Source organism: Ranitomeya imitator, chromosome 2 (assembly GCF_032444005.1).
Source record: "Ranitomeya imitator isolate aRanImi1 chromosome 2, aRanImi1.pri, whole genome shotgun sequence".
Classification (NCBI taxonomy): domain Eukaryota; kingdom Metazoa; phylum Chordata; class Amphibia; order Anura; family Dendrobatidae; genus Ranitomeya; species Ranitomeya imitator.
Genome location: NC_091283.1, coordinates 730320663 through 730392751, shown reverse-complemented (window position 1 = coordinate 730392751; position 72089 = coordinate 730320663).

The window sequence follows — 72089 nt, the reverse complement described above, 5'->3', positions numbered from 1 at the left end:
TGATCCCAAACATGCGATATTTGTGGCTTCCTCAGGGGGAAGCCACTAATCCAAATGACGATCTTAAAGCAGCATGAACAGATGGTAGTGGTACAGCAGGACATACAAGCAAATGCATAGATGTTTTGAAACAAAACTCAATGTAGTAGTGCTGGATTGGCAAACACTGGAAAATCAGAGCTGATATAATGAATGCTGCTGTATCAGAGGTGGTACTGATGATGGATGCAGCAGAGTAGTAATGGTGGAGGTATTTGTAACGACACTGGAGCAATCATGCTTAGAGTAGCCGCAAAGTCAAAGCAGCTAATGCAGCAGTATTGAAGCAGTGATGACTAGAACAGCAGACTTATGTTTGCAGTAAGGGAACTGGTGAAGCAAAGCTAGAACAAAGTCAACCAGAAGAGAACAGTTGTCATGCTGTAGTAGTCTTCAGTAAGGAAGAGGGGTTCAAACTGTCCCTGGAGTTGGGACCTACTATCCCTGTCCCAGGGGTACTCTTAAAATGTAGAGCCCAGAGTCTTCAACTTTACTAATCCCTAATCTGTCCCCTTCCCCACCTCATCAGGCATGGGAGATAAATTAAAGGCAATTAAAGTCAAACCTCTTCAGCAACCAGGGAAACCAAATCTATATGTATAATTGTCTAAGGTCCACTTCCGTCTGTTTGTCTGTCTGTCTGTCTGTTTCTCTGTCACGGAAATCGCTCATCGCTGATTGGTCACGCCCAGCCAGCCACGACCAGTCATCGACAGACACAGTCCGGCCGCGAATTGGCCCCTCCCTACTACTCTCCAGTCAGTGCCCCCTCCATACTCTCCTCCAGTCAGCACCCACATAGCGTTTTAGCAGTCCATTAAACGGACTGCGTTACACCACGGCATAACGCAGTGTAACTCAGTTCGTTAATGCTGCCATTACCCCTGTAAGTGGGACCAACTTTTTACTATTGATGCTGCCTATGCAGCATCAATAGTAAAAACATATAATGTTAAAAATAATGATAAAAAAATCATTATATTCTCACATTCCGACATCCGTGGCAGCCTTTCCCGCTCCTTGCGATGCTGCGGTCCCAAGAATGCATTGCGGCAATGACTCCAGATGACGTAGCGGTCTTGCGTGGGTGGTACTATATACTATGTGGGCTGTGCTATATACTACGTGGGCTGTGTTATATACTGCGTGGACTGTGTTATATACTGCATGGGCTGTGCTATATACTACGTGCGCTGTGCTCTATAGTAGGTGGCTGTGCAATATACTACGTGGCTCTGCAATATACTATGTAGCTGTGCAATATACTATGTGGGCTGTGTTATATACTGCATGGGCTGTGTTATATACTGCGTCGCTGTGCTATATACTACATGGCTGTGCTATATACTATGTGGGCTGTGCTATATACTATGTGGCTGTGTTATATACTGCATGGGCTGTGCTATATACTACGTGGCTGTGCAATATACTGCGTGGGCTGTGCTATATACCATGTGGCTGTTCAATATACTACATGGCTGGGTTATATACTACGTGGCTGTGTTATATACTACGTGGGCTGTGTTAGATACTGCGTGGGTGGTGCTATATACTATGTGGGCTGTGCTATATACTACATGGGCTGTGTTATATACTGCGTGGACTGTGTTATATACTGCATGGGCTGTGCTATATACTACATGCACTGTGCTATATACTACATGGGCTGTGTTATATACTGCATGGGCTGGGCTCTATACTACGTGGCTGTGCAATATACTACGTGGCTGTGCAATATACTACGTGGCTGTGCAAAATACTATGTGGCTGTGCAATATACTACGTGGCTGTGCAATATACTACGTGGGTGTGCAATATATTACATGGGCTGTTGTTATGGCTGGCAATCAGGCAACACAGCGTGCAGTAATCAGCGCACATACAGAGATCTGGCAATAACCAAAAACAATAGGACGAGCTCTGAGACGTGGAATCTCTGTAGACTGCAGTACCTGATCTATCCTCACACAACTATAAGCAGCAGTGGATTGCGCCTATCACTACCTATGCAACTCGGCACTGCCTGAGGAGCTGACTAGCCTGAAGATAGAAATACAAGCCTGACTTACCTCAGAGAAATACCCCAAAGGAATAGGCAGCCCCCCACATATAATGACTGTTAGCAAGATGAAAAGACAAACGTAGGAATGAAATAGATTCAGCAAAGTGAGGCCCGATATTCTAGACAGAGCGAGGATAGCAAAGAGAACTATGCAGTCCACAAAAAACCCTAAAACGAAAACCACGCAAAGGGGCAAAAAGACCCACCGTGCCGAACTAACAGCACGGCGGTGCACCCCTTTGCTTCTCAGAGCTTCCAGCAAAAGTTAATAGCAAGCTGGACAGAAAAAACAGAAAACAAACTAGAAGCACTTATCTAGCAGAGCAGCAGGCCCAAGGAAAGATGCAGTAGCTCAGATCCAACACTGGAACATTGACAAGGAGCAAGGAAGACAGACTCAGGTGGAGCTAAATAGCAAGGCAGCCAACGAGCTCACCAAAACACCTGAAGGAGGAAGCCCAGAGACTGCAATACCACTTGTGACCACAGAAGTGAACTCAGCCACAGAATTCACAACAGTACCCCCCCCTTGAGGAGGGGTCACCGAACCCTCACCAGAACCCCCAGGCCGACCAGGATGAGCCACATGAAAGGCACGAACAAGATCTGGGGCATGGACATCAGAGGCAAAAACCCAGGAATTATCTTCCTGAGCATAACCCTTCCATTTGACCAGATACTGGAGTTTCCATCTAGAGACACGAGAATCCAAAGTCTTCTCCACAATATACTCCAATTCCCCCTCCACCAAAACAGGGGCAGGAGGCTCCACAAATGGAACCATAGGTGCCACGTATCTCCTCAACAACGACCTATGGAATACATTATGTATGGAAAAGGAGTCTGGGAGGGTCAGACGAAAAGACACCGGATTGAGAATCTCAGAAATCCTATACGGACCAATAAAACGAGGTTTAAATTTAGGAGAGGAAACCTTCATAGGAATATGACGAGAAGATAACCAAACCAGATCCCCAACACGAAGTCGGGGTCCCACACGGCGTCTGCGATTAGCGAAAAGCTGAGCCTTCTCCTGGGACAAGGTCAAATTGTCCACTACCTGAGTCCAGATCTGCTGCAACCTGTCCACCACAGAATCCACACCAGGACAGTCCGAAGACTCAACCTGTCCTGAAGAGAAACGAGGATGGAACCCAGAATTGCAGAAAAATGGAGAGACCAAGGTAGCCGAGCTGGCCCGATTATTAAGGGCGAACTCAGCCAACGGCAAAAATGACACCCAATCATCCTGGTCAGCGGAAACAAAACATCTCAGATATGTTTCCAAGGTCTGATTGGTTCGTTCGGTCTGGCCATTAGTCTGAGGATGGAAGGCCGAGGAGAAAGATAGGTCAATGCCCATCCTACCACAAAAGGCTCGCCAGAACCTCGAGACAAACTGGGAACCTCTGTCAGAAACAATATTCTCAGGAATGCCATGTAAACGAACCACATGCTGGAAGAACAAAGGCACCAAATCAGAGGAGGAAGGCAATTTAACCAAGGGCACCAGATGGACCATTTTAGAAAAGCGATCACAGACCACCCAAATGACCGACATTTTTTGAGAAACGGGAAGGTCAGAAATGAAATCCATCGAAATATGTGTCCAAGGCCTCTTCGGGACCGGCAAGGGCAAAAGCAATCCACTGGCACGTGAACAGCAGGGCTTAGCCCTAGCACAAATTCCACAGGACTGCACAAAAGCACGCACATCCCGTGACAGAGATGGCCACCAGAAGGATCTAGCAACCAACTCCCTGGTACCAAAGATTCCTGGATGACCGGCCAGCACCGAACAATGAAGTTCAGAGATAACTTTACTAGTCCACCTATCAGGGACGAACAGTTTCTCGGCCGGACAACGATCAGGTTTATTAGCCTGAAATTTCTGCAACACTCTCCGCAAATCAGGGGAGATGGCAGACACAATGACTCCTTCCTTGAGGATACTCGCCGGCTCAGATAACCCCGGAGAGTCGGGCACAAAACTCCTAGACAGAGCATCCGCCTTCACATTTTTAGAGCCCGGAAGGTATGAAATCACAAAATCAAAACGAGCAAAAAATAACGACCAACGGGCCTGTCTAGGATTCAAGCGCTTGGCAGACTCAAGATAAGTAAAGTTCTTATGATCAGTCAAAACCACCACGCGATGCTTAGCACCCTCAAGCCAATGACGCCACTCCTCGAATGCCCACTTCATGGCCAGCAACTCTCGGTTGCCCACATCATAATTACGCTCAGCAGCAGAAAATTTCCTGGAAAAGAAAGCACATGGTTTGAACACTGAGCAACCAGAACCTCTCTGTGACAAAACCGCCCCTGCACCAATCTCAGAAGCATCAACCTCGACCTGGAACGGAAAAGAAACATCAGGTTGACACAACACAGGGGCACAGCAAAAACAACGCTTCAACTCCTGAAAAGCTTCCACGGCAGCAGAAGACCAATCAACCAAATCAGCACCCTTCTTGGTCAAATCGGTCAATGGTCTGGCAATGCTAGAAAAATTACAGATGAAGCGACGATAAAAATTAGCAAAGCCCAGGAATTTCTGCAGACTTTTTAGAGATGTCGGCTGAGTCCAATCCTGGATGGCCTGAACCTTAACCGGATCCATCTCGATAGTAGAAGGGGAAAAGATGAACCCCAAAAATGAAACTTTCTGCACACCGAAGAGACACTTTGATCCCTTCACGAACAAGGAATTAGCACGCAGTACCTGGAAAACCATTCTGACTTGCTTCACATGAGACTCCCAATCATCTGAGAAGATCAAAATGTCATCCAAGTAAACAATCAAGAATTTATCCAGATACTCACGGAAAATGTCATGCATAAAAGACTGAAAAACAGATGGAGCATTGGCAAGTCCGAACGGCATCACCAGATACTCAAAATGACCCTCGGGCGTATTAAATGCCGTTTTCCATTCATCTCCCTGCCTGATTCTCACCAGATTATACGCACCACGAAGATCAATCTTAGTAAACCAACTAGCCCCCTTAATCCGAGCAAACAAGTCAGAAATCAATGGCAAGGGATACTGAAACTTAACAGTGATCTTATTAAGAAGGCAGTAATCAATACACGGTCTTAGCGAACCATCCTTCTTGGCTACAAAAAAGAACCCTGCTCCCAATGGTGACGACGATGGGCGAATATGTCCCTTCTCCAGGGACTCCTTCACATAACTGCGCATAGCGGTGTGTTCAGGTACGGACAAATTAAATAAACGACCCTTAGGGAATTTACTACCAGAAATCAAATCGATAGCACAATCACAATTCCTATGCGGAGGTAGGGCATCAGACTTGGACTCTTCAAATACATCCTGAAAGTTCGACAAGAACTCTGGGATGTCAGAAGGAATGGATGACGAAATAGACAAAAATGGAACATCACCATGTACTCCCTGACAACCCCAGCTGGTTACCGACATAGAGTTCCAATCCAATACTGGATTATGGGTTTGTAGCCATGGCAACCCCAACACGACCACATCATGCAAATTATGCAGTACCAGAAAGCGAATAACTTCCTGATGTGCAGGAGCCATGCACATGGTCAGCTGGGCCCAGTACTGAGGCTTATTCTTGGCCAAAGGTGTAGCATCAATTCCTCTCAACGGAATAGGACACCGCAAAGGCTCCAAGAAAAATCCACAACGTTTAGCATAATCCAAATCCATCAGATTCAGGGCAGCGCCTGAATCCACAAACGCCATGACAGAATACGATGACAAAGAGCACATTAAAGTAATGGACAAAAGGAATTTGGACTGTACAGTACCAATAACGGCAGAGCTATCGAACCGCCTAGTGCGTTTAGGACAATTAGAAATAGCATTAGTAGAATCACCACAATAGAAACACAGTCTGTTCAGACGTCTGTGTTCTTGCCGTTCTACTTTAGTCATAGTCCTGTCGCACTGCATAGGCTCAGGTTTACTCTCAGACAATACCGCCAGATGGTGCACAGATTTACGCTCGCGCAAGCGACGACCGATCTGAATGGCCAAAGACATAGACTCATTCAAACCAGCAGGCATAGGAAATCCCACCATGACATCCTTAAGAGCTTCAGAGAGACCCTTTCTGAACAAAGCTGCTAGTGCAGATTCATTCCACAGAGTGAGTACTGACCACTTCCTAAATTTCTGACAATATACTTCTACATCATCCTGACCCTGGCATAAAGCCAGCAGATTTTTCTCAGCCTGATCCACTGAATTAGGCTCATCGTAAAGCAATCCCAGCGCCTGGAAAAATGCATCAACATTACTCAATGCAGAATCTCCTGGTGCAAGAGAAAACGCCCAGTCCTGTGGGTCGCCGCGCAAAAAAGAAATAATAATCAAAACCTGTTGAATAGGATTACCATAAGAATGAGGTTTCAAGGCCAAAAATAGCTTACAATTATTTCTGAAGCTCAGGAACTTAGTTCTGTCACCAAAAAACAAATCAGGAATCGGAATTCTTGGTTCTAGCATCGATTTCTGATCAATAGTATCTTGAATCTTTTGTACATTTACAACGAGATTATCCATTGAGGAGCACAGAGCCTGAATATCCATGTCCACAGCTGTGTCCTGAAGCACTCTAATGTCTAGGGGAAAAAAAAGACTGAAGACAGAGCTAAGAAAAAAAAATGATGTCAGGATTTCTTTTTTCCCTCTATTGGGAATCATTGGTGTGGCTCCTTGTACTGTTATGGCTGGCAATCAGGCAACACAGCGTGCAGTAATCAGCGCACATACAGAGATCTGGCAATAACCAAAAACAATAGGACGAGCTCTGAGACGTGGAATCTCTGTAGACTGCAGTACCTGATCTATCCTCACACAACTATAAGCAGCAGTGGATTGCGCCTATCACTACCTATGCAACTCGGCACTGCCTGAGGAGCTGACTAGCCTGAAGATAGAAATACAAGCCTGACTTACCTCAGAGAAATACCCCAAAGGAATAGGCAGCCCCCCACATATAATGACTGTTAGCAAGATGAAAAGACAAACGTAGGAATGAAATAGATTCAGCAAAGTGAGGCCCGATATTCTAGACAGAGCGAGGATAGCAAAGAGAACTATGCAGTCCACAAAAAACCCTAAAACGAAAACCACGCAAAGGGGCAAAAAGACCCACCGTGCCGAACTAACAGCACGGCGGTGCACCCCTTTGCTTCTCAGAGCTTCCAGCAAAAGTTAATAGCAAGCTGGACAGAAAAAACAGAAAACAAACTAGAAGCACTTATCTAGCAGAGCAGCAGGCCCAAGGAAAGATGCAGTAGCTCAGATCCAACACTGGAACATTGACAAGGAGCAAGGAAGACAGACTCAGGTGGAGCTAAATAGCAAGGCAGCCAACGAGCTCACCAAAACACCTGAGGGAGGAAGCCCAGAGACTGCAATACCACTTGTGACCACAGAAGTGAACTCAGCCACAGAATTCACAACAGGCTGTGCAATATACTACGTGGCTGTGTTATATACTATATGGCTGTGCAATATACTACATGGCTGTGCTATATACTATGTGGCTTTGCTATATACTATGTGGCTGTGTTATAAACTACGTAGCTGTGCTATATACTATGTGGCTGTGCAATATACTATGTGGCTGTGCAATATACTACGTGGCTGTGCAATATACTACGTGGGCTGTGCTATATACCACATGGCTGTGTTATATACTATGTGGCTGTGCAATATACTACATGGCTGTGCTATATACTATGTGGCTTTGCTATATACTATGTGGTTGTGTAATATACTAGGTAGCTGTGCTATATACTACGTGGCTGTGCAATATACTATGTGGCTGTGCTATATACTATGTGGGCTATATACTACGTGGCTGTGCTATATACTATGTGGGCTGTGTTATATGCTACGTGGGCTGTGAGACTCTTTCACCCAGGGGCCTCAAAAACCTGGATCCGGCCCTGGCTTCACTGATTGGTTGCGCCCGGCCACGAACAATCAGCTACAGACGCAGTCTGCCCGCGAATTGGCGCGGGATTTGAACTACGGTTCACTAATTGGTCGTGCCCGGCCGGTCGAATCCTGTGTATTCATTGTATTATTCTGAAATCTTCAAAAACAAACTACATACATAGTCTAGAATACCCGATGCGTTAGAATCGGGCCACAATCTAGTTAATTTAATATAGGATCCAAGTATACAGGCTAAATGGAAAATCTGTGATTCACAATATGCAGTGATCTTCTACCCCCAGATCTCCCAGGCTGACGTGACACACTTGTGACATCAGTTATGTTCACAGTTATAATATTGATGTAGCAGAGTTGGTACAGCAGGTTGATGTAGCAATGCTGGATCACTAATGTAGAAGAGTTGCGGTAGGTATATGTAGCTGCAGCTGGCTGATGTAATAATGTTGTGACAATGCCAACTGCCTAAATACTCAAGAGGCATCACGGCACATGAGTTGGCTTTAGATTACACAGGTCGATGATGTAGAATCAGGATAGATGAGTAATTGTGTGCAATAATGTCCTTTTTACATATCTACATAAAATTTAGATGCAATATGTTAATTTAGAAAAATCTGTGCACACTTCAAACATTAAAGGGCTTTTCTGGGATGTTCATTAAAGTGAGCAGTCCTATCAGTGACTGACAGTTACCCCTGAATGCACAACTGAAGAAAGAAATCTGTCAGTTACTAAAAGGACAACCCACTGGACCAATGATCACAATAAAAAAACTTCCTTCTCACCCCCCAATGGGGGTGGTCTTTTTTGTCCTTTCTCATTCTTGGGTCCTGGGTGAGTTTGAGGGTTCTGCGCATGATCTTAGTTGTTCCGAGCATTGAGAAACAATCATAAAATATAACCTTTAATAGTATATTTTTTTAATTACTTTTAGGGACTCTGATTTATGAGAGGTATTATATCCCTATGATATGTGGGTCCGGATGGACGTTCTAGTTGATTAAGTGTGACTTTATTTGCACTATATCACGTTTTCATCATTATTTCTTTTATGTTGGGGTAGTTTTTTAAAAATATACTATTAAAGGTTATATTTTATGATTGTTTCTCTTTGCTGGTCACTGTTAAGGAGAGAGAAATTGGGCTTTGACCCAACTTTGCTGGTATTTGTTCCCAGCATTGCACTTTTCTAGGCAGATGGTTCAGATGTTGCTCCTGGAATCTGTTGTAGCCATTTTCCCAACTTAGTGATCACTGCTCCAAATGCTCCTTTCAGCACTGGAAATACTGTTGCCTTCACCTTCCACATCTTCTCCAGTTCTCCTTTGAGGCAATCTTGCCTTGCGCAGGCGTGTACTATGGAGGACAGAGAATGAACTTCAATCCAATATTGCAGCCAGCATGCAGCCAGCGGGTAAGGAAAGGGTGAATCAAAAACCCCAAAACCCCGCCTCCATGGCTGAAGATTGTTCCCTCCAAATTCAGGTGACAGTGTCCCTTTAAACCAATTCTTCACCTGCTGGTAATTTTTTTTACTTTGCCTCACAAAGAAAGCAGTAAGGCACGCGTTTATCCTGCGCTCAGTGCTGAGTGCTTACATCAGGTTTTACGTGTAAATCTCTGGGATTCGTGATTCAGATGGAATCCCCGGCAGAAGATTCCCTATAATGAGGCAGATGAAGACACTGTGGATGCCGTCTTGTCTATGATCCATCTTTTTAGATGTGCATAAAGGTGCAGTCGGCCACAGTTTTGTGCACTGCTGAACAGAGGTCAGATGGTGTCAAGAGTAACTCTGCTACATCATTATAGTGAATAGGTTTCTCGAGGGATTCATCTGAATCACGTTGTTAGAAGATATAAATAGAAACCTCAATATAAGTGCTCAGCATAGAGCCCTGAAAAATTACGATCACAAACATTATTTAAAATGTTCCCAATAAAAGCTTCAACTCAATCCACAAAAAAGCAAGTCCCCACTCAGGTCCATCATCTGTCAATGGAAATATAAGAGTCTTCCACATTACAAGTAGAACAAAGGCTGTGGAAACACATTCACCCTTCAACAGAAATCCAGAGAATTGTACACTCCCAAAGCCAAATGCCCTCTTCCCTTTTGAACACCCCAGTGTATCTAAATAACATTTAGCTTCCACATATTTGGCATTTCTGTAGCGATGAGAGTCTGCTTAATTTATGGATGCATGTCTCCAGAAACATGCACTAGGCATAACAAACTGGTCACTACAATGTACTGAGCACTACAATGTATATGCACTGCAATGTCAGATTTGCAATTTTCACTCAACAGCATCCATTGCTTGTTTCTAGAAAACACCCATGGAGTCAAAATCCTATATACTTGTAAATAAATTCTCAAAAGGGTAAACTTTCCAAAAAGGGGTCAATTGAGGGGGTTATTCTGCTTTTCAAGCACTTATGGGCTTTGTATATGGAGTCTGCAAGCTTTTTTTTATGAAAATACGCATTCCAGGAGGCAAATAGCGCTCTGCCACTCCCAAGTCTAGCCATATGGCTAGCAGTACTGTACAGCCACAAATGGCAATGTCCATGTTCAGTAGAGACTGTAGGGCAAATTTTGCTGCCATTTTGCCCATTTCACCTTGTGAAAATGTCAAATCCGGGGCTAAAACTGAATTTGGGTGGTTAAAATGTAATTATTTTTTCATCACTGACCAATGGAATAAAATTCTGTTGTCAATATGATGACAGCACCCTTAGATGAATTAATTGAGAGGTGTAATCTGCTCTACATTATGGAGCACCTTCTTTCTGAGTTTTGCACTGTGCCTAAAAAGTAGTTCCCAATTACATGTAGGGTACTGGCGCACTGAAGAGAAATTGCAATACAAACTGAGAGATCCATTTCTTCCTACTAGCCTTTAAAAAATAAAAAAAATGGGATTAAAACAACATTTTAGAAGTAAAAATGTGATTATTCTTCCTTCACATCCCACTAGTATGAATTTCTGTGAGGCACATATGGTGTCAACATGGTCACTGCACCCCTTGATGAATTCATTGATAGGTGTATTTTGTAAAATGACATCACTTATGGGGAACCGGTTTCTGTTCTGCTGGCACCTCAGGTTCCCTTTTAAGCTTTGCACTGTGCCTCAAAAGTAGTTTTTGACCACATATGGGGTATCAGTGTACTCAGAAGTTGCACAGCAAATTGTATGGTACAATTTTGTCTCTTACCCCTGTGAAAATAAAAAAATTAGTTTAAAAGTACATTTTGTGGCAAAAAATGGATTTTTATTTTTGAAGTTCAACGTTATAAACTTCTGTGAAGTACCTGGGGGTTTAAGGTGCTCACCACACATATAGTTACTAGAGCAAAAGAAACAAAGTAACTGAACGGCACTGTCCAAAAGCTTATTTTTCATGAAGCTGGTATGTGAATCTTAGTCCAAAACAGCCATAATGAAGGAGATCAGGGGTGCAACTCCATTGTGAATATAGTATCCCATAAGGCAAAAAAAGAAAAAAATTAAACACATATAGTTACATTCTTTGAGGGCCTAGTTTCTAAAATGGGTTCAACTGTGGGGGTTTCCACTGTTTAGGCACATCAGGGGATCTCTAAACGCAATGAAGTCCGCTAATGACTCCAGCAAATTTTGCACTCAAAAAGTTATATGGCGCTCCTTCCCTTTCGAGTCTTGCCATGTTTCCAAACAATAGTTTTCACCCACATTTGTGGTATCGGAGCACTCAGGAGATATTCCACAACATTTTTTGTGATCCATTTTCTCCCGTTAAGTTTGGAAAATAAAAAAATGGAGCTAAAATAATATTTTTGTGAAAAATATGTGATTTTTTATCTTCAGTGCTCAACATTATATATTTCTGTGAAGCACCTGGGAGTTAAAAGTGCTCGCCACAAATCTAGATAGGTTGAGTTCCTTGAGAGTTCTAGTTTCCAAAATGGTGTCACATGTGGGGTGTTTTCCACTCTTTAGGCACATCAGTGGCTCTCGATTCCTGCCAATTTTGCATTTAAAAATTCAAGCGGTGTTTCTTTCTTTCCCAGCCCTTCCATGTGCCCAAACAGTAGTTTTTCCCCACATATGGGTTATCAGCGTGCTCAGGAAAGATTGCACAACAAATTTTGAGGTCCATTTTCTCTTGTTTTTAAAATTTAAAAAATTACGTCTAAAGAAAAATTTCTGTGAAGAAAAGTTAAATGTTCATTTGCTTCCTTTCATATTTCCTCAGTTTCAGTGAAGCACCTGAAGGGTTAATAAACTTCTTGAATGCGATTTTAAGCGTCTTGAAGGGTGTAGTTTTTAGCATGGTGTAAATTTTGAGTATTTTCTTTTAACTCTTCTAACTTCTTAGCAAAAAAATTTTGTTTCAAAAATTGTGCTGATGTAAAGCAGACATGTGGTCATGAAGGTGAAAACACGCTTGGGCGTGTGAAGGGATTAATAGCGTGAGACATGATTATGTTGAAAAAGTTTATTCATGATTATAGGAACCAAGAAAATTTATACTGAAAAAGTATATACCATGAAAATAGGAATCTCAGTAATTAATATAAATGGTAAATATTTCAATGTCAGGATTTTGATACATAATTTTCTCAAAATAATCAGTGATACTGCAGAAGAGCACTTTGCAGAAGAACACTTTCTTTGACAAAACAAGAGTAATATGTCGCTGTAAAGAAAAAAAAAAATATTATAGTCCACATTCTTATGCTGAGCCAGAAAGTCTGACAGTAGACCAGTAAATCAGATCTTCAATGGTCCCAGTAAATCAAAGAAACAAGGTATTCTTTGAACTCTGAGATGTCTATAAAATACTGCAGTGTCCAGCCTTCTACTGCATACATTACCCAAGTATAAGAATTATTCTTAGATGCAGCATAATTCACACATGCATATAGAAATTTCACATGAATCATAAATAAAGCATGTTATACCTAAATCAAATAGTCAAATTTGTATTTTGTGTTGTAGAATCTGGAATTGAAAAATGATTTAGATACAGACAATTTTTGATCCTAAATTGCATTTTTTTATCTGCTAAAATATATTTTGCCAAACAATAAAATCCTTTTATTTTTTGTTCTTACTGCGGCTACAAAGTGTCCTTTTTATTATTATTATTATTATTATTATTATTATTATTATTATTATTATTATTATTTATTTATATAGCACCATTAATTCCATGGTGCTGTACATGAGAAGGGGTTACATCAAAATACAAATATCACTTACAGTAAACAAAACTAACAATGACAGACTGGTACAGAGGGAAGAGGACCCTGCCCTAGCGGGCTTACATTCTACAGGATTATGGGGAAGGAGACAGTAGGTCAAGGGTTGCAGTAGCTCCAATGGTATTGAGGTGGCCGTGTGGTCTTTACAGGCTGTAAGCTTCCTTGAAGAGGTGGGTTTTCAGGTTTCTTTTGAAGGATCCAAAAGTAGTGGATAACCGGATGTGTTGGGGCACTGAATTCCAGAGGATGGGTGATATTCGGGAGAAGTCTTGGAGGTGATTGAGTGAGGAGCGAATAAGCGTGGAGGAAAGGAGGAGGTCTTTGGAGGACCGGAGATTACGTGAGGGAAGATATTGAGAGATTAGTGTGGAAATATACGGAGGAGAAAGGTTATGGATGGCTTTGTAGGTCAGTGTTAGTAATTTAAACTGGATACGCTGGGAAATTGGGAGCCAGGGTAGGGATTTGCAAAGAGGTGAAGCAGGAGTGTAGCGAGGAGAGAGATTAATTAGTCGGGCAGCAGAGTTAAGGATGGGCTGGAAGGGTGAGAGAGTGTTAGAAGGTAGGCCACAGAGGAGTATGTTGCAGTAGTCGAGGCAGGAGATGATTAGGGAATGCACAAGCATTTTGGTAGAGTGTGGGTTGAGGAAAGGACGGATTCTGGAAATATTTTTGAGCTGGAGGCGACAGGAGGTTGGATGTGCGGTTTGAAGGACAGGGCAGAGTCAAGGGTTACTCCGAGGCAGCAGATTTTGGGGACAGGGGAAAGTGTGATTTCATTTATTTTGATAGATAGATCGGGTAGGGAAGATATGTGTGATGGAGGAAAAATAATGAGTTCAGATTTGTCCACATTGAACTTGAGGAAGCGAGAGAAGAAAAAGGAGGATATGGCCGATAGACACTCTGGGATTCTGGAGAGCATAGAGGTGACATCTGGGCCAGAGAGGTAGATCTGAGTGTCATCGGCATATAGATGGTACTGGAAGCCATAGGACCTTATGAGTTGTCCCAGGCCGAGTGTATAGATTGAGAAGAGTAAGGGTCCTAGGACAGAGCCTTGGGGGACTCCAACAGAGAGTGGGCGAGATGAAGAGGTAGTATGGGAGTAGGAAACGCTGAATGTGTGGTTGGCAAGGTATGAGGAGATCCAAGATAGGGCAACATCTTGGACACCAAAAGAAGAGAGGATCTGTAGTAGGAGGCAGTGGTCAACTGTGTCGAAGGCAGAGGACAGGTCTAGGAGGAGGAGTATAGAGAATTGTCTGTTAGCTTTGGCTGTAAGTGAGTCATTAGTAATTTTGGTCAGGGCAGTCTCAGTGGAATGGTGGGGACGGAAGCCAGATTGTAGGTTGTCGAAGAGAGAGTTAGATGCAAAGTGAGAGGAAAGTTCAGCGTGGACATGCTGCTCAAGGAGTTTGGAAGCAAATGGGAGCAAAGATATGGGGCGATAGCTGTTCATAATGCTTGGGTCAAGAGATGGCTTTTTAAGGATAGGTGTGATTGTGGCATGTTTGAAGGCAGAAGGGAAGGTACCAGAAGTTAGTGAAAGGTTGAAGAGATGGGTTAGGGATGGGATTAGTGTGGTGGTGAGGTTGGGGAGGATGTGGGATGGGTTCAAGTGCACAAGTGGTGAGGAGTGATTTGGATAGAAGATGAGCAAGCTCCCCTTCAGAGATTTTGGAGAGTGAAGTTATGGGGTTTGGGCATTGGACTGGGGTTGTGGTGGTTGGACAACAAAGACATGCCTTGTTTGGTCTATCTTATTTTTGAAGTGCGTGGCAAAGTCCTCGGCAACGATTAGGGTTACCAATTGTGAAAGAAAAAAAATAGACTGGGATTTTGACATACTGTTAAATGACCATTTATAAGTAGTGTTGAGCATTCCGATACCGCAAGTATCGGGTATTGGCCGATACTTGCGGTATCGGAATTCCGATACCGAGATCCGATACTTTTGTGGTATCGGGTATCGGTATCGGATACATAGAGATGTGTAAAATAAAGAATTAAAATAAAAAATATTGATATATTTACCTCTCCGGCGGCCCCTGGACTCAGCGCGGGTAACCGGCAGGCTTCGTTGTTCAAAATCAGCGCTTTTAGGACCTGAGAATCACGTCCCGGCTTCTGATTGGTCGCGGGCCGCCCATGTGACCGCCACGCAACCAATCACAAGCCGCGACATCACCGCAAGCTATTAACGCGCTCATTTTTGAAAAATGAGCGCGTTAATGACTTTCAAAGACGTAGCGGCTTGTGATTGGTCGCGGCCACGCGACCAATCACAAGCCGCGACGTCACCGCAAGCTATTAACGCGCTCATTTTTAAAAATGAGCGCGTTAATGGCTTTCAAAGACGTAGCGGCTTGTGATTGGTCGCGTGGCCGCGACCAATCACAAGCCGCGACGTCACCGCAAGCTATTAACGCGCTCATTTTTAAAAATGAGCGCGTTAATGGCTTTCAAAGACGTAGCGGCTTGTGATTGGTCGCGTGGCCGCGACCAATCACAAGCCGCGACGTCACCGCAAGCTATTAACGCGCTCATTTTTAAAAATGAGCGCGTTAATGGCTTTCAAAGACGTAGCGGCTTGTGATTGGTCGCGTGGCCGCGACCAATCACAAGCCGCGACGTCACCGCAAGCTATTAACGCGCTCATTTTTAAAAATGAGCGCGTTAATGACTTTCAAAGACGTAGCGGCTTGTGATTGGTCGCGGCCACGCGTGGCGGTCACATGGGCGGCCCGCGACCAATCAGAAGCCGGGACATGATTCTCAGGTCCTAAAAGCGCTGATTTTGAACAAAGAAGCCTGCCGGTTACCCGCGCTGAGTTCAGGGGCCGCCGGAGAGGTAAATATATCAATATTTTTTATTTTAATTCTTTATTTTACACATCCCTATGGATCCCAGGGCCTGAAGGAGAGTTTCCTCTCCTTCAGACCCTGGGAACCATGAGAATACCTTCCGATACTTGATGTCCCATTGACTTGTATTGGTATCGGATATCGGTATCGGCGATATCCGATATTTTTCGGGTATCGGCCGATACTATCCGATACCGATACTTTCAAGTATCGGACGGTATCGCTCAACACTATTTATAAGCATTTCCAGAATATTATCTAAAAGTTAAGTTATTAGAATTACCCTAGACAAAGCTTTCCAAGTGAAATGTGATTGGGGTAACACTTGTTTATGTGCCTGGTTTAATGCAGTGTTTATTACTTTTGACTGTAGTCATCAAAATTTCTGTGATGTTTACCTTAGGATCCCACCATTTTATGAAGTTAATTAGTGCCTTGAATTACATTTACCAGCCTTTTACTATATTGTCTTTTCTCTATACTAATACAGTACCTGTCACTGGGCAGTGTGTGACAGCCTAGCTAGGGAAACCGACTGGTAGTGAGTAGTCAGGAAGCTGCATTCAAATCCAAGATATGCAGAACAGTATTAAAACAGTAAAGCAGGTACATGGTCAAAAAACAGGCTAAAGTCAACAACAGATTACTACAAACTGAAGCAGATAGATGAGCGCTGTGCTGAACCAGTCAGCTAACTAGCAATCTATATGTATAATTGTCTAAGGGGTACTTCCATATTTCTGTCCTCAACTTCCGTAATGGAAATCCTGCATCGCTGATTGGTCTCAGCAGCTGCCTGTCATGGCTGCTGCGATCAATCAGCGACGGGCACAGTCCAATTAGTCCCTCCCCTACAGTCACAGTGCCCACCGCCCGCTCCATACTCCCCGCAGTCAGTGTCCTTGGCACTCGCTTCATACTCCCCGCAGTCAGTGCCCACTCCATAATCCCCTCCAGTAACCGCCGACACAGGGTTAATGCCAGCGGTAACGGACCGCGTTATGCCGCGGGTAAATCACTCTGTTACCTCCGCTATTAACCCTGTGTGACCAAGTTTTTGCTATTGATGCTGCATAGGCAGCATCTATAGTAAAAAGATGTAATGTTAAAAATAATAAAAAAAACAAAAATCCTGCTATACTCACCCTCCGTTGTCCGCTGAGCCGCTCGCGCCGGCTGCCATCTTCCGTTCCCAGAGATGCATTGTGAACTTACCTAGAAGACTTAGCGGTCTCGCGAGACCGCTAAGTCATCTGGGTAATTTCGCAATGCATCTTGGGAATGGAAGATGGTGGCCGCATCACACAGCTTCGCTGGATCCCAGGGGTGAGTATATAACTATTTTTTATTTTAATTACTTTTTTTAACAGGGATATGTGCCCACACTGCTAAATACTGCGTGGGCAGTGTGATATACCTACGTAACTGGGCAATATACTATGTGCCTGGACAATATACTACGTGACTGGGCAATATACTACATGGCTCTGTGCTGAATACTACGTCGCTGAGCAATATACTACGTGACTGGGCAATATACTACATCGCTGGGCAATATACTACGTGACTCTGTGCTGAATACTACGTCGCTGGGCAATATACTACATGGCTGGGCAATATACTACGTCGCTGGGCAATATACTATGTGACTGGGCAATATACTACGTCGCTGGGCAATATACTATGTGACTGGGCAATATACTACGTCGCTGGGCAATATACTACGTGACTGAGCAATATACTACGTGACTGGGCAATATACTACGTGACTGGGCAATATACTACGTGGCTGGGCAATATAGTACATGGCAGGGCAATATACTACGTGGCTGGGCAATATACTATGTGGCTGGGCAATACACTACGTGGTTGGGCAATATACTACATAACTGGGCAATATACTACATGGCTGGGCAATATACTACGTAAATGGGCAATATACTACGTGACTGGGCAATATACTACATGACTGGGCAATATACTACGTAACTGGGCAATATACTACGTAACTGGGCAATATACTACGTGGCTGGGCAATATACTACGTGGCTGGGCAATATACTACGTGGCTGGGCAATATACTACGTGGTTGGGCAATATACTACGTAACTGGACAATATACTACGTGGCTCTGTGCTGAATACTATGTTGCTGGGCAATATACTACGTCGCTGGGCAATATACTATGTCGCTGGGCAATATACTACGTGGACATGCATATTCTAGAATACCCTGTTTTTTCAATATGAGGTAAAAATAGTGTTCAATAGGGCCTGAGCTATGCTGTACAATAGTGCCTTTATTATCCCTGATTCCCCACCTTTGCTGCCAAAATACCTTAGTAAAGTCACTGTTTTCGGCTGTCAATCACGCAGGTCTGGTCAAATGGGCGTGGTGATATCCCTGTTTCTCTCCACCTCTTGCTTTTCTTCCCAGCGTTGGCGTAGTGTTTCGCACCTGCGCATTACAGTCTCTTCACTGTAACCTCTGTGCAATACATACTGCACATGCGCAACAGCCAAATGCACTGCGCAACAGCTAAAAAAGAGCGCGATCTTTGCTATTCATGCGCAGATGGAGTGCTCTGCTTCCCGGGGCTTCAGGAAAATGGCCACGGGATGCCGCGCGTGCGCAGATGGAGATCGCGGTGGTCATTTTCCTGAAGCCCCGGGAAGCAGAGCACTCCATCTGTGCACGCGCGGCCTCAGGAAGATGGCCGCTGCCACCGATAAATAGGTGAATAGCACAGATCGCGCTCTTTTTTAGCCGTTGCGCAGTGCATTCGGTTGTTGCGCATGCGCAGTATGTATTGCACAGAGGTTACAGTGAAGAGACTGTAATGCGCAGGCATGAAACATTACGCCAACCCCGGGAAGAAAAGCAAGAGGTGGGGGAGAAACAGCTATTTCACCATGCCCATTTGACCAGACCTGCGTGATTGACAGCCAAAAACTTTACTAAGGTATTTTGGCAGCAAAGGTGGTGACGGGTTCCCTATAAGCGGTGTTCTATTTTGGGATTTTATAGGTTTAGGTGAAGCACGGTAGAAGTCCTTCAGACTGTTGTGTGAACAGCAGAAAAGATGACAACAAAATGGATGTATATTGAGGGCTGCAATTTATTTGTGGGAATATAGTGTGAGATAGTAGTAGAGTAGGGTCTCAGTGAAGGAAGACATTGTAAGTAGAAGTAGCTGATTTAATTTATATTTATATAAAAAATGCGTGCAACCTGCGCTGTCTACTATATATACAAAAATCAAACAGTCACAATGCGAAATTACCTGTCAGGTGAAGAACATTAATCGAATTTGGAGTGTATGTATATACTCAAACAGGTGCAATAAGCAACTGTAATATAGATAGCTGTCTGAAAGACCTCCGTAGTTGCTGCAAATGGATGCTGCTGAATGCTCAGCTTGTGGACACAAGAGTGGTGATCTTCCGAGCGGCTTATGCAGGCGCTGTCCCGGCCGGTGACAGACGCTTGCGCGGCCGCAGCTTGAAAGTCCTGGTGAGATGCTTCGCAGGACCTGCAGTGACGTTTGTTTGGGTCACGTGTTCTTGAGTCACGTGGTGCCCCTGGAGACACTACGGATCGCAGTGGGAGCCAAAAACCAACGCATTTCGGAATGACGCGGATTCCTTCATCAGGGTTGGCTCCCCCTGCGTTGGAATAGCTCTATATACCTGCGGTATATCTCTCATAGGCTTAATTAAATGCAAATAGTTCCACCTCGTTATTGAGTCCTTTTGGTCTCAGGGTATCCAGCTCAAAGATATATTTAGTTTCTTCACGGGACATCTGACTAATAAAATCTCCATTACGCCAGTCTCGATGTACCACCTTTATGCCCACCACCTTAGAACCTTGCGTATGTCCTTCATGATGGATTAAAAAATGTTTAGACAGTGGGTGGTCAGTATATTTCTTACGTATATTTCGAAGATGCTCATTTATCCTCTGACTTAGAGCTCGTTTGGTGCGTCCCACATATTGTTTCCCACATGGACATTCAATAACATATATCACCCCCTGCGTTGTACAGGTTATAAAGTCCATGATAGGGAATTCCGTACCATTCCGTGATTTCACCTCTTTTTGTTTACTTAATTTTAGTGATTTACACATTTTGCATTTTTGGCACGGAAAGAAGCCCTGGATAGTTTGTTTAAAGGGGCCTTTGGTTCTAATCGGGGGATTTGGATTCCGCACAGTGGGGGCAATTAATAAGCCTAAATTGCGTGCTTTCCTAAAGACAAAACGTGGGCGTTCAGATAGTTTGTCTCCTATTGTGTTGTCCTCTTTCAGAAGGTCCCAGTGTTTATTTACAATTTTTCTCAAGATTTGTATATTTGAGTTGTATTGAGTGATAATAGGTATCACTATCTGGGATTGCTGTTTAAAGGGATCTTGTTCCTCCTTATTACTATCTGCAAGGAGCTCTGTTCGAGAGATTTTTTTAACCATATTTTTAGTTAGGGTTACAGTTTCTTTATCGTACCCTTTATTTACAAACTTGTTGATGAGCGTGTCTGCCTCCCTATCGAAATCATCTGTGTTGGTACAATTACGATTTAATCTAATGAACTGGCTACGGGGAACATTTAGCAACCATCGTGGTAAGTGACAGCTATTCATAGAAATAAAGCTGTTTGAGTCAGTAGGTTTGATGTAAGTCCGGGTTTGCAATTTTCCCTCTCTGGCTGAGATGATGAGGTCCAGAAAATGTACATTGTCCTTACTGATGTTTGATGAAAATTCAAGGTAAAATTCATTTTTATTTATATCTATTAAAAATTGTGCTAGAGCTTGTTCGCCCCCGTTCCAAATAAAAAAGACATCGTCTATGAAACGTAGCCAGAGGACCAGACCCGCGCGCAGCACGCCCCCGTGGTAGATGTGGAGATCCTCCCACCTACCCACGTAAAGATTTGCGTAGCTGGGCGCGAATCTGGTCCCCATAGCTGTACCCCATTGCTGGGTGTAGTAGTTCTTCCCATATCTAAAATAGTTATGGGTAAGAATAAAAACGGCGCATTCTTTAATAAAGTCAACCTTCTCACATGATAGACTTTGTGACTTATTTAAAAAGTATCTCATTGCTTCTGTTCCTTTATTGTGTTGTATTACAGTGTAAAGCGATGCAATATCCAACGTACCCAAGATGTAGTTTTCCTGCCATTTAAATTTTTCTAGTATCTGTAGGATATGCTTACTATCTCTCAGATAAGATGGTAGAGAGGGAGTCAGTTTCTGTAGGAAGCAATCAACATAGTGTGATAAATTAGAAGTTAAATTACCAATACCCAAAATAATAGGGCGACCAGGTGGGTTTTTTATATCCTTATGGATTTTGGGGAGGTGGTAGAATACCGCCATCCTAGGATGTGGTGTGTAGATATACTCGAATTCTTGTTTATTAATTAGCCCATTATCCAAACCCTTAATCAATAGATTTCTCAGGTCGCCAGTAAACTGAACCGAAGGGTCACTGGGAAGGATTGAGTATGTTCTATTATCCCCCAGGAGACGTAGTGCTTCATTTTCATACTGAGATCGGTCCCAGATTACGATCCCGCCCCCTTTGTCTGCGGGGCGTATCACAATGTCTTCCTGTTGTTGTAGTGTTCGAATAGCTTCCCTTTCTTTACGAGTGAGATTATAGCGGGTTTCTGAACATTTTTTCTCACTTACTTTTTTTATGTCATTAATGACATTCTTTTGGAAAGCTTTAAATAATTTAATAAAGTCAACCTTCTCACATGATAGACTTTGTGACTTATTTAAAAAGTATCTCATTGCTTCTGTTCCTTTATTGTGTTGTATTACAGTGTAAAGCGATGCAATATCCAACGTACCCAAGATGTAGATTTCCTGCCATTTAAATTTTAGCTGTCTGAAAGACCTCCGTAGTTGCTGCAAATGGATGCTGCTGAATGCTCAGCTTGTGGACACAAGAGTGGTGATCTTCCGAGCGGCTTATGCAGGCGCTGTCCCGGCCGGTGACAGACGCTTGCGCGGCCGCAGCTTGAAAGTCCTGGTGAGATGCTTCGCAGGAACGAAATGGAACTTGAGACTATTGATCAGATAGAAGGTAGTAGTTTTTCTACCAGCATGTCAGAGGAGGTATTCTCCATTCATCTAACACCGAATGATAGTAATACACTGGCTGTATCAAATGGTCAAGAGGCTCCTAGAATAACACAAGCCTCAAATAATAATATCCAAAAAACTACCCCAACCTTAATTCAGAAGCGTTTTGAGATTTTAGACCCAACTATAGAACAGCCATCATCAAACAATGATACATCAGAACCACATACAAGTACAGTAGTGAGGCCAAAAAAGAGTGTTCTCACCAAAAAACAACAATCCACATTAACAAGCAGTACCATAAATCAGTTTTTTCAGATGGCCCCCCAAAAAAACGGTACAGGGGGTGCAGGGGGGGGGAAACTCGCCCAAAAAAAGAAAAAACGTGAAGAATTAAGTACCGAGAATCAAAAAATCTTTAATCTAAGTACTTATGTATTAAAGGAAAACGAAACTGGGTTATTACAAAAAGGTTTAAAGTTTGCACCTACAGCCAAATTTAATAAATTTCAGGCGTTTATTGGCATCAAACAGTTTATGCGAAAACTGGCAATAAAGAAATACTTTATAAAAAAACCACCACAATTAACAATTGGATCTAACGAGATACGATCTAATGACTATACCGACTTAAGAGCTAAATCGAAATTTAATCCAGTTAACGAGTATTCAGAATCCTTTAAAGCTTTCCAAAAAAATGTCATTAATGACATAAAAAAAGTAAGTGAGAAAAAATGTTCAGAAACCCGCTATAATCTCACTCGTAAAGAAAGGGAAGCTATTCGAACACTACAACAACAGGAAGACATTGTGATACGCCCCGCAGACAAAGGGGGCAGGATCGTAATCTTGGACCGATCTCAGTATGAAAATGAAGCACTACGTCTCCTGGGGGATAATAGAACATACTCAATCCTTCCCAGTGACCCTTCGGTTCAGTTTACTGGCGACCTGAGAAATCTATTGATTAAGGGTTTGGATAATGGGCTAATTAATAAACAAGAATTCGAGTATATCTACACACCACATCCTAGGATGGCGGTATTCTACCACCTCCCCAAAATCCATAAGGATATAAAAAAACCACCTGGTCGCCCTATTATTTCGGGTATTGGTAATTTAACTTCTAATTTATCACACTATGTTGATTGCTTCCTACAGAATCTGACTCCCTCTCTACCATCTTATCTGAGAGATAGTAAGCATATCCTACAGATACTAGAAAAATTTAAATGGCAGGAAAACTACATCTTGGGTACGTTGGATATAGCATCGCTTTACACTGTAATACAACACAATAAAGGAACAGAAGCAATGAGATACTTTTTAAATAAGTCACAAAGTCTATCATGTGAGAAGGTTGACTTTATTAAAGAATGCGCCGTTTTTATTCTTACCCATAACTATTTTAGATATGGGAAGAACTACTACACCCAGCAATGGGGTACAGCTATGGGGACCAGATTCGCGCCCAGCTACGCAAATCTTTACGTGGATAGGTGGGAGGATCTCCACATCTACCACGGGGGCGTGCTGCGCGCGGGTCTGGTCCTCTGGCTACGTTTCATAGACGATGTCTTTTTTATTTGGAACGGGGGCGAACAAGCTCTAGCACAATTTTTAATAGATATAAATAAAAATGAATTTTACCTTGAATTTTCGTCAAACATCAGTAAGGACAATGTACATTTTCTGGACCTCATCATCTCAGCCAGAGAGGGAAAATTGCAAACCCGGACTTACATCAAACCTACTGACTCAAACAGCTTTATTTCTATGAATAGCTGTCACTTACCACGATGGTTGCTAAATGTTCCCCGTAGCCAGTTCATTAGATTAAATCGTAATTGTACCAACACAGATGATTTCGATAGGGAGGCAGACACGCTCATCAACAAGTTTGTAAATAAAGGGTACGATAAAGAAACTGTAACCCTAACTAAAAATATGGTTAAAAAAATCTCTCGAACAGAGCTCCTTGCAGATAGTAATAAGGAGGAACAAGATCCCTTTAAACAGCAATCCCAGATAGTGATACCTATTATCACTCAATACAACTCAAATATACAAATCTTGAGAAAAATTGTAAATAAACACTGGGACCTTCTGAAAGAGGACAACACAATAGGAGACAAACTATCTGAACGCCCACGTTTTGTCTTTAGGAAAGCACGCAATTTAGGCTTATTAATTGCCCCCACTGTGCGGAATCCAAATCCCCCGATTAGAACCAAAGGCCCCTTTAAACAAACTATCCAGGGCTTCTTTCCGTGCCAAAAATGCAAAATGTGTAAATCACTAAAATTAAGTAAACAAAAAGAGGTGAAATCACGGAATGGCACGGAATTCCCTATCATGGACTTTATAACCTGTACAACGCAGGGGGTGATATATGTTATTGAATGTCCATGTGGGAAACAATATGTGGGACGCACCAAACGAGCTCTAAGTCAGAGGATAAATGAGCATCTTCGAAATATACGTAAGAAATATACTGACCACCCACTGTCTAAACATTTTTTAATCCATCATGAAGGACATACGCAAGGTTCTAAGGTGGTGGGCATAAAGGTGGTACATCGAGACTGGCGTAATGGAGATTTTATTAGTCAGATGTCCCGTGAAGAAACTAAATATATCTTTGAGCTGGATACCCTGAGACCAAAAGGACTCAATAACGAGGTGGAACTATTTGCATTTAATTAAGCCTATGAGAGATATACCGCAGGTATATAGAGCTATTCCAACGCAGGGGGAGCCAACCCTGATGAAGGAATCCGCGTCATTCCGAAACGCGTTGGTTTTTGGCTCCCACTGCGATCCGTAGTGTCTCCAGGGGCACCACGTGACTCAAGAACACGTGACCCAAACAAACGTCACTGCAGGTCCTGCGAAGCATCTCACCAGGACTTTCAAGCTGCGGCCGCGCAAGCGTCTGTCACCGGCCGGGACAGCGCCTGCATAAGCCGCTCGGAAGATCACCACTCTTGTGTCCACAAGCTGAGCATTCAGCAGCATCCATTTGCAGCAACTACGGAGGTCTTTCAGACAGCTATCTATATTACAGTTGCTTATTGCACCTGTTTGAGTATATACATACACTCCAAATTCGATTAATGTTCTTCACCTGACAGGTAATTTCGCATTGTGACTGTTTGATTTTTGTATATATAGTAGACAGCACAGGTTGCACGCATTTTTTATATATTTTATTCATTTTTCTGTGTGTGGTACAGAATATTACCTGCTGTGTCTCACTTCCATCTGCACTAGCGCCGCTATTTTTACTTATTTTTGCTTTAATTTATATTTAGCAGCTGAAAATTATGGTTAAATGGTTTATCAATTGTGATATTTGAATGCATTTGATGTTTGTTTTTTAAATATTACTTTTTAGAACTGAAACCATTTTTTTTCAGAAGAGGAGACCACAACAGACACAGATCTTTCTAACCTCTCTGCTATCGTCATGTTGAAGAACAGTTACATGTTGCAAATGAGTCTAACACTGTGTGGTCCAGTACCGTGCTTACTGTCCACGGTATCACAATCTCCACCTCCAGTAAGCCAGAAAAAATACAGCATCATACTCTCACAAGTTACAACATCTCTGCCACAATGCTGAAGAAGGTGTTGAGAACACATTTGCGCATACTTTGAGGCCATATTTACATAACATAACTGAAAATCGCATTGCTTGAAGTAGCCACCCCACCCAATGATCTGCAGGATGGCTTCACAGCTTTGAAGCATTTTTGGTGCATAGGTCAAACTTCTGTGCCATCATACATGATCCTTCCCCTTCTCTAGCAGGTAATCACATGTCCTATAATTGGACAACCCCAAAAATGTATGACCTAGCCATAATCATACTCCTAATAATTAGTTACAGTAGCAAGAGCTGAATTTTGTTTCAATAAAGTCTAGGCCTTGTTTTGCCACCCTTCATCCTCCTTCCTTCCACCTATTCTAATATCCTTTGTTAGAGCTCAGTTAGTGAGGTGGAAGCATTAAGCTCCAGGTTAAGGTGAGAGCATGGACCAATGCCAATGGTACAGCGATATTGACTTGCTGGATAATACATAAAACTTCAAGGACTAATATAGAAAGCATGGAAGTGAAGCAAGACTCACCAAAAGTCACATATCCAGCGGCGTAGATAAACGCAGGAACTGAAGATGCATAAACAATCCATGAATAGCAGCAGGTTTTGTAATGTGAACTAGTCCAGAAGTCAGTTTGGAAAACTTTCATAAAAGGAAGGGTTAATAAGAAAATAATAGATTGCTGTTGGCAATAGATATGAAGAGGTAAACTTGTTTATGGAGATGATACAATCTGTTACAATAGTGATAAAAGTGAAGATAATGTAAAATTTCTCTACAGAGGAGTTTGTTATGCTGACAGCAGGTGAATGGTAAATCAACAAGTCTGAGCCAACAAGCCAGAAAACAAATGCAGATTTCAGAAGCAACAGTATCTTGAAGAGATGATTCCAACAGAGTAAACTGGTTGGACAAACTTTAAGACAGAAAATAATAAACACATGGCTCAGTCAATACTTTTACTTACTGGGGTGTCACAATTGCCTTTAAAAGGCTTTAGGTGATGATGCAACTAAGGTACATTGGGTAACTTGTGAAACCTGATGTGTGCCACAGCTGAGGGGAACTCATATAAGGGAAGGGAGCAGAGCCTGGCCACTGAGCCAGGACAGGTACATAAAACCTTCTTTCTCTGCCTTATGGTGTATATAGCACAGCCCAAGTAGTACATAGCACAGCGAAGTAGTATATAACACAGCCCACGCAGTATATAACACAGCCTATGTAGTAAATAACACAGCCCACGTAGTATATAGCAATGTGGGCACCATGTCCCTGTTAAAAAAAGAATTAAAATAAAAAATAGTTATATACTCACCTTTCGGCAGCCCCCGGATCCAGCCCAGGCCTTTAGCAATGCTCCTCGCGACGCTTTGTTCCCAGTAATGCCTCGCGGCAATAACCCGTGATGATGTAGTGGTCTCGCCAGACTGCTATGTCATCTGGGTTCATTGCTGCAATACATTCTTGGGACCGGAGCATCTTGAGGAGCGGGAAAGGCTGCCGCAGACGGCGGAAGGTGAGAATATAATGATTTTTTTATTATTATTATTTTTAACATTATATGTTTTTACTATTACTTAATGCTGCATAGGCATAGTAAAAAGTTAGTCACACTTACAGGGTTAATGGCAGTGTTAATGGTTTGCATTACACTGCGTTATGCCGTGGTGTAACGCAGTCCGTTTAACGGACTGCTAAAACCCTATGTTGGCGCTGGCTGGAGGAGACACTGACTGGAGGGGAGTAGGGAGGGGCCAATTCACGGCCGGACTGTCCCTGTCACTGATTGGTGATTAGGTTTGAGAAAGGACTCAGGTATAATGATTCTGGAGGTCAACCCTTAATGAATAAGTACAAGACCAGGAGAACCATATTTATGACAAATAGACCAAAGTAAAATATATTCCTACACCTTTAAGAGGCAGTAAGTATACTCGCTACCTCAGGATTGATTCTTACCTTTGTCGGTCCTAGTGTGACACCAGACTGCCAGCTCTGGGGCTGGCCCATAGCCAGCGTTCATAGGAGATCATGATTTCTGCTGGAGCACTGCTATGTATAGCAAACGTGATTGGATGACCACAGCTTCAAGTCCCCTAAGTTAACTATTAAATAAAGTAAAAATGGAAAAAAAAAATGTAAAACTATGAAAAAAATAAAAAAAACGCAAAAGTTCGAATCACTATTTTAACTCTTTTAACCCATTGAAAATAAAACAATTTAAAAAAATAAAAACATATATTTGGTATAGCTGCATTTAAAATATATAAAAATATTAAACAAATGAATCCGATCAGTAAACAGTTTAACGAGAAAAAAGTCTTAATGCCAGAATTATGTTTCTTAGCCACCTCAACAATGCAATAGAATGCTATGAGAGGAGATCAAAACATTGTATCTACCCTAAAATGGTATAAAAAAAATTCAGCTCACGGCACAAAAAATAACCCTCACACAGCCACATATTCTGAAAAATGAAAACGCTATCGGTCTCAGAAAATAGTGACGAAAGTTTAAAAAAATTCATACAAATTTCTGACTTTTTTAACACTTAAATAATAATTTTTAGTTCTATAGCACTAACATTTTCTGCAGCCCTTTCCATTACAGAGGGGTACTTGTACAGACAATAAAAACATAACAGAGTGCATACAAAATTCAACAGATATCAAGAGGAGTGAAGGTCCCATTCACAAGCTTACAATCTATGAGGAAATAAGGGAGACACAAAAGTTAAATAGTAAAAATTGCTTGTATGGTATGATCCAGCCATCAATCTAATAAATAGGGTATTCACATAATGCTGCATGAACCAGTCACTAGCCACTATGTGAACAAGTACGGACACAGAGTGCTATTAAGTGCATAGAGGGTGTGTGAACAGATGCTACAAAGGACCAGATTTGGAGGAAATTTTTGGAAGGGCAAAACTGGAATAGATACATAACTGAGGTGAGGCGATAGGCCGGACTCAAAAAGTGAGGATTTAGTGCATCCTTTAAACTGTTGGTATTGGGAATTAATCAAATTGTCCTGGGTAGTACATTCTAGAGAAGTAGCTCAGCACATGAGTAGTCTTAGAGATGGTAGTGGGAAGTTTGGATAACTGAGGATGTTAGTCTTAGATCATTAGCGGAAACGAGGGCATGGGTAGGGTGATAGAGATGAGGGAGGAGATGTAGGAGGATGCAGAACTGTGAAGAGCTTTGTGAGTGAGAATGATAAGTTTATATTGGGCTCTAGAGTGGATGGACAAGCAGTGTAATGATTGGCACATGGGAGAAACATCGGTGTAGCAGTTGGTGAGGAATATTATCCTGCCTGCTGCATTCAGAATGGATTGGAGAGGGGAGAATTTAGAAAGAGGGAGACCAAGTAGTAGAGAGTTGCAGTAGTCCCAACAAGAATGAATAAGAGCAACAGGAGATTTTTTGCAGCGTCAAAGGTAAGAAAAAGGATTAACTCTAAAAATGTTTTTTTGATGTATAAGTAACATGAGTAGGTGAATGAGTCATACATAACCCCAAGACAACTGGCATGCTGAAGGGGAGTAATGGTAGAACCACACATTGAAATGGCAATGTTGGTTTTGGTAAGGCTAGGTTCACATTGCGTTAATGGGTTAACGCTAGCAGACTCTGTTACATGGCGAAATTGTCGCAATTAACGCCATGCAACGGATCCGTTAGCGCACCCATTGACGGCAATGTGCTAACGGATCTCTAGCGCATTGCTAGCGCATGCCATTTTCGGCACTCGCTAGCGATGTCCCGTTAGTTTCGGACTGACCGCGGGCGCTGCTTGCAGCGTCCGAGGTCCGTTCCTTGCTAGCACAGATCGGGTATCTGCGCTGGCAGGATCAGCAAACGCGATCCCTTTTGGGACATTGCGTTAGCACAGTCCGTAGCGCTATGCGCTAAACGGACTGCCCTAACGCAATGTGAACATAGCCTAAGGTTAAAGACACAAAAACACACAGAGAGGTGAAAAATACTCTGTTGTAAAAAAGTCACAGTGAATAAGCAAGTGCTAGTCAAAAAATGAAAAAAATACAGGGTATTTAGTTAATACGTTTTTTTTTTTTGCAACAAAATGTATGTTAAGCTGCTCCACCAATCGCCAAGGTATACCGATAATAGAGCAGTCCTATCTAATGTATATAATCCCTATCTGATGTATTTAAAAACCTGATCATCTGTATAGTACCTGTATAAGCAGGGTTCAGAGAGAAAAAATATACATGTGGACATGCAGGATGGAACAGCTACAATGCAAGTGACCCACAGAGGAGTGGTGGACTCCCCAGTCTTGTAGAAACAAGAGAACAATTATAGAACCAAAAACACATGGGCTACTTGCATAGTGAACAAGTCTGTAGAAACCTGTTCACACCACCAAAGAACTTGAAGACACAAAAACACACAGAGAGGTGAAAAATACTCTGTTGTAAAAAAAGTCACAGTAAATAAGCAAGTGCTAGTCAAAAAATGAAAAAAATACAGGGTATTTAGTTAATACGTTTTTTTGCAAAAAAAATGTATGTTAAGCTGCTCCACCAATCGCCAAGTTATACCCATAATAGAGCAGTCCTATCTAATATATATAATCCCTATCTGATGTATTTAAAAACCTGATCATCTGTATAGTACCTGTACAAGCAGGGTTCAGAGAGAAAAAATATACATGTGGACATGCAGGATGGAACAGCTACAATGCAAATGACCCGCACAGGAGTGGTGGACTCCCCAGTCTTGTAGAAACAGAGAACAATTATAGAACCAAAAACACATGGGCTACTTGCATAGTGAACAAGTCTGTAGAAACCTGTTCACACCACCAAAGAACTTGAAGACACAAAAACACACAGAGAGGTGAAAAATACTCTGCTGTAAAAAGTCACAGTAAATTAAGCAAGTGCTATTTAAAAAATGAAAAAAATACAGGGTATTTAGTTAATACGTTTTTTTTGCAAAAAAATGTATGTTAAGCTGCTCCACCAATCGCCAAGGTATACCCATAATAGAGCAGTCCTATCTAATGTATATAATCCCTATCTGATGTATTTAAAAACCTGATCATCTGTATAGTACCTGTATAAGCAGGGTTCAGAGAGAAAAAATATACATGTGGACATGCAATTAACGCCATGCAACGGATCCGTTAGCGCACCCATCGACGGCATTGTGCTAACGGATCTCTAGCGCATCGCTAGCGCATGCCATTTTTGGCACTCGCTAGCGATGTCCCGTTAGTTTCGGATGGACCGCGGACGCTGCTTGCAGCATTCGAGGTCCGTTCCTTGCTAGCACAGATCGGGTATCTGTGCTGGCAGGATCGGCAAACGCGATCCCTTTTGGGACATTGCGTTAGCGCAGTCCGTAGCGCTATGCGCTAAACGGACTGCCCTAACGCAATGTGAACCTAGCTTAAGGTTAGTAGAGGGAGGAAACACAAGGAATTCAGTTTTTGACAGATTCAGTTTTAGATAGAGGGACAACATGATGTTAGAGACAGCAGAAAGGCAATCATTAGTATTTCGCAGTAATGCAGGGGTGATATCAGGAAACAATTTGTATAATTGGGTGTCATCAGCATGTAGATGGTACTGAAAAACAATTCTACTGATGGATTGTCTAATAGGGGCAGTATATAGGGAGAAGAGAAGGGGACCTTATGCTGAACCCTGAGGAATCCCGACATTAAGGGGAAGAGTAGAGGAAGAGGAGCCATCAAAAGAAAGAGTGAAAGATCGGTCAGAGACGTAGGAGGAGAACCAAGAGAGAGCAGTATCATTGAGGCTGATAGTACAGAGTATAGAAAGGAGGAGCTGGCAATCACACAGTGTCGAATACTGTAGAGAGATTGAGGAGAATCAGCAAGGACTAGTGATCATTACATATTAGTAGATTATTAGACACTTTAGTAATGGCAATTTCAGTAGAGAGTAAAGAGAGGAAACTGGATTTTAAAGAGCTAAGGAGAGTCTTATCTGAGAGACAGTGAATAACACAAGAGTGGATCAAATGCTTCAGAAGTTTAGAAATGAAGGGGAGATTAGAAACAGGTCTGAAGTTAGCAGCGCAGTTCTAGTTAAGTAATGAGTGTATGGTGGCATGTTTTAAAGAGGAGGGAAATATACCAGATGAGTGTGAGAGGTTAAATATTTTAGCTAAATAAAAAAACTGTACATGTTTAGTATCTGCATGAAGGGGTTAATGATGGTGTTCAAATTTTGCTCATCCATCTGTAGTATGGCAAAGGTGCATTCCACAAGCCTTCTTGCTATTGTGAGCTAGTGAGTTGGTTATTACGATACTGCTGACCCATTGCAGAAGACTTGAAGATTATTGAATCAGCAACTGGAATTTATAATCCTTCCACCTGAAATATACAGATATTGTCATTATTAGGCAATCTACACTGTATATAGAAACAGAGAAAAGGCAAGATTACTCTTGGAGTACCTGTTTTACTATGGATGTAACAATGTATAATGACAGAGAGCTGTCAATCAGTTCTGGGCACTGAGTTGGACTATCCTGCATGAGGCTAGTTTTTTGTTTTCTAAAAATACTATAAACATGAAAAATGTAATATTTTTATTTCAGTTTAAAATACAAAAGTTTGAAATTCAAACAAAAACAAAATATATTTTTAACCCCTATCTGACATCCGACATACTATCCCATTGAGGTGACCTGGGCCTGTATGATCCTGTATGACGGGATAGTTTGTCATACTCGATCAGCCACACTCACGGGAGGAGCATGGTCGATAGCGGCCAGGTGTCAGCTAATTATCACAGCTGACACCCGGCACTATGTGCCAGGAGCAGTCACGGACAGCTCCCGACACTTTAAGCCCCGGAACAAAACAAGATTGCAGCATTCCGGTGGCATAGGGAAGCATCGCACAGGGAGGGGGCTCCCTGCTTGCTCCCTGCTTGCTTCATTGAGACACTCAGAACAACACGATGTGATCGCATTGTTCCAAGGATCTCCTCCCTGCAGGCCCCTGCATCCAAGATGGCCAGGGGGTCCTTCCGGGTCCTGCAGGGAGGTGGCTTGGAAGCCTCCTTCACTGCCTGTCAAATCGCTGATCTGACACATTGCGGTGCAAAGTGTCAGATCAGCGATCTGACACTATATAGTGATGTGATATCCCATCCTAAAAAAGTTGTAAAAAAGTTAAAATGTGTAAAAATATATATTTTTTTAATTCCTAAATAAAGAAAACAAATTTTTTTTTCCAAAAAATACATTTCTTTATGTAAATAAAAAACAATAAAAGTACACATATTTAGTATTGCCATGTCTGTAACGACCCAACCTATAAAACTGTCCCACTAGTTGACCCCTTTAGTGAACCCCTTAAAAAAAACAAGGCAAAAAAACAATGCTTTATCATCATGCCACCGAACAAAAAGTGGAATAACACGCAATCAAAAAGACGGATATAAATAAACATGGTACAGCTGAAAACGTTATCTTATTCCACAAAAAACGAGCTGCCGTACAGTGTCATCAGTGAAAAAATAAAAAAGTTATAGCTCACAGAATAAAGCGATGCAAAAATAATAATTTTTTATATAAAATTGTTTTTATTGCATAAAAGCACTAAAACATAAAAAATGATATAAATAAAGTATCGTTGTAATTGTACTAACCCGAAGAATAAAACTGCTTTATCAATTTTGCCATATGCAGATTTATATAAACTCCCCCAAAAAGAAATTCTTGAATTGCTTGTTTTTATTAATTCTGCCTCCAAAAATTGTAATAAAAAGCGATCAAAAAATGTCATGTGCCCGAAAATGGTAGAAATAAAAATGTCAACTCATCCCGCAAAAAATAAGACCTCACATAACTCTGTGGGCCAAAATATGGAAAAAATATAGCTCTCAAAATGTAGTGATGCAAAAACTGTTTTTGCAATAGAAAGCGTCTTTTAGCGTGTGACAGCTGCCAAACAAAAAAACCTGCCGGAAATAGTAAATCATACCCCCCTTTATCACCCTCTTAGTTAGGGAAGATAATAAAATTAAAAAAATATATTTATTTCCATTTTCCCATTAGGGTTAGGGCTAAAGTTAGGGTTAGGGTTGGGGCTAAAGTTAGGGTTAAGGTTGGGTCTAGGGTTAGGGTTGGGGCTAAAGTTAGGGTTGGGGCTAAAGTTAGGATTAGGGTTGGGATTAGGGTTAGGGGTGTGTCGAGGTTAGGGTTGGAGTTAGAACTGGGGGTTTCCACTGTTTAGGCACATTAGAGGCTCTCCAAACGCGACTTGGTGTCTGATCTCACTTCCAGCCAATTCTGCATTGAAAAAGGCAAATGATGCTTCTTCCTGTTGGCTGGCGGAACGCACCAAGTAAATATAATGATAGTAAAGGTGCGTTCGTAGCCCTGAGTCCACCGTGCAGAAGTGGAATCTGCTGCTAGGTAATGGCGGCACTATATGATGGTACTACACCAGAATAGACACGGGTTCCAAAACCCGGTCTGTACAGGGGTGAACTCTGTTGCTTCACAGAGTCGCAGGGAATTAAGGAAACGCTGTGCCCTGTTAGCTGTTACCCGGAGCAGCAAATGAATACTAGTGGGATCCCTGCAATTCACCCCCACTATGCTGGTGCTTGATCCCCTTCTGACCCTCAGTGGCTTTTGAGCTCGTGCCTGAGGATGCCCTGAGTCAGATGTAGAGATCAAGCGGGAGTTCCCACCCTACACTGACAGACCGCACTGGCGGTCACTGCTGGTTAGACGCAGTACTGATCGTGCTCTTGTGTATAGATTAGCCTTGTCAGGCGCAAGTTAACTCCAACATTCGCGAGCATTCAACATCACTAGGAATGGGAATGATTAAGGAGCAATCACCAGAATAGGCATACAACCACACACAATAAGAGGTTTATACTAGCGCATGGCCGTGCCGTCATGCAAACCTTTTAGAGCTGTAGGTCTCCAGGACCTTCCTAGTGGACCAATAGGAGCTGCTACAGGACCATAGCGTGTGACCCCCGACCTCCAATGAGATGTCTACCCTTGGGCATGCTCAGAAGGAGAAAAGCAGGACTTTGTCCCAGGACCACCTGCTCGCCGCTGAATAGTACTGGTTATAATGGCTGAACCTGGAAGGCCAGCAGTAACCAAATGCGCAGTATCTGTCTAAGCCAGGCGCTGGGACCAACGTCTCTGCTGAGCAGGCCCCACTGCGGCTGGAGGAGAATGAGAGACTGAAGCGGAGGTGGTTCGAGATTCCCCCTGTGCAGCGGCTGGAACTCAACACCTAACACTTCCTTTCCGAGCTCTGCCATGCGCCCAAACAGTGGTTTACACCCACATATGGGGAATCAGTGTACTCAGGTCAAATTGCACAATAACTGTTGGGGTCCAATTTCTCCTGTTACCCTTGGGAATATAAAAAATTGGGGGCTAAAATATCATGTTTACGGAAAAAATATGATTTTTTTATTTTCATGCCCGGGCGTTAAAATCTTCTGAGAAGCACTTGGGGGTTCAAAATGCTCAACACACATTTCTTGGGGGGTCTACTTTCCAAAATGGGGTTACTTGTGGGGGGTTTCCACTGTTTAGGCACATCAGGGGCTCTCCAAATGTGACATGACGCCCACGGACCATTCCATCATAGTCTGCTTTGCAAAACGTCACTACTCGTCTTCCGAGCCCCGACGTGTGCCCATAGAGTAGTTTTCTCCCACATATGGGATATCAGCAAACTCAGGACAAATTGGACAATAACTTTAGTGGTCCAGTTTCTTCTGTTACCCTTTTACTCTTGGGAAAATAAAAAATTGGGGACACGTTTGTGGAAAAAATATGATTTTTTTTATTTTCACTCTTGGGCGTTATAAACTGTAGTGAAACATCTGGGGGTTCAAAGTTCTCACCACACATCTACACAAGTTCCTTGGGGGGTCTAGTTTCCAAAATCGGATAACTTGTGGGGGGTTTCCACTTTTCAGGCACATCAGGGGCTCTCCAAACTCGACAGTACTGGGCCCAGCTGACCATGTGCATGGCTCCTGCACATCAGGAAGTTATTCGCTTTCTGGTACTGCATAATTTGCATGATGTGGTCGTGTTGGGGTTGCCATGGCTACAAACCCATAATCCAGTATTGGATTGGAACTCTATGTCGGTAACCAGCTGGGGTTGTCAGGGAGTACATGGTGATGTTCCATTTTTGTCTATTTCGTCATCCATTCCTTCTGACATCCCAGAGTTCTTGTCTGACTTTCAGGATGTATTTGAAGAGTCCAAGTCTGATGCCCTACCTCCGCATAGGAATTGTGATTGTGCTATCGATTTGATTCCTGGTAGTAAATTCCCTAAGGGTCGTTTATTTAATTTGTCCGTACCTGAACACACCGCTATGCGCAGTTATGTGAAGGAGTCCCTGGAGAAGGGACATATTCGCCCATCGTCGTCACCATTGGGAGCAGGGTTCTTTTTTGTAGCCAAGAAGGATGGTTCGCTAAGACCGTGTATTGATTACCGCCTTCTTAATAAGATCACTGTTAAGTTTCAGTATCCCTTGCCATTGATTTCTGACTTGTTTGCTCGGATTAAGGGGGCTAGTTGGTTTACTAAGATTGATCTTCGTGGTGCGTATAATCTGGTGAGAATCAGGCAGGGAGATGAATGGAAAACGGCATTTAATACGCCCGAGGGTCATTTTGAGTATCTGGTGATGCCGTTCGGACTTGCCAATGCTCCATCTGTTTTTCAGTCTTTTATGCATGACATTTTCCGTGAGTATCTGGATAAATTCTTGATTGTTTACTTGGATGACATTTTGATCTTCTCAGATGATTGGGAGTCTCATGTGAAGCAAGTCAGAATGGTTTTCCAGGTACTGCGTGCTAATTCCTTGTTCGTGAAGGGATCAAAGTGTCTCTTCGGTGTGCAGAAAGTTTCATTTTTGGGGTTCATCTTTTCCCCTTCTACTATCGAGATGGATCCGGTTAAGGTTCAGGCCATCCAGGATTGGACTCAGCCGACATCTCTAAAAAGTCTGCAGAAATTCCTGGGCTTTGCTAATTTTTATCGTCGCTTCATCTGTAATTTTTCTAGCATTGCCAGACCATTGACCGATTTGACCAAGAAGGGTGCTGATTTGGTTAATTGGTCTTCTGCTGCCGTGGAAGCTTTTCAGGAGTTGAAGCGTCGTTTTTGCTGTGCCCCTGTGTTGTGTCAACCTGATGTTTCTCTTCCGTTCCAGGTCGAGGTTGATGCTTCTGAGATTGGTGCAGGGGCGGTTTTGTCACAGAGAGGTTCTGGTTGCTCAGTGTTCAAACCATGTGCTTTCTTTTCCAGGAAATTTTCTGCTGCTGAGCGTAATTATGATGTGGGCAACCGAGAGTTGCTGGCCATGAAGTGGGCATTCGAGGAGTGGCGTCATTGGCTTGAGGGTGCTAAGCATCGCGTGGTGGTATTGACTGATCATAAGAACCTTACTTATCTTGAGTCTGCCAAGCGCTTGAATCCTAGACAGGCCCGTTGGTCGTTATTTTTTGCTCGTTTTGATTTTGTGATTTCATACCTTCCGGGCTCTAAAAATGTGAAGGCGGATGCTCTGTCTAGGAGTTTTGTGCCCGACTCTCCGGGGTTATCTGAGCCGGCGAGTATCCTCAAGGAAGGAGTCATTGTGTCTGCCATCTCCCCTGATTTGCGGAGAGTGTTGCAGAAATTTCAGGCTAATAAACCTGATCGTTGTCCGGCCGAGAAACTGTTCGTCCCTGATAGGTGGACTAGTAAAGTTATCTCTGAACTTCATTGTTCGGTGCTGGCCGGTCATCCAGGAATCTTTGGTACCAGGGAGTTGGTTGCTAGATCCTTCTGGTGGCCATCTCTGTCACGGGATGTGCGTGCTTTTGTGCAGTCCTGTGGAATTTGTGCTAGGGCTAAGCCCTGCTGTTCACGTGCCAGTGGGTTGCTTTTGCCCTTGCCGGTCCCGAAGAGGCCTTGGACACATATTTCGATGGATTTCATTTCTGACCTTCCCGTTTCTCAAAAAATGTCGGTCATTTGGGTGGTCTGTGATCGCTTTTCTAAAATGGTCCATCTGGTGCCCTTGGTTAAATTGCCTTCCTCCTCTGATTTGGTGCCTTTGTTCTTCCAGCATGTGGTTCGTTTACATGGCATTCCTGAGAATATTGTTTCTGACAGAGGTTCCCAGTTTGTCTCGAGGTTCTGGCGAGCCTTTTGTGGTAGGATGGGCATTGACCTATCTTTCTCCTCGGCCTTCCATCCTCAGACTAATGGCCAGACCGAACGAACCAATCAGACCTTGGAAACATATCTGAGATGTTTTGTTTCCGCTGACCAGGATGATTGGGTGTCATTTTTGCCGTTGGCTGAGTTCGCCCTTAATAATCGGGCCAGCTCGGCTACCTTGGTCTCTCCATTTTTCTGCAATTCTGGGTTCCATCCTCGTTTCTCTTCAGGACAGGTTGAGTCTTCGGACTGTCCTGGTGTGGATTCTGTGGTGGACAGGTTGCAGCAGATCTGGACTCAGGTAGTGGACAATTTGACCTTGTCCCAGGAGAAGGCTCAGCTTTTCGCTAATCGCAGACGCCGTGTGGGACCCCGACTTCGTGTTGGGGATCTGGTTTGGTTATCTTCTCGTCATATTCCTATGAAGGTTTCCTCTCCTAAATTTAAACCTCGTTTTATTGGTCCGTATAGGATTTCTGAGATTCTCAATCCGGTGTCTTTTCGTCTGACCCTCCCAGACTCCTTTTCCATACATAATGTATTCCATAGGTCGTTGTTGAGGAGATACGTGGCACCTATGGTTCCATCTGTGGAGCCTCCTGCCCCTGTTTTGGTGGAGGGGGAATTGGAGTATATTGTGGAGAAGATTTTGGATTCTCATGTCTCTAGACGGAAACTCCAGTATCTGGTCAAATGGAAGGGTTATGCTCAGGAAGATAATTCCTGGGTTTTTGCCTCTGATGTCCATGCCCCAGATCTTGTTCGTGCCTTTCATGTGGCTCATCCTGGTCGGCCTGGGGGTTCTGGTGAGGGTTCGGTGACCCCTCCTCAAGGGGGGGGTACTGTTGTGAATTCTGTGGCTGAGTTCACTTCTGTGGTCACAAGTGGTATTGCAGTCTCTGGGCTTCCTCCCTCAGGTGTTTTGGTGAGCTCGTTGGCTGCCTTGCTATTTAGCTCCACCTGAGTCTGTCTTCCTTGCTCCTTGTCAATGTTCCAGTGTTGGATCTGAGCTACTGCATCTTTCCTTGGGCCTGCTGCTCTGCTAGATAAGTGCTTCTAGTTTGTTTTTTCTGTCCAGCTTGCTATTAACTTTTGCTGGAAGCTCTGAGAAGCAAAGGGGTGCACCGCCGTGCTGTTAGTTCGGCACGGTGGGTCTTTTTGCCCCTTTGCGTGGTTTTCGTTTTAGGGTTTTTTGTAGACTGCATAGTTCTCTTTGCTATCCTCGCTCTGTCTAGAATATCGGGCCTCACTTTGCTGAATCTATTTCATTCCTACGTTTGTCTTTTCATCTTGCTAACAGTCATTATATGTGGGGGGCTGCCTATTCCTTTGGGGTATTTCTCTGAGGTAAGTCAGGCTTGTATTTCTATCTTCAGGCTAGTCAGCTCCTCAGGCAGTGCCGAGTTGCATAGGTAGTGATAGGCGCAATCCACTGCTGCTTATAGTTGTGTGAGGATAGATCAGGTACTGCAGTCTACAGAGATTCCACGTCTCAGAGCTCGTCCTATTGTTTTTGGTTTTTGCCAGATCTCTGTATGTGCGCTGATTACTGCACGCTGTGTTGCCTGATTGCCAGCCACAACACCTACCATCCACAAGGAAATGGAGCCTGTGAGAAATTCAATCGCACCCTCATTCAGATACTGAGAACTCTGGAAGAGGATCAGAAGTGTCATGATCCCAATGGCAGGGGATCACAAAAGGACAAGCACAAAAACAAAACAAGCTCTAGGGTGATGGAACCTGAGCTGACCGCGATCCTGAACCTAAACACACAACTAGCAGTAGCCGGGGAACGTGCCTACGATGATTCCTAGACGTCTCGCGCCAGCCGAAGGATTAACTTCCCCTATTAGAAGAAACACAGACCTCACTTGCCTCCAGAGAAACACCCCACAGAAATAGCAGCCCCCCACATGTAATAACGGTGAAATGAGAGGAAAGCACATACGTAGTTATGAAAATAGAATCAGCAAAAATGAGGCCCGCTAAAGCTAGATAGCAGAGGATACAAAAGTGAACTGCGCGGTCAGCGAAAAACCCTTCAAAAAACCATCCTGAAATTACTTGAACTCATGTGCCAACTCATGGAACATGAGGAGTAATTTCAGCCCACTAGAGCAACCAGCAGCAAGGAATCACATATCAGCAAGCTGGACTAAGACAAAAATAAAGCAAAACGTGGAACAGGAAAATCAAAACTTAGCTTGTCCTGAAGATAACAGACGCAGGGAGCAGAGGTAAAAAGACACACTGATTACATTGATAGCCGGCGAGGAAATGACAAAAAGGCCAGGTTAAATAGGAAACTCCCATAACCTGATGGAACAGGTGGACACCAGAGACCGCAGAGAACACAAGTCACCCAGTACCATCAGTAACCACCAGAGGGAGCCCAAAAACAGAACTCACAACACGGAAGGTTCGATGGCCCGAGTACGTGGCTGAACTAGTTTGGTTGTATAATAACCATGTAAGCCAAGTCAGTGGCTATGCCCTGTATACACTGCTGTTAGGGCGTACAGGGAGAGATGTTGCTGAGCTTGAAGAGGAGTATCCTCATACAGGGGTGTCTACCTGGGTTCAAGAACATAAACATCAGTTGGAGACTTTGCATCGCTTGGTGCTGACCAAACATCAAGAAGTAGAGCATGCAGAGAGGTCTCTGCCCTGAGGAATGGATCTTCAAGTTGCTGACCGTGTATTAGTATAGGAGAAACGCCCTTGTGATAAACTAGAATACCAGTGGGAGAAACACCTGTATTGGGTGATTCGGTGGATTGACCTTGCAGGTCCTGTATATGACATTCAACCTGAAGGGGGGAAGAACTACGCCACTCGGGTAGTTCACTGAAACATGCTGTGGCCCTGTCTGTCAAAAGTTCCTGAGCAAATCAAAGTGAATCAGAAGCTCCTGAGGAACCTGCATCAGAGGACACAAATTACGAAGAAGAAGAAGAGCCTGAGGGATCATCTTGTCCCTTAGTGGAACAAGTTCCAGACGTTCCTGAAGACCCCACCAGACACACTGCCACCTTCCTCTATACAGCCTGACTTGACCACTCAAGGTGACTCCATTACTCCTTCTGACTTAAGGTGCTCAGAACGAACAACAGCTGGAATACCTCCCAATCGATACAATCAGAACCAATTTGTTTGGAAGCAAACTGTTCAAGAAGCCACAGAAACCCAAAGTATTTTACAAGAAAACTCACCAGTGGAATGGCGAGCTCAAGGAGAGGGGAAGCGTAGGAATATGGACTGGACCAGTGGTGCCTTTCTTGTGCCAGGTCTGGAACCATCGGGCTGTCACCATTGTTGCAGGGGGGGAAAGCATTTAGACCTGGACGACCTTTGCACTGCTCTGAAGGGGGCATGACTGAGATAAATGGTGCTGTGGCCGGGATAAAAGGAGACTTGATGGGAAGGCAGAGTACACAACAGGAGACAGTTTACTCGCTTTTCATAACATGATGTTACATCACTGACCCTCACTGCCGTATGCTACCTCACTCCCCTCCTGACCGGGAGGGAATTGACTGTGTGCCTTCACCTAGCGGTAACACCGAGTTCATCGCGCGTGCCTTTCCTCAGTCTAACGCTGGTATGCGACCCACTGCTGAACTGGACAATCAGCCGGAGCTGTCTGGCTTACATCCCGCCTCTGTCACTGAACTTTATAGCACTCCAGCGGAACCAGAGACTGTGTGACTACCCATACATTGCACCGTTCCTGCAGGACCTCGTTCAAAAGAACCCAGATACACCGCTTCCTTCAAGAGACAGTGCCTTGGTTTCTTTCAGGACCAAGCCAGGGACTTCATTTCTACGGTGCCTCCGTGGGAGAACAAGCCTTCAATGCCTCAAAAACTTTAGACTGATAAGTTTGCCTCTTGTTTAGCCAACTGTGTCATTATCCTTGTTTATGAGTTTCACCTTTACCCTTCCTACATCACTAATACTCTCCCTGCATGGAGTATCCCCTGTAATAAGCCCCTTAACTCTTGTTCTGCCTCCTGCTCATCCCTGCCTCCTGTGTTCCTGCAACTTCTACAGCGGCATACCACAAGGTTGGATTCCCATTTGTGATCAAAGTTCTACATAGTGTTGTACCTATCCTGCATAACCCCCACAGGTGAGCATATAAACATATATATGTATCACAATTGTTTTCTATATGTCATTTATTGCGCTTAGGTAGTGCTCTCTGGTTTTCTCTCCCCTCCTCTCAGCTTCCTGCAAAATATTCTAATCTCTAATGTCTGTAAGTATTTTGATCACAGCAGAAACTGGATAAACTCCATTGTAATAAATAATTTTACATCTTTACCCCCTAGTAAGACTTTTTGTATCCCATTTCATGAACGCTATGGCAGAAGCAAAAACACGGCTCATACATATGACTTGAACTGAGTAACTAAGCTGAAATTACTGAACCAGTGATTCAGCTAACAGATCCCACATAACTGACTGTTGATGTGATATATTTCAAAAGCAGGAATAATACTCTTATGACATGCCCTTATTGTCATTATTCCTTTTCGTTCACCTTTATTGCCTTGCTGAGGGACAATTTATAACAGCTTCTCATACATGTGAACTTACTTTTGTTCCAACTGGTATGTTCCTGCTGATAAAGAGAAGATCATTGACAGTCTCAGTACACCTATCAGATTTATAAAATATTTGTAAACGATGTCTTATGAGAGCTGATACTGCCTTGTGCATTGCCTCTAGGTGCTTTTTTTACAGTTGTTAAACTCTGGGAAGATATCATTGTGCTAGTCATAATTTCATAACTGAAAAGTGTCTTGTTAAAAATCAATAAGTAAAATCTTAGCAGTGACATGATAATTAAAAATACCATGCTAGAATGAGGCATTATTAAATTGGTTTCTTTTCACCTGTGTGCTGTTCCTGTTTTCCATAGGCAGCACAGAGACATCTTATATTCTTTGGGGTTATTTATAATTGTTCTCTTTCATTGTTCAGAACGATGGTCCACATCAGAAAATTTAAACAAGTCCTATACTGGTTCAATATGTGGCCCAAACTCGTACATTCAAGTGAATGGGCAATTAATAAAAAACAGCAAATAGATGGATGACAACTGTTCAGTTTATTACATGTCTCTATGAATCACAGTTTATGCCAACTGTACATATTGTTTTATAAGAACATACGACTGGGACGTTAATGGCTTACGAGTTGGTTTTATGGATTGCTTACCTTGCAATTTATTTGATGTAACCTTGAAAATATCAACTCCAAAACTCGTCACGCCCATGACAAATCATCCAGCTTTTTTTATACAAGATTAGTCAAGTGTACAAGTTTTCAATTAAATTTAATTGTATGACAGCTTAAAAATGAGCAGGCAATTATTCATCTAATTATTGTCTCCTTTTTCATGTCAAAATGACTGTTCATTTTAATATTCAACTGTTTATGGAAAGGAAGCACGCACCGGCATCTCCGATTTTGTTTTAATATCTTTAATATGGTAAATGCTTTATATTATGAGTTACAAAACTCTAAATACAAATTTGACAGTGAATCACGTACAAATAGATATCAGTTAAATGTATAAAGAAATAATATGCAAAGACTGGAGATGCATTATAAACGGTAATTCCCAACATTAGGTGTTATCGCGTATCCATAGAATGCTTCACAACTTATTGATTGGCGCATGTCTGACAGATGGGATCCCCACTGCCCCATAAAATGGGTCTCTGGAATGCCCCTTGTAACATCGCTTTGCTTTTTCTTGCAGTCCCATGCATAATGAATGGGGTGATAGTATGCAGCATTTGGTCCATTTATATGACGTTTGTAGTCTCATTCTCAATATTAAGAAGGTATTTTAGCTGTTGGACCACCACCTATTTTAATATTATATAGGCATTAGTAATGGGTGAGCATGCTTGGTACGGCTCGATACTCGATCGAGCATCGGGGTACTTGATCGAGTATCAAGCAGTGCCGAGTATTGAGTGGTGCTCGAATCCCCATAAGAAGCTTATTTGCATCATCTGAGCTGTGTGAAGCACTGAAGTGGGGTATTTCCCTTCAGGGAACGCAGAGACATAGAGAGCGTGAGTGCCCTCCGGAAAAATCCTCAAGTTTCCCATTGACTTCCATTATACTTGTTACTCGCGTTAAGCCCATCCGAGAGTCTGACCTGCTCGATTCGAGTAATGAGCACTTGAGCATTTTAGGGTTCACTTAATAGGGATCAATCCATAAGACCTGTCCCAAAGTAAAAAGTGGAAAGTTTTTTAATTTATTTTATTAATACTGCTTTTCTGAGAATTCTGTTATTTCTAAGGTCATATTCAATTGGGAATTGCTCACAGAGGATCTCCTCGGGGCATGTCATTATTCTGTGTGCATAATTTAATCCAAAAAGTTTTTTCAAGTTATATCATCTCTCCCTTTTCACTTCATATATTGTTTCCTGTAATTCTTTGAGATGGTAGTGCCAATATTCTCTACACATCTACCATGCATGCCACAGCATTTCAGTTAAAGCAAGTGTCAAGAAAATTTCAATTATGTTATGGTAAGATACTTTTTTTATTTAAGAAAAAACTTGTAACATTGTAGTGTCACACTATATGTGATGTTTAGGGAGGCCCAGCAGCTTTCCTGAATTTAATAGAAGATTCTTGAGGAATTTCATGGTTCAAATAAGCTGAGATCAGCTTTTTGAATTGCCAGTGAGTGAGAATTCCTTGCCAGGGGGAATCAGGGCATTTTTATTGCAGTTATTTCCCAGTATGGCCCTACAAAACTCTGATCGCAACATCATCGAATCTGCATCGGATTCCACGGACAGAAAAAAGATTTGCACAATCCTACATCCACAAAAGACCTGTGGTTGGTTCTTCAAAATGTTTTGAAAAACTTCCTTGCTATGTTCCATGAAAACTATGTGGATGTGAATCTAGAAGTCTTGAGGCTTTGTTACTGTTTTGAAGGCAATGGGTGGTTACACCAAGTATTGATTTGATTTGTCTTTTGTTCATTCACTTTGCACTTTAATGGCTAAAAAATAACTATTAACATTTATATTTGAAAGCATTCTTACTTTGCAGCATTTTTTCCACACCTACATACCACTATTGCATTTATTTATTTATCCTGCACAATCAATGAAAATAAATTCCACAATTTCCATTATTGTTCAACCTGCAACACAAAAAATGAATTAAAAAGTGGGAAAAAAGTAATGTTACCAATATAAACTACACAATGCCTTGCAAAAAAAAAGCCATCACAAAACTGTATTGAACTTATGGAAACACAAAAGCTAAAAAGGGTCCTTTTTGAACAAATTCAATAAATCATGAATGAAACTATACAAATTTGGTATCATCTGAATTGTTTTGACTCAGAGAAAAATTTAACGCTTTATTTCTGCAGCAAATTCAAAAATGTAAAACATTGAAATTAAAGAGCAGAATAGCTGTTTTTTCTTTTTCCATATAAAAAGTTAATAAACATTAGATATTCAGTTGTAAGCAGCAATATGGTTTCACTGATAAAGCAATTAATCCAAAAAATTAACAAGTCGATAAACAACTACAGGTCCTTCTCAAAAAATTAGCATATAGTGTTAAATTTCATTATTTACCATAATGTAATGATTACAATTAAACTTTCATATATTATAGATTCATTATCCACCAACTGAAATTTGTCAGGTCTTTTATTGTTTTAATACTGATGATTTTGGCATACAACTCCTGATAACCCAAAAAACCTGTCTCAATAAATTAGCATATCAAGAAAAGGTTCTCTAAACGACCTATTACCCTAATCTTCTGAATCAACTAATTAACTCTAAACACATGCAAAAGATACCTGAGGCTTTTATAAACTCCCTGCCTGGTTCATTACTCAAAACCCCCATCATGGGTAAGACTAGCGACCTGACAGATGTCAAGAAGGCCATCATTGACACCCTCAAGCAAGAGGGTAAGACCCAGAAAGAAATTTCTCAAGAAATAGGCTGTTCCAAGGCTGTATCAAGGCACCTCAATGGTAAGTCTGTTGGAAGGAAACAATGTGGCAGAAAACACTGTACAACGAGAAGAGGAGACCGGACCCTGAGGAAGATTGTGGAGAAGGACCGATTCCAGACCTTGGGGAACCTGAGGAAGCAGTGGACTGAGTCTGGTGTGGAAACATCCAGAGCCACCGTGCACAGGCGTGTGCAGGAAATGGGCTACAGGTGCCGCATTCCCCAGGTAAAGCCACTTTTGAACCATAAACAGCGGCAGAGGCGCCTGACCTGGGCTACAGAGAAGCAGCACTGGACTGTTGCTAAGTGGTCCCAAGTACTTTTTTCTGATGAAAGCAAATTTTGCATGTCATTCGGAAATCAAGGTGCCAGAGTCTGGAGGAAGACTGGGGAGAAGGAAATGCCAAAATGCCTGAAGTCCAGTGTCAAGTACCCACAGTCAGTGATGGTGTGGGGTGCCATGTCAGCTGCTGGTGTTGGTCCACTGTGTTTCATCAAGGGCAGGGTCAATGCAGCTAGCTATCAGGAGATTTTGGAGCACTTCATGCTTCCATCGGCTGAAATGCTTTATGGAGATGAAGATTTCATTTTTCAGCACGACCTGGCACCTGCTCACAGTGCCAAAACCACTGGTAAATGGTTTACTGACCATGGTATTACTGTGCTCAATTGGCCTGCCAACTCTCCTGACCTGAACCCCATAGAGAATCTGTGGGATATTGTGAAGAGAAAGTTGAGAGACGCAAGACCCAACACCCTGGATGAGCTTAAGGCCGCTATTGAAGCATCCTGGGCCTCCATAACATCTCAGCAGTGTCACAGGCTGATTGCCTCCATGACACGCCGCATTGAAGCAGTCATTTCTGCCAAAGGATTCCCAACCAAGTATTGAGTGCATAACTGAACATTATTATTTGTTGGTTTTTTTGTTTGTTATTAAAAAACACTTTTATTTGATTGGATGGGTGAAATATGCTAATTTATTGAGACAGGTTTTTTGGGTTATCAGGAGTTGTATGCCAAAATCATCAGTATTAAAACAATAAAAGACCTGACAAATTTCAGTTGGTGGATAATGAATCTATAATATATGAAAGTTTAATTGTAATTGTGGCACCCCTAGGGGTATTTGCCACAAAAATAGTTACTGACAGTAAGTACAAATACTAAAATAGCAAGACTGCACTACCACCTCCGGCCAGAAGGGGGAGCTCCAGAGACTCCCCTTGATCCATTCTGGTCTGAGAGAAGAAATGGCAGTTGGGCCAAGGAGCTGATAGTGAGAGGTCATACAGTTGAATCTCTAACAGCCCTGTGACTGTTACCAGGCCTAAATCACCGGCCTGAGGAGAAGAGGGATAGAGAAAAAGGACATCGTGAGAACCGGGTAGCATTAATCACTACCCAGAACAGGCGCAAAGACGGATACCGGATCCGTGGCTGTATTCATTATATATAATACAGCAACCGGAAAAACGTGAGGTGATATCAGCTTCACTAGGGCCGGACGCAGCAACAGACACAGAGTTCAGCGGTACTCCCAGAGGGGGTAAACCGATAAAAGTACTCGGGTTGCCCGTCGAACCAGGACCCGGAGGGGACAGATTGGGCCGGCAGCCAGTTCACATACAGCAGCAGGGCCACACAGAAATTGCGCACAATAAGAGGCGAAGACCCCGGCAGGGTCAAAGTAACTCAGAGTTCCCATACAGACTCCGGTGACAGGACTGGTTGTAAATCCTTTTATGTTGAAGTAAACTGGTTAAACGTTTCAGTGCCTCAGTCTTTCATTTGGACAATAGCCATCTATCCAGGATCGAGATCGTCACCGCTGGGAGAACCTGCTGCTGATCAAGTAAGTGCCTGTCCCCTCATGATACCCCTTACACTGTGCATTGCCTGAGGGCACAGCACCGGGTCAAGCCACCCGTGACATCCCCCTCAAGAGACAGACTCCATTGGTCTGGTGCTGGGTATCCCGGTCTCCTGGGCGTCACAATTGGCGTCACGAACAGGATCTAGCCAGCCCGTATACCGGGTATTGTGTGCCGTGATTGGAGCCCAAAACTGTGAAAACTGGGATGAAAAATCTTGAAAATTGACTTTATTAAAGAAAAATCCATTCCCCATTGAAAACTATTGAAAGTGACTTTTCCCCATTGGTTATAATGGAGTAAAGATGGCCGCCATCCCCTGAGGTAATCACTTCATAACCGTTAGGCACGAGACTGTTAATTGAGCTACGCCATCACCTGAGCCCCAGTCTAACTGAAAAACTTCAGAATCCGCCATTACAGAGCGCGGTGGGTGGGAGCAGCAGGGGGCGTGTCATTGTGGGCGGCACCAAGCTGAGCGCTCTGACATCAGAGCAAGGGGAAAATCGATCCTGCTGCACAGCGGAACGAATCTACACTATCCCGACGGAAGCGGAGGACCGGAAGGGTCCGGATTAACTAAGGCGGCACAGTATGTCGCAGCACGGAGACGCCGCAGCACTCGGCAACGCTAATGCAGCTGAAAGACAGAGTGTCAATAGAGAGTCCGGCAGCGCAGCGGTGCAAGGAGTGGCGCCCATCATGCCGGTGCTGATGCCATATACCCCGGGTGGCCCATGGCTTCCAATGTATGAAGGTGAGCCTAATACCCTTGACGATTTCAGAGAAAAGATGCTGGCCCATTTTGACATGTTCCCTGTGGGTGAAGTTCAGCGTGTTAGTCTCCTGATGATGCAGTTAAGTGGCCATGCTAAGCGAGAAGTCACAGCATGGGCAGCTGATCTAAAAGGCACTGTTGAACGCATATTTGCTGGATTAAAAGCTACATTTGAAACCACGGCCAGCAGCAAAGCTAAAATACGATTCTTTAGTTGCAAACAAAAAGCTAATGAGGGCGTGAGAGACTTTGCCTTAAACCTGCAGGAAGCCCTTAAATCACTTACACTGGCTGAACCCATTTTTAACACCGGAGCGGATAAACTGCTAAGAGATCAATTTATTGAGGGACTCTACACCCCTTCTCACCGGGGGCATGTGAGCATGCTTGTTTTTAAGAACCCTGAATTGACATTTGCCCAATTAAAGGAGAGCGCTATACGTCTCCAGCTGGCAGAGGCACCTCGGGATCAGGATCCTGCGCAACCCATGGCAGAGGCACCTCAACAACAGGGAGTGCCAGTGACATCAGCTATGTCTGGGGCCATTGCTAAGCCCCTGGGGCCCAGTACTAATGAGGCTCTTCAACAAAAGCTTGACTCTTTAGCTGATGTTGTTGCTTCAATGGCTAAAACCATGCAGGAGATGAGAGGACACAAGATGGAGTTGGCAAACTGTAGAGAGGATGTTCCATGGATGAGACCCCGGAGATACCCGACATCGAGAGGACGACCCCGCGACCGCTACCAACCGGATGGACAGCCCATTTGCCGCCGTTGCCAGCAGCCGGGCCACTTTGCACGAGATTGTGATTTAAACGGGAATCCCCTGGGAATGCGGGCCACTTCGCAGGAATGAACTTTCAAGGCCCAACACCCTGGCACGACAGGTACATCGGAGGACGACCCATTATCCCTATCGTGCTGGACGGAATTCCCCTCAACGCTTTGCTGGACACAGGTTCCCAGATTTCATCTATACCGTATATCCTTTATAAGAGGTACTGGGCTGATGCAGATATTGATAAAGGGCCCTCTGATGTTGAACTAGATATATGGGCCAGTAATGGTAAGTTGGTACCGAAACTAGGATTCAGGGAGATGACCATAAAGATTGGTAAAGTAGAACTGAAGAAACAGGGTATAATTGTTGTTGATGTTGACCGGCGGAACTGTGAACCAACTGTATTGATAGGAATGAATGTGTTAGAGAACTGCTTTTCCGAAGTCATTTCTGTCTTACAGCAAATTGCTGAAACTGCCCAATCCTGCCAGCAGAGAGTTCTCCGGAGGGAAATAAAAGTATTGATGTTAAGGCAACAGGTAGAAGTTGCAGGTGGAGAAATCGGCAGTGTGAGGGTAAGTGATCCAACGTCTATTGTAATCCCACCAAAAACAGAAATGCTGGTATGGTGTAGAGCAGCCATTGGTACTAAGGGACGAGATTATCAAGCCTTAATAGAACCAGTGTACACCGACAGCAGGCCCACTATACTCACAGCACGAGGGATAGTCGAGGTACACCGGGGACGAGTGCCGGTACGACTTTTGAACTGTGGAGAGGAAGAGGTCACTTTGCCAAGGTATGCTACAATGGCAAAGCTATATACTGTTGACAACAATGCCATCACAACCATTGAGCCCTTAGAACCAACCTGTCAGGTGGAAGGCAATGGCTCAGATGGAGAAATGGAGGATTGGTGCCAACAGCTACACGTGGGCATAAATTCAACACCTACCCATCAAAAACAAGGGGTGTATAGGCTAGTGACGGAATATGAACAAGTCTTCAGTAAACACCCATTGGACTTCGGACGGATAGAAGGGGTAGAACACACAATCCCCACAGGTGACCATCCCCCAATAAAAGAAAGATATAGACCCATACCGCCCGCTCACTATCAATGTGCAAAAGATATGCTGAGGGAAATGAAACAGGCCGGGGTAATAAGAGACAGCTGTAGCCCCTGGGCGGCCCCTCTAGTGATTGTCAAAAAAAAGGACGGAACCATGAGAATGTGCGTAGACTACCGGAAGATTAATAACATCACCCATAAAGACGCCTACCCCTTGCCTAGGATAGAAGAGTCCTTAACTGCTTTGAAATCTGCTAATTATTTTTCCACCTTAGACTTAACAAGCGGGTCTAAGCAAGTCGCTGTGGCTGAGAGAGATAAGGAAAAGACGGCATTCACCACACCAATGGGTCTATGTGAATTTAATCGCATGCCGTTCGGACTCTGCAACGCATCCGGTACCTTCCAGCGGCTGATGGAATGCTGCCTCGGACACAAGAACTTCGAGACCATCCTCCTGTACCTAGATGATGTGATCGTCTACTCAAAGACTTACGAACAACACTTAATAGACCTGGCAGAAGTGTTCGAAGCCTTATCCAGGTATGGCATGAAAGTCAAGCCATCCAAATGTCACCTTCTCAAGCCAAAGGTACAGTACCTGGGACACATCGTGAGTTCGGAGGGAGTAGCACCAGATCCCGAGAAAATAAGCGCCATAAGGGATTGGCCAAGACCTACCAGCGCAAAAGAAGTGAGACAATTCCTGGGATTGGTGGGTTACTATCGCAGATTTATAAAAGGATTTACCAAGTTGGCAGCACCCTTGCAAGACACCTTGGTAGGGCAGACGAAGAAACCTTCAAACCGAAACCCTCCTTTTCAGTGGAACGACGAAAGGGAAGACTCATTTGAACAACTAAAGAAGGCACTAACCGGAGAAGAGGTTCTGGCATACCCAGATTACCATAAACCTTTCATCCTCTACACCGATGCCAGTAATGTGGGACTAGGAGCGGTGCTGTCACAAAAGCAAGAAGGTCGGGAGAAAGTCATCGCCTTTGCAAGTAGAAAGCTCCGGCCTACTGAAAGAAATTCAGAAAATTACAGCTCCTTCAAATTGGAACTACTGGCAGTAGTTTGGGCTGTGACGGAGCGTTTCAAACACTATCTGGCCGCTGCAGAATTTATTGTCTATACTGACAACAATCCGTTGACCCACCTGGACACAGCCAAATTAGGTGCGTTAGAACAGCGATGGATAGCCCGGTTATCTAATTACAACTTCATAATCAAGTATCGAGCAGGTCGCAAGAATGGAAATGCCGATGCCCTATCCCGGATGCCACACTTGAGAGATGTAGAAGAGGAAACGGGGGAGCTTGAAGAAATTGAACTACCAGCCTTCCATCGTCCCAAGGCAAAACATCATCAGTCAAGTACCTATCAGAAACAACAAGAGGTGAATTTTAATCCGTTAGCACACCATAGATGGGCTGACACCCAAGACAGCAATCCGGCTGTGAAGTTGGTGAAGGAACTGTTGACTGAGCAAAGTGCATATCCCTATGAGGATGCCCCAGAAGAGACGCATCAACTCTGGAAAGAGAGAGGCAAAATGTTCCTGTATCAAGGGAAGCTCTGTAGAAGATACACCAATCCGAAAACACATGAATTGGTTTGGCAGATTATTGTGCCTAAACAAGATGTGAAGATGGTCCTCGAAGCTTACCATAATGGTGCTGGTCACTTCGGTTGGAAAAAGTTAGAAGTACTTCTAAGAGAAAGATTTTATTGGGTCGGGATGAGAAAATCAATCGAACAGTGGTGCAGAAATTGTGGCCCGTGTAACCTCAGAAGAAACGATCAAAAGAACCAAAGAGCACCACTGCAGCCCATAATCACCAAACAACCACTTGAACTTGTAGCCATGGACCACGTGAAGTTGACACCAAGCCGGTCCGGCTATGTCTATGCCTTGACCATCGTGGACCATTATTCACGTTTCTTGGTAGTAGTACCCGTAAAAGATCTGACAGCAAAAACAGCAGCCAAAGCGTTCCAAACGTACTTTTGTAGACCCCATGGATATCCGGAACAGGTTCTCACCGACCAAGGTACAGCCTTTGAATCAGAGATCTTCAGAGAATTCTGTAATATGTATGGTTGCAAAAAGATCCGGACGACGGCCTATCATCCACAAACAAACGGCTTATGCGAGAAGATGAACCATATTGTAATAGACCTACTAAAGACTTTACCTGAGACAGAAAGGAATCAATGGCCAGAGAAATTGCCTGACTTGGTGGATCTGTATAATCATGTCCCGGTGAGCTCCACCAACTGCACCCCAGCTTACCTTATGCGTGCAAGACCCGGCCAATTACCAATCGATCTAGAAATGGGAATTCTGAAACCAGACGCAGAAGTTCAAGACTCCAATTGGGATATCATACGGCAAAAGCAGTATCGCCAAGTGCAAGAGAGTGTGGAAAGAAGCCTTCAGCAAACTAGAGAAAGACAAGAGCGAACTTTCAACCAGAATGCTCTAGCGACCCCATTAAGACCGGGTGACCAAGTGCTCAAGAGAAATCGTCGAACCAATAAACTGGACAATCAGTGGGAAGCCGTACCCTACACAGTTTTACCAACAAGAGTGGATAATCCTAAAATGTGTCTCATTAGCAAAAACGGAGGCTTAACATCTGTACTAGTGTCAAGAGACAATCTTAAATTATGTCCGGAAGCATTGAAAGAGCCAGACGTTGTCCAGCCAGAACCAGAAGTTATTCAACCCATACAGGTTCAACCAGTAAAGGAAAAAGAAGAGGAAGTGTATCACACCTGTATAGGAGACTTTCCCAAAACCCTACTAACATACAGTGGGGCAAAAAAGTATTTAGTCAGTCAGCAATAGTGCAAGTTCCACCACTTAAAAAGATGAGAGGCGTCTGTAATTTACATCATAGGTAGACCTCAACTATGGGAGACAAACTGAGAAAAAAAAATCCAGAAAATCACATTGTCTGTTTTTTTAACATTTTATTTGCATATTATGGTGGAAAATAAGTATTTGGTCAGAAACAAACAATCAAGATTTCTGGCTCTCACAGACCTGTAACTTCTTCTTTAAGAGTCTCCTCTTTCCTCCACTCATTACCTGTAGTAATGGCACCTGTTTAAACTTGTTATCAGTATAAAAAGACACCTGTGCACACCCTCAAACAGTCTGACTCCAAACTCCACTATGGTGAAGACCAAAGAGCTGTCAAAGGACACCAGAAACAAAATTGTAGCCCTGCACCAGGCTGGGAAGACTGAATCTGCAATAGCCAACCAGCTTGGAGTTAAGAAATCAACAGTGGGAGCAATAATTAGAAAATGGAAGACATACAAGACCACTGATAATCTCCCTCGATCTGGGGCTCCATGCAAAATCCCACCCCGTGGGGTCAGAATGATCACAAGAACGGTGAGCAAAAATCCCAGAACCACGCGGGGGGACCTAGTGAATGACCTGCAGAGAGCTGGGACCAATGTAACAAGGCCTACCATAAGTAACACACTACGCCACCATGGACTCAGATCCTGCAGTGCCAGACGTGTCCCACTGCTTAAGCCAGTACAAGTCCGGGCCCGTCTGAAGTTTGCTAGAGAGCATTTGGATGATCCAGAGGAGTTTTGGGAGAATGTCCTATGGTCTGATGAAACCAAACTGGAACTGTTTGGTAGAAACACAACTTGTCGTGTTTGGAGGAAAAAGAATACTGAGTTGCATGCATCAAACACCATACCTACTGTAAAGCATGGTGGTGGAAACATCATGCTTTGGGGCTGTTTCTCTGCAAAGGGGCCAGGACGACTGATCCGGGTACATGAAAGAATGAATGGGGCCATGTATCGTGAGATTTTGAGTGCAAACCTCCTTCCATCAGCAAGGGCATTGAAGATGAAACGTGGATGGGTCTTTCAACATGACAATGATCCAAAGCACACCGCCAGGGCAACGAAGGAGTGGCTTCGTAAGAAGCATTTCAAGGTCCTGGAGTGGCCTAGCCAGTCTCCAGATCTCAACCCTATAGAAAACCTTTGGAGGGAGTTGAAAGTCCGTGTTGCCAAGCGAAAAGCCAAAAACATCACTGCTCTAGAGGAGATCTGCATGGAGGAATGGGCCAACATACCAACAACAGTGTGTGGCAACCTTGTGAAGACTTACAGAAAACGTTTGACCTCTGTCATTGCCAACAAAGGATATATTACAAAGTATTGAGATGAAATTTTGTTTCTGACCAAATACTTATTTTCCACCATAATATGCAAATAAAATGTTAAAAAAACAGACAATGTGATTTTCTGGATTTTTTTTTCTCAGTTTGTCTCCCATAGTTGAGGTCTACCTATGATGTAAATTACAGACGCCTCTCATCTTTTTAAGTGGTGGAACTTGCACTATTGCTGACTGACTAAATACTTTTTTGCCCCACTGTACCATGGTGCAGTAGTGGTTCCCATGGTGGCCTTTTACCCAACACTGAACCCAATACCAGAAGTCCCAAGACAGGAAGAGGCTGACCCCGTACTACAGGAGGTTCCAGGCCAGGAAGAACAGATTCCTGGTCAGAGTAATCCCATTCACGGTGGACTTGCCAACTCCATAGTCGTGGAATTATCTTTAGCAGAGCGGGCAGATACTACATCTGCAGTAGACAGTAGTACACCACATGAAGAGACACCGCTATTACGTAGATCACAGCGTAGTACCCAGGGTCAATTACCGGCCAGGTATGCAGATTACCAACTATAAAGCTCATAATGTGAATTGTATATATGTTATGCCGTATATAGTTAAACAGAAAATGTAGTATAGTCATTGCTATCAGTCTGCAACGTTTAAGCCCAGTGCCTACAGAGACTTGTCTGTATGAACTTATTGCATATTCTTGAACTTTTTATCAGCCCGGAGGCACTAAATCAAAGCTCCGGAAAGACTGCTTTTTGAACTTTGCTTTTTGCTCTTTTTGAACTTTCTTTAGACTTTATATTGATAACTCCATTGGAAAAATGGAACTAAATTCCTGGACACTAAGTACAGTGCCGTTCCTAATACCTTCAAGGATAGAACTGTATTAATGGACGCTATTTGAAGTGACTTTTTACAGAACTCTATTTTTGTTTCCTTGAGTGGTTTTTGTAACTTTTCATTTTTAAGACTCTGTACATATTAATTGTTATTTCAAAATGTTATTGTCCCACAGTCCCGGAGTACTGTTCTTAACTAAGGGGGAATGTGGCACCCCTAGGGGTATTTGCCACAAAAATAGTTACTGACAGTAAGTACAAATACTAAAATAGCAAGACTGCACTACCACCTCCGGCCAGAAGGGGGAGCTCCAGAGACTCCCCTTGATCCATTCTGGTCTGAGAGAAGAAATGGCAGTTGGGCTAAGGAGCTGAAAGTGAGAGGTCATACAGTTGAATCTCTAACAGCCCTGTGACTGTTACCAGGCCTAAATCACCGGCCTGAGGAGAAGAGGGATAGAGAAAAAGGACATTGTGAGAACCGGGTAGCATTAATCACTACCCAGAACAGGCGCAAAGACGGATACCGGATCCGTGGCTGTATTCATTATATATAATACAGCAACCGGAAAAACGTGAGGTGATATCAGCTTCACTAGGGCCGGACGCAGCAACAGACACAGAGTTCAGCGGTACTCCCAGAGGGGGTAAACCGATAAAAGGACTCGGGTTGCCCGTCGAACCAGGACCCAGAGGGGACAGATTGGGCCGGCAGCCAGTTCACATACAGCAGCAGGGCCACACAGAAATTGCGCACAATAAGAGGCGAAGACCCCGGCAGGGTCAAAGTAACTCAGAGTTCCCATACAGACTCCGGTGACAGGACTGGTTGTAAATCCTTTTATGTTGAAGTAAACTGGTTAAACGTTTCAGTGCCTCAGTCTTTCATTTGGACAATAGCCATCTATCCAGGATCGAGATCGTCACCGCTGGGAGAACCTGCTGCTGATCAAGTAAGTGCCTGTCCCCTCATGATACCTCTTACACTGTGCATTGCCTGAGGCCACAGCACCGGGTCAAGCCACCCGTGACATCCCCCTCAAGAGACAGACTCCATTGGTCTGGTGCTGGGTATCCCGGTCTCCTGGGCGTCACAATCATTACATTATGGTAAATAATGAAATTTAACACTATATGCTAATTTTTTGAGAAGGACCTGTATATTGGAAAAAAAATGATGAATCCTGAGAATCTGATCATATGATGCCTGGCATTATGAGTTTCATTTTGATGGAAAACCAGTGGGGGATCCCTGATTATTGCTAATAATTCTATTGACTTTCTGGGATCCCAGGAGTCCAAACCTTAATTAATATATTTGAATGTTCTTTACTAAGATTAGAGATGTGATTTAAAAATAACCATCAGGAAAATGTTTATACGGCAACAGTATAGTAAATTGCGGAGGTTTATTTTGGCTATCCACTGCCCCCTTTTTTTTACCACTCTTCATGGGATGTCTACAGAACTGAACATGTATATATACTTTTCAAAAGACTGGAGCTGCTAAAAACTGCCATCTTCACAGATCCAGGATAACCCATAAATGTGTTGCAAACGGGTTTCCTTAAAAAAATAACAATTAAAAAAAGCATTAATTGAACAAAACACGGAGAAAGCAGCATCTATGCATTTTTTAAACATGCCAAAAATCAAGAACTGTAATGGACATAGGCATTCATAATTAGGCATACAAATAACAAAAATCATAGTTTAACTCAATTTCTGTCCAATGTTTAAATAACTGAATAAATATTGCCAAAATGTTCAAGAATAATGCCTGTATCTATTGTTTTTGTATTTTTTTTCTATATTGAATAAAAACTATATACAAATCATTGTACTAGAAATGTTCTCAAATTGTACTAATTGTGAAGAATACAATCAATATGCTTCAGATCAATAGATGAAAAAGAGTAACTGATGCTGAATTGTCCTCCATGCCTATGTAAGGCTACGTTCACACTAGCGTTATGCTAGTTTGCGTCAGGTTTGCGTCGGGCGACGCAGCGGCGACGCATGCGTCATGCGCCCCTATATTTAACATGGGGGACGCATGCGTTTTTGTTTGTTGCATTGTGCGACGCATGCGTCTTTTTTGCCGCAAGCGTCGGACCAAGAAAACGCAACAAGTTGCATTTTTCTTGCGTCCAAATTTCGGCAAAAAACGATGCATGCGTCGCAAAACGCAGCGTTTTTGCGTGCGTTTTGGTGCATTTTTGCATGCGTTGTGCGTTGCGTCGCCGACGCAGCGGCGCACAACGCTAGTGTGAACGTAGCCTAACACTGTCTTTAGCTCATGTGAACATAAAACTCATGATCTCCCTGATCTTTATATATTGTATCTTCACACAAAATACAAACTGAAATCAGTGAGGAGAGGGGACATGCATCATTTACCTTAACAATGTTTTAATTGTTCCGAAGGCTGTTATATAAAATGCTTGCATCAGAATAATATAATACACAGCAAACATCGTGAAACCGTTTCTGGTGCCAGATGGAGTTTTTCGTTTGAAAATATTTGCCAAAGCATCTCACTTGACTTAAACCATCTGGAAAGAACAAGAAATTTTGTAAGCAAATGAATATTGTAATGATCAGGAAAGATGTTTACAATCTGTCATGACTCATCCTCATAAACAGGCTAAATACACTTTGTATTTGACATGAGTAAGTAGAGCACATGAGTATTTCCAACAAGGTAGGAGATCATACATACTTTGCATAATCAATGCCATAATATAGAACATACTTTACTATACTGTATGTTTGTCCAATGATGCAGCAAAATAACCTATCATTTTTTTTGCCTTAATTAATGACTGTTGGTGCTAAGACCCCTACCAATTGCAGAGTTAGAGATGCTGCAGTGAACAATGTAGCACTTTTGTATTGAGCTGCTTATTTTAAGAAGGGCCAGGTTAGCAGTGTATAGTGCATATACTTTGAGATAACTCACCACTCTACTCAGCTTTCCTAGGAAAGCAAAACAAAATTACCAAACGCCATAAGGGAAGAGCATTCAGCTACGTGCTTCTGCCTGTTCGTTCAAATAAGGTTCCTTTAATTAAGTTAATTCATTTTATGTTTTATTATTTTTATAGTCCAATCTATCACTCGCTGCTACTAGAGGTAAATAATGGCTGAATTACATAGTCATCATCTGATTGCAATAATGCATGCCCAACTTTTGAGCCTGCTTCAAGAGATAGGAACTCAACATATGACCTATCATATGATAAGAAAGAGTTAATACAGGGAAGGAAATAATTATTTGATCCCTTGCTGATCAGCAAAAGAGGAGTGGACCAAAACTCCTCCTGACATGTGCCCAAGCCCCAAACCACATCATCAACTACAAAAAATGTCTGACTGCTGTGCTTGCCAACTAGGGTTTTGCCACCAAGTATTAAGTCTTGTTTGCCAGAGGAATCAAAAACTTATTTCTCACTGCAAAAATGAAACTCAATTTATATAATTTATACAATGTGATTTTCTGGATTTTATTTTTGATATTCTATGTTAAATGTTAAAGTTAATTATAGACTGCTCACGTCTTTGTCAGTGGGCAAACTTACAAAATCAGCAAGGAATCAAATACTTATTTGCTTCACTGTATAACAAGTTCAAATGCCAATTTTCAAGATTTTACATTGTGTGCATGAACTAAAAGGACAAATAGTCTTTAACGATTATTATTATTACATGATTCCATTAATCACGCTGACTTATTGTTTTAGCTTGTACTCTTGTACTCATTGTTTATTAGCAATGATTTGACCGTAGGCCCTCGATAAGAAGAGGCTTGCTTTCTTCATTTTAGCTACTACAGGAAATCAATGGGTGCTGCAAAGGAACTTATACGTGCTTGGCTAGATTGCTGTCAGTGCCATTGTGTAGATATAGCAACATATTACCTTAGCTTGTGCAGGATGTGATGAATGGCATATAATTAAACTCTTTGAAAAGTATTGGATGTGAGTCAACTGTTGGATGCATTGATAATGCTATTTGCTCTTAAAATAGAATTGTGCTCTTGCAAAGAATTTTTTTCCCCAACAGAAGAGCTCAGCAACCATTAAGGGAAAATGTCAGACACTACAGGTTGTTTCAGTACTGATTTAATAAATAGGATGACAAAATAGTCCATTTATGTTTGTAATGAAGTCCACCCATAATTATGAAAACCATTTATAAAATGGTGACACAGTGGTAGCTTGGGTCCTCTATATAGATAAATGATTCATATCTTGCAGAGAAACTTTAGTCAGACTGATTCTTAAAAAGTGTGAACCTACAATGAAAAAAGGATGGTGGAGACTAGGGTTGAGCAAAACAGATCGGCAAATTTCAAAAGTCGCCGACTTTTGGCAAAGTCGGGTTTCGTGAAACCCGGCCCGATCCCACTGTGGGATCGGGTCCTCGGGCGGCGATCTTTTCTCCAAAGTCGGGTTTCGTTTTTTATATATACATATATATATATGTCATAGAGACATAAATATATATATATTTATATTTACTTCAGCGCGATAATGTTGAAAAGCCGGTAATTCAATTGCCGGCTTTTCATTTCTCCTTCCTAAACCCGACATGATATGAGACATGGTTTACATACAGTAAACCATGTCATATCCCCATTTTTTTTCCATATTCCACACTACTAATGTTAGTAGTGTGTATGTGCAAAATTTGGGCGCTGTAGCTATTAAATTTAAGGGTTAAATCGCAGAAAAAATTGGCGTGGGCTCCCGAACAATTTTCTCCACCAGAGTAGTAAAGCCAGTGACTGAGGGCAGATATTAATAGCCTGGAGAGGGTCCATGGTTATTGGCCTCCCCCTGGCTAAAGACATCTGCCCCCAGCCACCCCAGAAAAGGCACATCTGGAATATGCGCCTATTCTGGCACTTGGCCACTCTTTTCCCATTCCCGTGTATCGGTGGGATATGGGGTAATAAACGGTTAATGTTACCTTGCTATTGTAAGGTGACATTAAGCCAGATTAATAATGGAGAGGCGTCAATTCTGACACCTATCCATTATTAATCCAATTGTATGAAAGGGTTAAAAAAAACACACACACATTATTAAAAAGTATTTTAATGAAATAAACACACAGGTTATTTTAATATTTTATTGCTCTCTCAATCCACCTGAAGAGCCTTGTTCTGTAACAAATTAAAAATAATAAACCAACAATATACATACCTTCCGATGATCTGACACGTCCCACGCTGTAAATCCATGTGAATGGGTTAAACAATTTTACCCCCCAGGAGCTCTGCTAATGCAGCTGTGCTCATGGCTGTAAAACCCCAGTGAATGAAGGTAATGTAGGTCAATGACCTGTAGTTACCTTCATTCGCGGTGATGCACCCTCTGCTGGATGTCCCTCGAGCGTGGGAAAATATTCAGAAAAGTTCCCAGGCTCGAGGTCATATGAGGACATCCAGCAGAGGGCGCATCACCGCGAATGAAGGTAGCTACAGGTCATTGACCTACATTACCTTCATTCCCCGGGGTTTTACAGGCACGAGCACCGCTGCATTATAGCAGAGCTCCTGCCTGTAAAATATTTTAACCCCTTCAGGTGGATTTACATCGTGGGACGTGACAGATCATCGGAAGGTATGTATATTGTTGTTTTTTTTATTTTTCCTTTGTTACAGAGTGAGGGTCTTCAGGTGGATTGAGAGTACAATAAAATATTACAACAACCTGGGTGTTTATTTCATTAAAATACTTTGCCAAGAGGTGGCAGAAATCGTCATTTCATTAAAAACTCAAAAAGGGATTATCTAACAACTGATTCGGACTCTAGTATGAACGAGGACCCTTTTCCTTCCACGAGTAAGACACCTAGTGAGACACTAGGAACAGAGGTGATCCCTTTAGAAGGAAAACACGGAGGGGGGGTAGGAGACTCAGATCCCGAAAATCAGAGGAAGAGAAAACAAGTCTCCTGGAAACGGACTTACCCGCAAGTACATCGTTAAACACAGCTTTGAACTTGTCTTCTCATGAACTGAGTAAGACTCATCTATCGGTGTTATCTAAGGGTCTGAACTTTTGTCTGCCAGAGAAATTTGACATAGTTCAATTTAAAATTGATTTGTTTAAAGCAGTCAGGAAAATGTATTTGTTTAAGTTTTTCTCTTCCTCCACAGGTACAGTTAAGGGGTCATACCCAGGTGAAACTCCATGTGCCGTGGGCCCTCTGGGTTTCATGGTTAATTCTGGTGTTGATAATGACACACAAGATGATGCACTTTTACTACTCAGTCTTACAGATCCTGAAGTTTCTTTAACATCTAAGTCGTTGAGTAATGTACCTTTCATGGGCAGTGTACCTTCCACCTTTATGCGTCCAATTACTCCAGGAGGACCCATAGAAGTATTTGAGAGACAAGTTATAAAAGAGGTGGAAGCTCTTATTTATCGACACACACCGTCCAATTTGACTGTAGAAGAAAAAACAGCCTTGAGGGAAATTAGCAGTTGGGATGATACGGTGATAAGGGTGGAAATTTGGTACTGCTTTCTAAAGAGTATTATATGTCAGAAGGTCATAGACAGCTAAGCAGAATAGAAACATATCGCCCATTAAAATCAGACCCCAATGAGAAATTTAAGAATGACTTACGGACATTGTTGAGACCCTTTGTTGAAAATGGAACTTTATCCAGGAGACAGGCAGAGAAATTGTTTATAGATTTTCCCAATAAACCACACTGGTACCACGTACCCAAAGTTCACAAATCACCAGTCACATTGCCAGGCCATCCAATAGTGTCGGGAGTGGGAGCAGTCACCGAACCCCTGTCACGCTATCTAGATTGGCTCCTACATCCCCTCCTTCCCGACATTCCCTCTTATGTACGTGACACCAAACATTTTTTGGAAATATTAAAAGGGTTCACTTGGCAGGATAATTTTTTTCTAGCGTCTATTGACGTAGAGAGTTTGTACACTCGTATCCCCCAGGATCAGGGAGTGGAGGCAGTCAGAGAGGTCCTCTCGTATACTCCGACTAATGAAAGGACAGTAGCGTTCATCTGTGATGGTTTACGTTTTGTTTTATCTCACAATGCTTTTAAGTTTGACTCCACCTGGTTTGTTCAAACAGAGGGTACAGCGATGGGTACGCCTGTCGCGTGTACCCTAGCTAATCTATATCTAGCTGTATTTGAAAAACGCTTTGTATATGTCGACAATAACCCCTTCCTCAAACATCTGAAACTCTACATAAGATTTGTGGATGATGTATTTGTCGTTTGGGATGGAGACAAATCAGGTTTTCTATCCTTTGTCCAACATCTTGAACAAGTAAATAATATGAACATGAAATTCACATCGGTCTTTGGTGGGTTAAACCTGGAATTTTTAGATGTTAGGATTTGGATTGAGGAAGGATCATTACAAACAGAGGTGTTTCGTAAACCCACAGCAACGAACTCACTCTTACATTATCAGAGCGCTCATCCATATTACACTAAGAAATCCCTTCCTTTCAGCCAATTTCTCAGGGTCCTGAGGGTTAATAGCAGCCAGGCTGGCTTTCTGCAACAATCACAAGGCGGCACGGTGGCGCAGTGGTTAGCACTGCAGCCTTGCAGCGCTGGAGTCCTGGGTTCAAACCCCACCAAGGACAACATCTGCAAAGAGTTTGTATGTTCTCTCCGTGTTTGCGTGGGTTTCCTCCGGGCACTCCGGTTTCCTCCCACATTCCAAAGACATACTGATAGGGAATTTAGATTGTGAGCCCCATCAGGGACAGTGATGATAATGTGTGCAAAATGTAAAAGCGCTGCGGAATATGTTAGCGCTATATAAAAATAAAGATTATTATTATTATCACAAGAATTATATACCAGATTCAGAGATAGAGGGTATCCCCCCAGTGTTTTAGATCAGGCGAAAACGGAAGGCCTAATAAAGCGGGGCAATAAATCAGGCAATAACGATTTGACACACAAAAAGTTCGTTTTCAGTTTTAAATTCAGTCCTATGGACCATTGTATAAGAACGGCCATAAGAAATAGTTGGCACATATTAGACAGAGACCCCAATCTAGCAGGTCCAGTCAGTAGAGGCCCTCTGTTTGCGTGTCGCCGAAGTAAAAATCTAAAAGACATATTGGTGCGCAATAGGGTGGTATCTAAACAGGTAGATTGGTTGACAGCAAGCATCCCTCAGGGAAATGTCAAATGTGGACATTGTAATTTTTGTTCCTACCATTTAGTAGGTAAATTAATCCACATAGGTCATATCCAACATTTGGTTAAGGACTTTATATCCTGTAGAACCACGCACGTCGTGTATGTCCTGTTTTGCCCTTGCGGCTTTTACTATGTAGGTAAAACTATACGCCCCCTCTTTATCAGATTTAGGGAACACTTTAAATCTGTTAGCACGGGCAAGGGTGTCCCCAGACTCATAAGTCACATACGTACTCAGCATGCAGGAGATGTGGCTTGTCTGCGATTTGCAGGTCTGGAAAGGGTCACGCTGCCAGAACAGGGAGGCGATCTCCACAGGCTGTTATTAAGGAGAGAGGGGAGGTGGATATTGAAAGTGAATGCAACAGGCCCTCTAGGGTTAAATGACCGGACAGACATGTACGTTTTTCTATAGGTATCTTGGTAATTTGTCGCTGTACTCATTGTTTTGAATATGTATTTGTAGTTTTATATGATTGTTAAGACATTTTTGTTCCACTTCATTTTGTTTTTAAAGTTTTACTAAGTAGGAGTTCCTTACTTTGGTGAGGTTTAACAGGGGAGGGAGCGCTTAGACGGATATGCTTGATAAGCTCTTCCACCTGACGTTACCATCAGACCCGTAGAAGCTCACTAGAGCGAAACGATCGTCGTCATAGGAACCTCAGGTTCTCCCTGCTGTATCCTGCTTTTTTAACATGAAGCCTCAATAAAGGACAGACTTTTTGCACAGATGGTGAGTGCTCGTTTTCTTGTTTATTGCACTATTGGAGATATCTTTTTCTGTTTTCTACGAGCACCCAAGTCTGTGGTGGCAAATACAACGCTCAGCTATCTGGAGGTGGAGCACAGGTGTGTCGGAGCTGATTGTGCGTCTGACTCTTTTTCTTTGATTTCTTTGCAATATTGTGTGTGTGTTTTTTTAACCATTTCATGCTATTGGATTAATAATGGAAAGGTGTCATAATTGACTCCTCTCCATTATTAATTTGGCTTAATGTCACCTTACAATAGCAAGGTGACATTAACCCTTCATTACCCCATATCCCACCGCTACACGGGAATGGGAAGAGAGTGGCCAAGTGCCAGAATAGGCGCATCTTACAGATGTGCCTTTTCTGGGGTGGCTGGGGGCAGATGTTTTTAGCCAGGGGGGCCAATAACCGTGGACCCTCTCCAGGCTATTAATATCTGCCCTCAGTCACTGGCTTTACCACTCTGGCGGAGAAAATTGTTCGGGAGCCCACGCCAATTTTTTCCGCGATTTAACCCTTAAATTTAATAGCTAGAGATCTGAAATTTTGCACATACACACTACTAACATTAGTAGTGTGTAATATGTAAACCATGTCTCATATCATGTCGGGTTTAGGCAGGAGAAATGAAAATCCGGCAATTGAATTACCGGCTTTTCTGCTATATCGCGCTGAGGTAAATATATAAAAAAAAAATTCCCATTGACTTGCATTGGGTTTTGTGTTTCGGCCGATCCCCGACCCTGACTTTTCAATAAGATCGGCCGATTTCACTCGACCCGACTTTCGAGAAACCTCAAAAAATGAAAAGTCACTCAACCCAATCATAAAAAATGAAAATGTTTATTAAAGAGTATTTGTAAAAGCAAGCAAATTACAATCAAACTATATTAAAAGCAAGACAGAGAAGGCAGAGCTAGTAAGGTCCATAAGACTCTAACAGCACAGAAACAACCCAAAACCCCAGATGCAGAGAAAACAGTATCAGCAGTATAATATCAATAACAAGGCTCAAGTTGTTCCTATATAAAATATTAATATAAATGTCTCTACAGCAATCTAGGCACATATTATAGTAAATATATAAATTGCAAGAGTTGACAAACCAATGAAAAAAATACATGGTAGGTATATAACACACTACTGACTAACACAAACCAAACATAATAGCAATGAATATAACAAATTTGCAACATGAAAATATAAAAACACATTAATCATAATGCACTGATAATGGTAGGTTAAATCCTGCCATGAATTGGCTAATCTAATGGGTTTCCCTGCTAAGCAGTAACCTCCGACCTCTCACACTGGCAATAACCCTTTCTAGGCCGCTAGCTCTCAGATCAGTGTTACCTGTGAGAACTTGGGCAAAAATGTCTGGATACCACAAAAGTATCCTGCCAATATTTTCTAGTAACATATTCTGAAATCTACATGTTGCTTCCATTTAAAACTCAGTGAATGGGTCCCAAAAATTAGTGTTGTAATTGATATGTTTCACAGTTTTTTTTTGGATATGTGATGCCTAATCGATGAGAGTTCTTTTGAAACCATCAGACATTTAAAAAGTTTACAGATATTGTAGCCACATTTAAAACAGCCCTCTGACCTAAAGGTTTTTGCTAAAATGACATATTAGGGGCAGGTGCAGACCAGAGTATTTTCTGTCCGAGTGAGATCCCACAAAACACTCGCACTAGGATGAATGTCAGTCTATGGGCTGTGCACATGTCTGATTATTTTGTCAGACAGGGAAAGTCCAAAGAGAAAAGATCACTGCATGCCCAAGTTTGATCTGATAATCAGATCACAATCAACCATGCAAGTCAATGAGTGATTGGTAAACATAAAACTGCAGCTGGGTAACATCTGAGTGCAGTCCGATTTTTGTGTGCTGACTAGTGATGAGCGATGAGCATTACTTGAGATTTCCCGAGCACGCTCGGGTGGTCTCCGAATATTTGGATGTGCTCGGAGATTTAGTTTTGTCGCTGCAGCTGCATGATTTGCGACTGCTAGACAGCTTGAATACATGTGGGTGTTGCTTGCTTGTTAAGGAATTACCACATGTGTTCAGCCTGTCTAGCAGCCGCAAATCATGCAGCTGCTGCAATGAAAAGTAAATCTCTGAGCACTAACAAATACTTGGAGACCACCTGAGCAGGCTCGGGGAAACCTGAGTAACGAGTATACTCGCTCATCACTAGTGCTGACTAGTGATAATGGTAGGTTAAATCCTGCCATAAGTTATAACCAGAAGGTTGTCTTGTCTGCAACACAAAAATCCAATATCCTTCCATGCTAAGCAATTATCTCACATCTGCATTAACCTATTCAATGCCAATGGCTCTCCCAATGACATTATTATGAATTTGTTTTTATATTCTCATGCTGTCAATTTGTTATATTTATTATTATTAAGTTTTAAATTGTGCTTGCTAGCAGTGTGTGTGTGTGTTATATACCCATCGTAAAACACATACTACTGTCAAGCACAATTAAAAACATAACAATAATGAACTTAACAAATCGACATCAAGAAACAATCAAAACACATGTATTTTTTCCTGATTTGATTGTATGTTTTTTTTCAAAAGACGTTTACTTCTGAAACGCATCAGTGTTTGAGGATCTGTGTTCACAAAAGTGTCAGTTTCTCTCTGGCTTAATATAAAAGTTAATATATAATAAAGTGCTATAGGGATGCCTTTTGACATCCTGGTCTGCATGTGCAGCAAGAGGAAAACCTTTCCACACGTTTCACCACTACCGATGGTTTTGTCAGGAGGTGGTGTATTGTGTAGAGACTAGTGTTGAGCGATACCTTCCGATATTCAAAGGTATCGGTAGGTATCGGCCGATATCCAAAAAATATCGGATATCGCCGATACTGATACCCGATACCAATACAAGTCAATGGGACACAAATATCGGAAGGTATCCTGGATGGTTCCCAGGGTCTGAAGGAGAGGGAACTCTCCTTCAGGCCCTGGGATCCATATTTATGTAAAAAATAAAGAATAAAAATAAAAAATATGGCTATACTCACCCCTCCGAAGGACCCTGGCTGTCACCGCTGCAAGTGTCTGCCTCCGTCCCTAAGAATGCAGTGAGTGAAGGACCTTCGATGACGTCGCGGTCAGGTGACTGGTCACACGCACCGCACACGCCGATTCTGATTTCCGATATCGCAAAAATATCGGAACTCGGTATCGGAATTCCGATACAGCAAATATCGGCCGATACCCGATATTTGCAGTATCGGAATGCTCAACACTAGTAGAGACAGATGTCTTTATAGCAGTCCCAAATAGGAAGGAGGTGGCCTGGAGGTTATTGGCTCTCCTTGGTCATGTTGTTGAGATGCAATAGGGACAGGGCACAGTGCTCACATGATCTAACAACATGAACATGTATTTTAACCACAGGATCAGTTATCCGGGAGATGTGACATAGCGACAGTGTCTCCCTATAGCAGTGAAGCATTGTATAGGCGATGAGTGCTCCCACTCAGCTATCCAGAGATGAAACTAGGTGTATTGTAAACAATGATTTAGTTAAAAAAAAACAAAGAGGGAACTATCACATAGTTAATGCTAAATGCTCACTGGAAAAGTATACACATATAAAGGAAGCCTTCATGAGCCCTCTATTATTGCATTCACAGTAATGAAAAATAACTTTTTAATATAATATACATAAAAATACATAATTTAAAATATATATATACACCGGTATATATGTATATAATTGCATATACAATCATGTATTGCTAGATGCATTATAACTAATATAGCAATACGTGATTTATATGCTTAATATTCCATGTGTCAATTACAAGATGGCAAAAATTACTGCAAACTGCAATAATATCAAAAGATTGCTTTTGTGTGAAGATTGTTCTGAATGCAAATAAATGGACAGGGCAACCATTTATGAAGCTTCAAAAAGGGAAAAGTATTCAGCATTACACAGAATATCACCTGTAAGATGGAAGTGGTGATTTACTGTGAGAGCTGCTCTTGTAGGAAAATCTATATCGGTATGACTATTAGGCGACTCAAGGTCAGGGTTCTGGAACATGCTCGAGATAACCAGAAGTGCTAAGCAAGTTACAGATGTCAAGGAACTACAAACAATTCCCTGACATTTTAAAGATCATCATAATTGCAATCCCAGTGCAAGTAAAGGTAAAGGGATAGAAAGAGTTAGGTTATTAGAGGACTGGGGGGTCTGCAATACCAAGACAGGTTATTACACTTGGGGCTATTTAGTTTGGAAAAACGAAGACTAAGGGGTGATCTTAGTTTAATGTATAAATATATGAGGGGACAGTGCAAAGACCTTTCTGATGATCTTTTTAATCATAGACATGAGACAGGGACAAGGGGGCATCCTCTACGTCTGGAGGAAAGAAGGTTTAAGCATAATCACAGACGCGTATTCTTTACTGTAAGAGCAGTGAGACTATGGAACTCTCTGCCGTATGATGTTGTAATGAGTGATTCATTACTAAAATTTAAGAGGGGACTGGATGCCTTTCTTGAAAAGTCTAATGCTACAGGTTATATAGACTAGATTCCTTGATATTTCGTTGATCCAGGAAACTCGTCTGATTGCCATATGTGGAAGGAAGGAATTTTTTTCCCCAATGTGAAGCTTACTGTTTGCCACATGTTTTTTTTTGCCTTCCTCTGGATCAACATGTTAGGGCATGTTAGGTTAGGCTATGGGTTGAACAAGATGGACTTAAAGTCTTCCTTCAACCTTAATAACTATGTAACTATGTAGATGGGGAAACTACAAAGGGAACTACTAAAAAGGGAAACCAAATGGATTGTAGTCCAAGATACATTATCCCCAAATGGTCTAGAGCAGAGGTCCCCAACCTTTTTTGCACCAGGGACCGGCTTTAAGCAAGACCAGTTTTCCATGGCCCGGTGGGGTGGGGGTGGGGCAGGGGCAGGGCTCCGGTCATATGGGGGTGGAGTTATGGAGGGGTGGAGCTTAGTGCATACTTATCATATAATTATGACATTTATAATGAGAATGTGATTCTCACACACACACATTCTCACACACACAATCACACACACACATTCACACACACATTCTCACACACACATTCTCACACACACATTCACACACCCCTCTCACCTCTCCTCGCACTCTCCCACAGCATCTCATTGCCTTCCTCTGACACAGCCAGCCGCTGAATGATGACGTCATCCAGCGGCGCGTCTGTGTGAGAGGAAGCAGGAAGACAGATCGCTGGGCAGTGGAGCTGCAGGGATTTCTCCCTGCCCGTCACAGCCACCCTGCAGGGGCTCCCCTTCACCTCTGCACTTGTTGGGAGCCGGCGCTCTGCAGCTTCTCTGTGCCGGCTGTCAGCTTGACAGTCGGCACAGAAAACAGCTGACTCCCTGACCGGGGGCGGCAGAATGCAGCCGCCGGGGGAGACACTGCGGACCGCCGAATGAGGCGGCCCGACTGCGCCCCCCTGCCGGCTGCGCCCCGGCTGCGCCCCCCTAGATACGCCACTGGGCGTGTCAGTGAGGAGAGCCTGCCGCCCCACCCCGTCAGGAACACACCATGCTGCGCAGGAGGGCTGTGTCACTAAGACTCGCCTGACGCCCCGCCCCGTCCTGCATAATGTTCTCTGCCGGGAGCTGCGAGCTGTCACAGAGCGTGCTCTGACCAGGCGCAGGGCCACGAAGCTAGCTGTCAGCGGCGCCGCGGACCGGCTGAAAAACCCCAACGGCCCGGTCCTGGTCCGCGGACCGGCGGTTGGGGACCTCTGGTCTAGAGGAAACTTGGAGCTTCAGGTCCTTTATCTAGAAGCAAAAATTTTATTCACTTGGTGATTTAAATTTTTTCAGTTTTTCTTGTATATCTTTGTTTATTTTTGTATATTTATTCCTTCTATTTATCGTTGTGTTAGTAACTTTACATGAAAAGGAGGAATCTGTATTCACATTTATTCGTACACAATAAATTGGACAGAAAACTGTGATAGTATTGCTCCATCTGTTATGCCATTCCATACTGGCATGGTCTGCACAATTAGAAGTTTTTGTTTAAATTATTCTATTTATTTTTATTTTGAATTGCTTGCACTTGTCTAGGCAGGTGGATGTAACTAAAATAACACACTCTTAGCACCTTAATTGGTTAAGCACTTTATTGTTACATATTGCAATAATGATTGTGTTGGAAATCATTTTTTATCATTGCAGTTTGCAATTATGCTTACATCTTGTAATTGCACAAATAGAATATTGAGAATATAAATAATGTATTACTACATTGGTTGTAGTGAATTTAGCATTGCATGATGATATATGCAAGTTTTTATGTGTAAGCTCCCAGGAACTCTTCAATCTTTTCCCACATATCATGCTTCAAACATAAAGATACCAAATGTAAATTTTTTGTGAAGAATCAACATCAAGAGGAACACAATTGTGAAGTTGAACAAAATGTATTGGTTATTTTATATTTTTGTGGAATTTCAAAAACTGAAAAGTGGGGCGTTCAATATTATTCATCCCCTTTACTTTCAGTGCAGCAAACTCACTCCAGAAGTTCATTGTGGATCCCGGAATGATCCAATGTTGTCCTAAATGCCTAATGATGATAAATATAATCCACCTGTGTGTAATCAAGTCTCCGTATAAATGCACCTGCTCTGTGATAGTCTCAGGGTTCTGTTTGAAGCACAGAGAGCATCATGAAGACCAAGGAGCACCACAGGTCCGTGATACTGTTGTGGAGAAGTGTAAAGCTGGATTTGAATACAAAATGATTTCCAAAACTTTAAACATCCCAAGGAGCAATGTGCAAGCGATCATATTGAAATGGAAGGAGTATCATACCAATGCAAATCTACCAAGACCCGGCCGTCCTTCTAAACTTTCATTGCAAGCAAGGAGAAGACTGAACAGAGATGCAGCCAAGAGGTCCATGATCACTCTGGATGAACTGCAGAGATCTACAGCTAAGGTGGGACAGTCTGTCCATAGGACAACAATCAGTCCTACACTGCACAAATCAGCCTTTATGGAAGAGTGGCAAGAAGAAATCCATTTCTCAAAGATATCCATATAAAGTGTAATTTAAAGTTTGCAACAAGCCACCTGGGAGACCACCAAACATGTGGAAGAAGGTGCTGTGGTCAGATGAAACAAATATCAAACTTTTTGGCAACAATGCCAAACGATATGTTTGGCGTAAAGGCAACACAACTCATCACCCTGAACACACCATCCCCACCGTCAAACATAGTGTTGGCAGCATCATGGTTTGGGCCTGCTTTTCTTCAGCAGGGACAGGGAAGATAGTTAGAATTGATGGAAAGATGGATGGAGCTAAATACAGGACCATTCTTGAGGAAAACCTGTTGGAGTCTGCAAAAGACCTGAGACTGGGACGGAGATT